Source organism: Miscanthus floridulus, chromosome 8 (genome assembly GCF_019320115.1).
Source record: "Miscanthus floridulus cultivar M001 chromosome 8, ASM1932011v1, whole genome shotgun sequence".
NCBI classification, from domain to species: Eukaryota; Viridiplantae; Streptophyta; class Magnoliopsida; order Poales; family Poaceae; genus Miscanthus; species Miscanthus floridulus.
The window spans coordinates 175,599,272-175,670,725 of NC_089587.1; the positions used below are offsets into that span (position 1 = coordinate 175,599,272).

The 71,454-nt window shown below is 46.3% G+C and overlaps 3 protein-coding genes and 1 long non-coding RNA gene across 10 annotated transcripts; 3 read left to right on the forward strand and 1 right to left on the reverse strand.

Moving 5' to 3' along the window:
* Positions 1-36,518: 36,518 nt before the first annotated feature.
* On the reverse strand, positions 36,519-40,762 carry LOC136474078 (uncharacterized). 6 transcript variants are annotated; one of them, XR_010762836.1, is made up of 5 exons: positions 40,370-40,762; positions 40,163-40,269; positions 38,840-39,627; positions 37,403-37,471; positions 36,519-37,229 (listed from the first exon to the last, which is right to left on the reverse strand). It is a non-coding gene; the product is annotated as an uncharacterized lncRNA (long non-coding RNA). The 6 variants fall into 6 exon arrangements; XR_010762834.1 differs by having other exon boundaries at positions 37,403-37,487; XR_010762837.1 differs by adding an exon at positions 39,982-40,044 and having other exon boundaries at positions 37,403-39,627.
* Positions 40,763-41,229: 467 nt separating this feature from the next.
* LOC136474080 (uncharacterized) lies at positions 41,230-45,764 on the forward strand. 2 transcript variants are annotated; one of them, XR_010762839.1, is made up of 7 exons: positions 41,230-42,176; positions 43,536-43,719; positions 43,812-44,036; positions 44,131-44,247; positions 44,588-44,821; positions 44,954-45,442; positions 45,553-45,764. XR_010762839.1 is itself a non-coding variant. In XM_066471692.1 (6 exons), the coding sequence occupies exons 1-6, from the start codon at positions 41,578-41,580 to the stop codon at positions 45,161-45,163; spliced, it is 1,569 nt and encodes a 522-aa protein (XP_066327789.1). In that variant the 5' UTR covers positions 41,230-41,577; the 3' UTR covers positions 45,164-45,763. The 2 variants fall into 2 exon arrangements, 1 of the variants encoding a protein (XP_066327789.1); XM_066471692.1 differs by having other exon boundaries at positions 44,954-45,763.
* A 1,390-nt stretch (positions 45,765-47,154) lies between these two features.
* Positions 47,155-48,309, forward strand: LOC136474081 (cell number regulator 2-like). Its single transcript, XM_066471693.1, has 3 exons — positions 47,155-47,473; positions 47,566-47,850; positions 47,995-48,309. The coding sequence occupies exons 1-3, from the start codon at positions 47,290-47,292 to the stop codon at positions 48,072-48,074; spliced, it is 549 nt and encodes a 182-aa protein (XP_066327790.1). The 5' UTR covers positions 47,155-47,289; the 3' UTR covers positions 48,075-48,309.
* A 1,184-nt stretch (positions 48,310-49,493) lies between these two features.
* Positions 49,494-50,582, forward strand: LOC136470210 (subtilisin-like protease SBT1.2). The gene has a single exon (XM_066468129.1). It carries the CDS (start codon positions 49,494-49,496, stop codon positions 50,580-50,582), a length of 1,089 nt encoding a protein of 362 aa, XP_066324226.1.
* Positions 50,583-71,454: the final 20,872 nt, after the last annotated feature.

The following is a 71,454-nucleotide window of genomic DNA, read 5'->3' on the forward strand; positions in this document are numbered from 1 at the left end:
GGATGTGTTGGGCCGACGAGGACGTCGATTCCTTTGAGGGGGTGTATGTGACATCCGGCCCATGTGCTTTTTAATGAGATATTGTGGAGAGTTTAGTCCCACCTTGGTTGTTAAAGGTGGGATAGACCAACATATAAGGCTTCTAGAGTCCATCCCACCATCCTCGGGTTAATCCTTTTACGCGAAGCGAGGACGAAAGCATAAGTGGGATGGTGGTAGGTGTGGTTCGCTCAGCGTGCAGAGTGGATCTAAGCTGGTTAGACTCTAGGGCGTTACAAGCATGCCCAACACCTTTGGATAGTACTGATTCGATTGAGGGAACACAAGTTGTATGCCAAATTTAGCAAGTGTGAATTTTGGTTAGATCGAGTGTAGTTTTTGGGGCATGTTCTGACACCTGAAGGTATATTTGTAGATCCAAGCAAGGTGCAAGATGTGCTAAATTGGAAGTCTCCCAAGTTAGTGCACCAGATTCATTAGTTCCTTGGTCTTGCTAGATACTATCGGCATTTCATACTAGACTTCTCCAAGATAGCTCAGCCAATGACCAAGCTGCTGCAAAAAGAAGCCAAGTTTGTTTGGAGTCTGGCCTATGAAGAAGCCTTCCAAGCTTTGAAGAAATTTCTTACCACTACTCCAATTTTGGCCCAACTAGATATTGACAGACCTTTTGATGTATATTGTGATGCCTCAAAGATGGGGTTGGGGTGTGTGCTTATGCAGGAGAGGCGTGTGATAGCTTATGCTTCACGCCAACTGAAAAAGTACGAAGTGAATTACCCCACTCATGATTTAGAGTTGGCTGCTATGGTCCATGCTCTAAAATTTTGGAGGCATTATTTGTTGGGCAACAAAGTAAACATTTTTATAGATCACAAGAGCCTCAAATATATCTTTACTCAGTCTGAGTTAAATATGAGGTAAAGGAGATGGTTGGAATTGATCAAGGATTATAACTTGGAGGTACATTACCACCCTAGAAAGGCCAATGTGGTAGCTGATGCTTTGAGCTGAAAGTCATATCAGGTTGAAGAAGCACCTTTGTCTCTCAACCATGCTGAGGTGCTAGCTCACATTGCCTTAGTCTTAGACTTACTTGAGCAGATTATCATAGAGCAAAGGCAAGACACTTTAGAAATTCCTCACATCAAGAAATTAATTGCCAAAGGGCATGGTCCTCAGTTTAGTATTGATGAGCAAGGTGTAGTGAGGTACAAGGATAGATTGGTGGTTCCATCAAATGAGGAGCTGAGAAGGAAGATTTTGAATGAAGCTCGTCATTCCAAATTATTTATCGATCCTAACAGTAACAAGATGTACCATGATTTGCGCCACTTATATTGGTGGTATAATATGAAGCAGGACATCACCAAGTACATTGTGGAGTGCGACACTTGTGGGAGAGTTAAGGCAGACCACATGCGTACCCTAGGATATTTGCAACCTTTGCCAGTCCCTGTGTGGAAATGGGAAGATATTTCCATGGACTTTGTTGTGGGTTTGCCCCGCACATCCAAGGGCTATGACTGTATTTGGGTCATTGTGGACCGTCTCACTAAGTCAGCTCATTTTCTCCTAGTGGATTCTAGATATTCAGCTAGGAAGTATGCCCAGATATGTTTTGATCGGGTTGTGACCCAACATGGAGTTCCCCTTACTATCATCTCTAATAGAGGGTTAGTTTTTGTCTCTCATTTTTGGGAGCAACTGCAGCAATGTCTTGGTACTCGTCTCCTTAGAAGCTTAGCTTATCATCCACAAACTGATGGCCAAATGGAAAGGGTGAACCTGGTACTCGAGGACATGTTGAGAGCTTGTGCCATTTCTTTTCTTGAGAAGTGGGATGAATGCCTAAAGTTACCTGAGTTTTCTTACAACAATAGCTATCAACAAAGTATTCGTATGGCACCATTTGAAGCTCTGTATGGAAAGAAGTGTAGGACACCACTTAACTGGGTTGAAGTGGGAGACCATGGATATTTTGGACCTGATTTCATCAAAGAAGCTCAAGAGCAAGTCAGCATTATTCAGAGTCATTTGAAGGCAGCTTAGAGCCGACAGAAAGTTTATGCGGACAAGCAAAGAAGGCCTTTGTAGTTTGCGGTTGGGGATTATGTGTACCTCAAGGTGTCTCCTATGAGAGGGGTGCATCGGTTTGGTGTCCATGGCAAGCTAGCCCTCGATATGTGGGTCCTTACAAGATTTTAGAGCAGTGTGGCCTAGTTGCTTATCGTCTCCAACTTCTAGAAATTTTATCGGTGGTACATGATGTGTTCCACGTATCTTAATTGAAGAAGTGTTTGCGAGTACCTGATGAAGCTATGAAAATTGAAGGACTTCCCCTCCAGCCTGACTTGACATATATTGAGCATCCTGTCAAGATCTTGGATGAAAAGGAAAGAGTGACTAGAAATAATGTGGTGAAGTTCTACAAAGTACAATGGTAGAACCACTCGAAGGATGAAGCCACATGGGAACAAGAGAGCGATATCTTGAAGCATTACCCCCATTTTCTTTTTGGTTCATTGCGGTAGTTGTCTACATTGAAATGTAATTCTTATCTCTTTTCCCACACTAGACACATGAAATCTCGAGACGAGATTTTGTTTTAGGGGGGTAGATTTGTAACACCCTCAGTGTTACACTGTAAATATTTTGCTAAAACATGTCATGAGCATCGTGGTTATGTGTTAATGCATGTGATATAGTGTGTAAATCAATTTTTGTAACTTGAAACGATCATCGGAAACGCGAAACGAAAGCTACATTTCATAGTCAAGTTATATCACTTAGGGTTTTAAATCAATTTTTATTAAGCGAAAACACTATAGAATGTATATATGGAATTTTAGTAGAGTTAGAAGTATGAACTTTGTAGATGGTGATGAAATACATGCAGTTGAGAAAGGAATTCACTAGCTAGCATACTTAATAGCTTGGAAATCGAATTTGATGAGAACCCGATCAAGACTTAGTCGATTTCGTAAGTTTGAAAAGGGTTTGACAAGGCCAAGTTTGGCAATTTTTGTAGGAGAATTGGATTAATTAGTGATATGGTTTCATGACTAGTTTTGGTAGCCTAACATGCCCTCTCGAGTATAGAATAGGTTGTTTAGCAATTGAAGCATCGAATTGGGTTTTTGGGACGTTTTAAAAGCGTGCATGGCACATTTTGGGCTGAGATCCTCGCGTGGACACGGTCATCGTGGATCAGCACTCGGTGTTGCCACACTAGCCACCTGATGCACGTGCGCATGCATGCACACGCACCACCACGCTGCCCTGGCCGCTCCGCCCTGTGGTGTCCTTGCTGTTGCCGTCATGGGACAGTCGCTCTGGCCGGTCCACTGCTGCTTGGATGCCTACCTCGTGCTATCACCGCCATGCCATAGCCTATCGCCATCACATCGCTGGGCTGCCTCGTGCTATCGTCGTTGCACCATAGCACGCGCATGCTCCTTTGCGCTGCGTTGTCACATCGGGCACACTATGTGTGCAGGTGCGCGGCACTCCCACGTGCCGCTGCTCTACCTGGCGTCCGCATCACGCTGAGGCAACACAGCGCCCACCGCTCGCTGTGCCACAACCACTGCTAGCCTCACACTGCACCGCATGTGCAGCCGTTGTTCCCTCGCCTTGTCCTCATGTGTTAAATGGCTTCGCGACGCATCGTGATGTCACGTCGCTGCATTTCTCACGCGCACTGCTATGACCGCCTAGGACGGCAGGCGGGACCGAGCAGCGCCCGAGTTGAATTCACTATGCATGGTCACTGTCTGAGCAATTGCTCATGCCTGACGCTGGTGTTGGAGCCCTGCTACCACCCAGTCACCTCCTGCCTTCAATTGAGTCCGGCCGAGCTTCAATTGGCCGTTTCCCCCTCCGCCGTGCCATTAAGGCCAGAACTGGCCACGACCAAGGATAGCTACCCGTCGCACCACCTCTCACTAATTCACCTCCACCATGAGTTCCGCCTTGATCCCCTCCATCCCATGCGCACCCCACTTTCACCACTACTGCCTTCCTGGCACCGCTGGCACAGTCGCGCCACCACCGCCATTGCGGAGCTTGCTGTGCGCACATGGCCAGACACACCCGGTCCATCCCTAGCCAAACCTCCACCGCAGCAGCCACCAGGGTATGCTAGTGGTGCTTTGGGGTTAGCTATAGCTCACTGCGGTGACTTAGGGTTGCTGGCGTGGTCGTGCCGCCATCGCGTGTGGCCGCGTGTCGTGTCCACCATTACCATGAGCTCCGCTGTCCTTGTAATGTTGGCTAGGGTAGGCTCTTGGGTCATAGGTTCTGTTTGGCTCACTAGCTTAGGCGGGGAGAGTCTAGGTTGGCTGGCATGACCGCCCTATGCTAGCATCGGTGGGTCACGTGCGCGCGCGCGCGGCGCGGGTGTGGGCCGAGCCGTGATGTGCCACGCAGATGGATTCTGGTTTTTCATTTTTCTAGGGATTTAGTAAATGTTTATTCAAATTAGTTTTGAGCTGATCTTTGTAAAATTATAGTAAATTCTATAGGTGTCCCAAAATAGTGAAATAAAATTTGTTAGGTTCACAAAAATGTTATCTATCTCTTGGTGTAGTTAGTTTACAGTTATCTGTGATAGCGATAGATTCATTAATTTATTTAGGAAAGCTTAGTATTATTTAGCTTAATATTTGTAGGAATTTTGTGGTAAATTGGTGATGGATTTAGCCATGAAATTTTTACAGTAGGTTTATTAAATTATTATGTACTCACTGTAATTTTTGTAGCCCTAGAGTAGGTTGATAAATAGAGTAGCTAGTACTCCTTGTTTTATCATATATAGAGTAAATTGATATTAAGAATAGGGATTCCTTTAGTTGCTAAGTTAATACATGAAATGTTGAATACCTGTTTAGTGGGAATGATAGGTAACGTAGCGTCTTAGTCGGTAGAGCTAGTTTAGTAGCTTGTTAGATGTATTTTATTTTAAGAGTTGTTGTTGCCGTATTACTAAGTGTTGCATCATTATTTCATGCATGTAGATATCGAGTTGGTAGAGTTCATGCCTGTGGACGACCAGGAGTACGAGGAGATCATTGGGGAGTATGAGGAGGAGATTCTCATACTGGAGGGAGCCCCAGAGCCATCAGTTGCTGACTTTGTTGACACCTCGCCTGCCCAAGGCAAGCTCCAATACATAACTCTTATTTTGAATGATCACTGAATATATATATATGATGTGCATTTAGGTTATAGGCATTTTATGGAAACTACATACATAGATATACCTACCATGAGTCCTACTAGTATAGGTCGAGTAGCTGTTATGCTCAGGATTTCGACAGCGTGAGTAACTTGCATTACTCATAATAGGTGATTATTAAGATCACTCATGATAAAATAGTGGAAAGGAAAATAGAGACCGGGTAGGGATATGGTTTGGGTATTGGTGGGTGTAAGAGGTTGTGTCCTACGGCCAATAGGGCATAGCTTGGTTACACTTTTTCCCTATCTGTGTTGGTTAAGGACCGGCCGTTGCATTGGGTTCTAGGCAAGGCATAGACTTATTATCCCAAGCACATACTTGGGTATGGACGTAGGGAAGACTTGTTGCTCTCTTGTCGTGGGTTCTGGCTCTTTCCGGACCGATTGGTTGGAGGCGGGGATGGTGGAGGTCTAAGCACTTCACTGAGTCTGGGACTTAGGAGCGGGGGCTTGGAGTCTAAGTTTGGATGGAGACCTGGACCCTATGATAGGAGAGTGATAGGTTAGTCCTGCTTGTGCTTGGGGTACAAGCGGGGCGTGTGCCTGGGATAATGAATTAATCATGACCGCTAATAATAACATAAATAAGGATTCACTATTAGTATTGCTTTCTGCAAAAAGGAAACCCAGCAAACCATAAAGCTTATCATATTCCTTAGAGTTAGGAAATTATTCTCACTAGTCAGATAAGTCTTACGAGTACATTGTGTACTCAGGGTTTATTTACCCCTGTTGCAGGTTGTGGCAGAACCACCGAAATAACACGCTTACGGAGGTGCTCGCCTTCCACCAGGCACTAAGCACCCCGAAAGCAAGCTACAGCGGGCGGTATCCGTCGGGCACACCCCGAGGGAGAACCCGAAAGATCCTCATTTTCCCATGGTTCTAATAATGAGAACGAGTTACAATACAGGTCCATTTCATACATTAGAGTTTCTTAAAAATTATATTATTACATTACCAAATATCAGAGTGTGGAATGATAAACAACGAAATTTAAAATAAACATCTATCGTTAAGAACAAGGATCCGTCTGAGCCCACCAGAAGAATCCTCCACACAAATAAACCCTGAGTACACAATGTACTCACAAGACTTATCTGACTAGTGGGAATAATTTCCTGACTCCAAGGAATATGATAAGCTTCATGGTTTGCTGGTTTTCTTTTAGAAAAAAGAAATACTAATAGTGAGTCCTTATTTTTGTTATGATTATCAGCCGGATTAAGTTATTATCTATCTAGTCTATATAAGCACATGTTCTACTTTCAAGCAAGAGTTGAGCAATCAGTTCCATTTCTTCTTCTTTCAACTTTTAGTTCTTACTACAATGCTAGAGGTAAGACAAGTCATACCAACTCAGCGGCGATTCGCAAACCAATGTGCCCAGCTGGGTGCCCTGAATACACGCCCCGCTTGTACCCTAGGCACAAGCAGGACTAACCCATCACCCTCCTGTCCTGGGCGTCTAGGTCCCCATCCAAACTTGGACTCCAAGCCCCCAGTCCTGAGTCCTAGACTCAGTGCGGTGCAAGGACCTCCACCATCTCTGCCTCCAATCAGTCGGTCCAGAAAGAGCCGGATCCACGACAAGAGAGCAACAAGTCTTCCCTATGCCCATACCCAAGTATGTGCTCGGGACAATAGATCTGTGACTTGCCTCGCGTCCATTGCAATGACCGGTCATTAATTGACACAGATAGGAAAAAAGTATAACCGAGGTATGCCCTGTTGGCCATAGGACACAACCCTTTACACCCACCAGAACCCAACCATATCCCTGTCCGGTCACCATTTTCCTTTCCACCATTTTATCATGAGTGATCATATTTATCACCTATTTGTTTGTAACGATAGGTTACCCACGCTACCGACATCCTGAGCATAGCAGCTACTCGACCTATACTAGTAGGACTCGTGGGTGGATATATTTATGCACGTAGATTCCATAAAATGCCTATAACTTAAATGCACATCATATATATAGTGATAAAAAATAGGGGTTATGTACCGGGGCTTGCCTTGGGTAGATGGGGTGTCAGCAAAGTCAGCAACTGATGGCTCTAGGACTCCCTCCTGCATGAGAACCTCCTCCTCATACTCCTCGATCAGCTCCTCATACTCCTGGTCGCCCGCAGTCATGAATTCTACCAACTCTTTATGTACATGCATGAAATGATGATGCAACGCTTAGTAATACGGCAATAGCAACTCTTAAAATAAGAATACATCTACCAAGCTACTAAGCTAACTCTAATGACTAATACGCAAAGTTACCTATTATCCCCACTAAACAGGTATGAAACATTTCATGTATTATCTTAGCAACTAAAGACGTCCTTATTGTTAATATCAATTTACTATGTATATGATAAAACAAGGTGCACTAGCTACCATATTTATTAACCTATTCTAAGGCTACAAAAATTACAGTGAGCATATAATAATACAATGAACCTACTATTAAATATTTTTAGGGCTAGCACTCCTACCAATGCATCACAAAAATTCATTCTCTAAATAACCATAATAATAATAATACGTATTTCAAAATAATAAAGTAACCCTAAAGGTATCACTGAACTATACGAACTAATTACACTAACAGATAGATCATGAATTTAGGAATCTAACAAAATTTATTTCACAATAAATAAATAAATTCAAATGAGCTCTAGAGGTGAAGAAATGATATTATTGGAGGAGGCTAATCATGCTATTGGACTTGTTGACTTGCACATGGCTATGGGTCTTTGGTCCATGACATGATGAGGGGGGTGCTGGTTCATTTATGCAAGTCAAGGAATTAATGGAGGAGATATAAATCTTGCCAAGTGGTATGCTAATAATTAGTGAATGACAATAATTTGTCATTTGACTTTGTGGCTATGGAGCTCTCATGTGGAGAGAGATGACGTGCTAGAAGGGCAACTTGGACTTCACGATGCTTGTTGGACGTGATGACCAGGTGGATCTTAGTGAATGCTATTTGGGTACATTAGTGTGGGTCTAGAAATAATGGATGAGACCGCGGGTCAAGGAAATAATGGAGAAGGAGAATGAAGGAATTCTTGTAGGCTAGCTACCTCGATCGATTACAGCTTGGGGAGAAATTGATAGACACAACTTTCTTGCAGGCTAGCTACCTATGATCTAGTCACCCTAGGCCTCAGCTAGCTGTTCAAGTATGCAGCTATGATATTAACATGATGTGTTCTTCTATTTGCGTAGCTAGATTATTTAGACTACCATGAAATGATTAATACTACTCCATTAAGTATCACTTTTTTTCTTTTTTTATTAGCTATCTTTTACATGTCATCTTGTACTACTAATAGTGATGTCATCAAGTACTAGTGTTGCTTATCCATGCTAGTTATATACATAAAGAAATTAATCAAGATTCCTTTACTAAACCTATCTAGTGCATGCGAATTCATACACTGGTAGGGTACTGCACCGTGCAAGAATGGTCATCTCATCTATAGGAAGTTAGTCCTTTTGCATGAGTAAACTTTGCTGCAAACACGGTGACTCTGCTAGCTAGTAGTAGCCCTAGTTGGTACGTGCATTCAAGGAAAAAGTGAGGAGAACAGCAGAGAATGTATCGCAGTTGCTTTCATATGTCTACAGTGATGGCGTGTGGAAAGGGTGTCTGAGCTACGTTTGTAGAGCAGCGAGCGAATGGCGTGCTCGGTGGGCCGAGCTTGTGAGTGAGACTAATGCGTAGCGTGTGCGATGTTGTTGCTACGGTCGGTCATCACTGTGCGCGTGCTGCGTGGGCTAAGCAGAGCAGTGTGCCTTGTGCGCGCTCTGGGGATTAGGAAGAAGATGAATAGCGAGAGATGGAGTTGGATCAGGATGACAATAGTGAGTTGAGCTGTGCTGGAGAGTATTTGGACAAGGAATAAATTAGAGCTCAATTTGAGAATTAGTGCAACAAAAATTTAATTTCTCATTTTACCACATGTAATAATACATAAACATGATGCTCATGACATTGTTTTAGCAAAAACTATATAATGTAACACCGAGGGTGTTACATAGGTACTGCTTGAGGAGTAGACATTGTGTGAAGGATTCTTCTAGTGGTACAGACGGATCCTTGTATATTATCGATAGATGTTTCTTTTCATTCCGCTATTAAATTTCCGCACTTTGAATTTGGTACTGTAATAATATATTTCTGAGAACTCTGGATGTATGAAATGGACTAAGTAATGTAAACGCGTTCTCATTATTGGATCCTATAGGAAAATGTGGATGATTCAGGCTCTCCCTTGGGGTGTGCTCGATGGAATCCGCCTGATGTAGCTCGCTCTCGGGGTGCTTAGTGTCTAGTGGTAGACGAGCGCCTCCGTAAGTGCGTTATTTCAGGCAGTTCTGCCATAGAGAACACCTCATGAAGAAGGTTAAGCACCTCATGAAGAGGATCAACATGAAGATGAAATCCAATATACTAAGCGCACACATCATAGTGTTGGGTACGCAAAACAATAAATTATCTCTTGTTTGGGAAATGACAAGAGATAGAATAATCTTACATTATGAGAGTGTTGGGAGAAAATAATAGTTGTCGACAATGCTACCTCTACAATTACAAATGTTTCTCTTATGAGAACCTAGATACAGAAAACAAAGTCCATGGAAAAATCTCCTATAGCGATTATATTAGGTCAATGAAGAAAGCAATTGAGGTTGAATCTCCTACTAAGAAGAAATAAATGTTCTGCTATATCTCTGGCAAATGGAATGAATGAATATGAAATATGCAGTTAATAAGTTGATAATGAAGATCCATATAGTTCCTGAAGGATATAAATCGGAATATATGGAAATTAAATCTCATATACCATGTATTTAGAAGTCTACGGTATAATATATTTCTGAATGAATATTGAAGTTGTAAGGAAAATAGACCATAGGCCCTATTTATTTTGAATTTTGGTGTTTGATGACCAACACAACCAAATTGGACTAATGAATTTGCAAGTGATTGTTTTATAGTTCAATAGGGTGCAAGACATGACTTGGACGAATGTGACGTGATGATCTGATGATCAACACCTTAAGCAAGACCCTAGAAGTACAAGAGAAGACTCAAGATATCAAGCAAAGTCCAAGTATGAAGATAGGAACCAAGCCAGACACAAGATCGCAAAGATACGAGCTCACAGAGGTGACCAGACGCTAGAAGGTGATCGACCGGATGGTCCAATCAGTGACTCGGCTACATTAGGCGTCAGTAGTAGCGATCGGACGCTGAATAAGTAAACTGACTGGACACACCGATGGCACTGTTCATCATCCTAGCAACACATTCAGCATTGACCAGATGCTGGTGGCAAATCGACCGAACATAGAACAACAGCGTCCGATCGAGTACAGAGAGGTTCTAGAGCGGCGAAATTGCGACCGAACATGTTCGGTGGCATGTGACCGAATGCTGGTAGCATCAGATCAGTTGATCGTGGCTCTAATGGTCGGGATGACTGAACGCATCCTGTCAGGACATGATCAGCGTCCGGTCAGTAGTAGAAAAGTGGGATTTCATCCCCAACGGCTACTTTCTCAGTGGAGTTTATAAATAGACCTCCCAACCGGCCATTTGAAGTGAGTGGAGCTGAGGAAACATATCTAGGGTGTTGATACATCATTTTAGTGATCTCCACTTGCATAGTGCTTAGTGATTCATTAGGTGATTAGCATAGGTGCTTTGCAAAGTGCTTAGGTTAATTAGACAACCGCTTATGCGCTTGCTCTAGGTTTAGGCCTAGTGTTTAGTGAGGTTTGCATACCTATTACCACTCGGTGCTTGCGCGCACCATTGTTGCACATCGGAGGGGATTGTAGTCTTACGAGATCACAAAAACCGCGTTTATGGTGTGGCCGCCACCGTGTACCGGAGGGACCAAGGCCCGCGGCGTTTTGGCCGGAAACTTGATAGTGAAGATGGTGGGGAGCATCCAGGAAAGGCTTGCTAGAAGGCACGTCGGAGACCCACTTGCACGTGGGGAAGGCCCGAGGCTATCCACAGAGTTACCCGACCTGGAGCTTGGCCCTTATGAGGGATTCCTTGTGAGGGGCTCCAACGAGGACTAGGGGGAAGCTTGCGCGCTTCTCGATACCTCGGATAAAAATACCAGGAGTCAGTCGATGGGAGTTTGCATATCTCTACCTTGCTCTTTAGCTTCCGCATTTACATTGATTGTATTACTCCTTTTGCGGTAGAGATAGCAACACACTAGCAAAATCAGTAGCTGCACATTTAAATAGTTTATCTATTGCATAGGTTTTGCTAGGGTTAGAAAAAGAGGACATAGTTTAGAGTTAGAATTTTAAGTTAGCCTAATTCACCCCCCCCTCTTAGGCGTCACAGGTCTCCTAGAAGAGGTATCAGAGCCGGTTGGCTCAATTTGAACCTTTGGCTTAACCGCCGTTGAGCCGATGCTATTTAGAGTGGTTAGGATGGATACCTCTAGGCCTCTGCACTTTGATGGCACTAACTTCCCTTACTATAAAGCTAGAATGACTTGTCACCTTGAGGCGGCTGATTTGGGTGTTTGGAGAGTCACTCGTGATGGGATGAAACCCATTAAGAATTCCGATAAACCCACAAAGAGTGAAGAAAAAGAAATGCATTTCAATGCTAGAGCTAAAAATTGCTTGTTTTAATCTTTTAGCATGGATGTGTTTAACCAAGTGTTCACTTTAAATACGGCACATGAAATTTGGTTAAAACTTGAAGAGCTCCATGACGGCATAAGTAATGTCTGTGAGCAAAAACATTGTCTAGCTAAACAAAATTATGATTCCTTTGAAATGAATGATGATGAGCTTGTTCATGATATGTATTCTCATTTGAATCTAATTATCAATGAGCTCCATTCTATAGGATTAACAAAGCTAGATGATGAGGACATCGTGAGGAAGATCATCTTCGTGCTACCATAAAAAAATATGCAAGCATCATCACCATCCTTCACAACATGGAGGACTTGAGCACCATGACCCTAGCCATAGTCATTGACAAGATAGTGGTATTTGAAATGTCACGCAAGATGGGTCAAGAAGAAGCTTCTTCATCAAGGAAAGGCAAAGCTCTCACATGTAGTGAGAAAAAGAAGATGAAATGCAAGCAAGTTGAGACAAGCTCAAGCTCAAGCTCCTCAAGTGAAGATGAAGAATAAGATGAGGATGATGAAGATTCAAGTGATGATGATCAATCTTCCTCCTCCACCTCCAACCTTGATGAAGAATCTATCAAACTTATCAACAAGGTGGAGAAGATGATCTAAAGGCTCAATGTCAAGGGTGTGCAAATCCAAATTTAAGATCTCATTTTCACCAATCAAAGAAATGAGCAAAGAAAGAGAGGATGCTATGGATGCGGCGAGTTGGGGCACTTTGTGGAAGTTTGTCCAAACAAGCCCACACCCAAGACAAAGAAGAAGGCATGCAAATACCAAGCCCTCACATCAATAAGGTCATGGGATGATTCTTCAAGTGAAGAAGAACACCATCATAAGAGGCGAGGCCGCAAGCACTCATCATCAAGCTCTTCTCGTATGTGCCTTATGGCACAAGGTAACGAAAGCTCATCCTCTAGTGAGAGTGACAGTGATGATGAATTGCCTTCTTATAATGAAATTGTGCAACAAAATCTTAATTATGCTAAAGTTTGCACTAGTCAACAAAAGAAGCTCAAAAATTAAAAGAAAAGCTAGATAGTTCACAAGAAGCATACAAAACTTTGCTTGAACAATATGAGAACTTTGCTAATCTCAATGTTGAACTATCTACTAAAATTGAGCAACTTGAGGCTAGTGCAACAACAAATGCATGCACAATCAATGATGAGCAACTTATAAAGAAAAATGAAAAATTAAAAGAAAAGTTAGTTAGATCACAAGATGCTTATAAAAGTTTGCTTGCTAAAATAGGAAACCATGTGCAAACATTATGATGATCTAACTATTAAAGTTGCTAATCTTGAAGCCATCGATACAACCCCCACCAAGGCATCTAAAAAGAAAAGTTCTATCTTTAACATGCCTAAAAAGGATGCTTCTACTTCTTGTAATGATTTATGTTTAGACTCATCCTTGTACAACCAAGTTTATGTTGAGAAAGTTGTTGTAGATACACGCACACAAGAGGTTGCAAAGGAGAATGAGCAACTCAAGCAAGAAGTAGCTCGCCTCACCAAGGACTTGACTCAAGAGAAAGGCAAGGTGAAGCAAGCCTAACTTCATCAAGATAACATCGTCAAGGGAGTGAAAGAAGCTTGATGAAGGACAAACCGTGGTTTGCTATGTGTGCCATAAGAAAGGTCACAAGTCCTATGAGTGCAAGGTGAAGAATGGGGGAGGAGCGAAGAAGAAAGAGAAAAAGCAAACAAGCAAGCTCTCCAACACCTACACCAACAAGGTGGACAAGAAGGCATCCACACCATACTTGTTAAAAAAGAAGAAAAATGACAAGGTGGTGGCCATCAAGGTGAACAAGCAAGCCAACAATAGGGTCAAATGATTTTGGATGCCAAAGGAAATCATTTCTGACATGAAGAGCACCAAGAAGGTTTGGATCCTGAAAGGAAAGTGAGAGGTCCAATGGACTTCGGGGAATTTGGAGACTTGGCAAAGTATGGATGCATTTCATGGGGTGCATCATGATGGACAAAATCATTGCCAAGTGGGTTAGTGAATACTGTGGACCCAAATTTCTCTTCCCATGTTAGGTAACTAGATTCAATTTGCTTCAAGTGGTACTAGATTTAATCTCCTACATGTGGCATCTTTAAGCATCTAGTTACTCTTCATGCCTAGGTTTGCATTTGCATGTTTATATCTTTTATCATGCATACACTGGGTATATCTTATGGTAGGCTTGCTTGGTTTCATTCTTATCCCTTGGAGCAATCCTACATGGTTTAAAATTGTTTAGGAGTATGGTACATAGCTTATCTTTCGATTGTTCATCTAATATGTGCCAAAGTCCAAATTGTAGATAATTTCTTCTGAATATCGCCTTCAAAAATGACTCTCACATTCATGTGATATCATCTTTCAAGTGGTATTTTTATTCTAAAATCAATGTGCATGTTTCCTACAAGTATTCCATACTTGTGCACACAAATTTAGGGGGAGGTTACAATACAAGTTGGATGCTTTGAGACTAACACCTTTTCAAGCTTATCATGTGTGTAGTGGTCTCATTTCAAGGAAAATGGAGTCCCCGGAATTAAGCATCATACTTCAAATATCCACCACCTATTGCAAGTGGTAGAAATCAAATTGGTTTCCACATGTGGTATTTCTAAACCGATATCATCATGTTGATTTTATTTTTATATTTATATGCTTTCTCCATGCATTATATAGATTAAATTTCCTTGAGCAATAATTTGCCAAATATGCATATGCTTTGCCTTCTACCATATGTATGCATATATTTAGGGGGAGCTTAATCTATATAATGTGACAGTCAAATTTTGTGACCTATTCCACTCTACACACAAAGGATCACAAAGTTTAACCATCTCTTGTGCTACTAATGTCTTCCTTTTTGGTGTTTGATTCCAAAGGGGGAGAATTTAGAGGACCAAAAATAAGCATTAATTTGTAGGACCAAAAGCTAGATCATAATAATTTACAAGTGGTAATGGTTTGAGAAAGGGAAGATAGTGGATTATGGATTAGTATATGTAATTGGGAAAATTTGTAGGAAGCAAGGCTTAAATCCATAATGCCACATGGGGACATTTGCAAGAGCAAGATAAGTTTTTATGTGGTATCCTTTAGTTTTACAACTAGTATCTTTTATCATCATATAACCTTGCCCCTTGCATTGCATCCTAGCAAGTAGGTAGTTTTCAAATTTCAAAATTCTATTATTTGCTTGCTTTGGTCGTGCTGTCATCAATCACCAAAAAGGGGGAGATTGTAAGGAAAATGGACCCTAGGCCTATTTACTTTGGATTTTGGTGTTTGATGACCAACACAACCAAATTGGACTAATGAATTTGCAAGTGATTGTTTTATAGTTTAATAGGGTGCAAGACGTGACTTGGATGAAGGCGACGTGATGATCCGATGAGCCACACCTTAAGTAAGACCCTAGAAGCACAAGAGAAGACTCAAGATATCAAGCAAAGTCCAAGTATGAAGATAGGAACCAAGCCAGACGCAAGATCGCAAAGATACGAGCTCACAGAGGTGATTAGACGCTGGACCAGACACTTGAAGGTGATCGATCGGACGCTTCGATCAGTGACTCGGCTACAATAGGCGTCAGCAACAGCGATCGAATGCTGAACAAGTAAAATGACCAGATGCATCGATGGCACTGTTCATCACCCCGGCAACACATTCAGCATTGACCGGATGCTGGCAGCAAATCGACCGGACACAGAACAACAACATCCAATCGAGTACAGAGAGGTTCTAGAGCGGCAAAATTGCGACCGAACGTGTTCGATGGCATGTGACCAGACGCTGGCAGCGTCTGATTAGTTGATCGCGGCTCTAACGATCGGGACAACCGGACATATCCGGTCAGTAGCAGAAAAGCGAGATTTCATCCTCAACGGCTAGTTTCTCAGTGAGGCTTATAAATAGACCCCCCAATCGGCCATTTGAAGTGAGTGGAGCTGAGGAAACATATCTAGGGTGTTGATACATCATTTTAGTGATCTCCACTTGCATAGTGCTTAGTGATTCATTAGGTGATTAGCGTAGGTGCTTTGCGAAGTGCTTAGGTTGATTAGACCACCGCTTATGCGCTTGCTAATGGTTTAGGCCTAGTGTTTAGTGAGGTTTGCATACCTCTTACCACTTGGTGCTTACGCGCACCATTGTTGTACATCGGAGGGGCTTGTAGTCTTGCGAGATCACACCAACCGTATTTGTGGTGTGGCCGCCACCGTGTACCGGAGGAAACAAGGCCCGCGGCGTTTTGGCCGGAAGCTTGATAGTGAAGATGGCAGGGAGCATCCGGGAAAGGCTTGTCGGAAGGCATGTCAGAGACCCACTTGCGTGTGGGGAAGGCCGGAGGCTATCCACGAAGTTACCCGACCGGGAGCTTGGCCCTTACAAGGGATTCCTTACGAGGGCCTTCAATGAGGACTAGGGGGAAGCTTGCGCGCTTCTCGATACCTCGGTAAAAATACCAGAGTCATCGAGGGAAGTTTGCATATCTCTACCTTGCTCTTTAGCTTCTGCATTTACATTGATTGTATTACTCCTTTTGTGGTAGAGATAGCAACACGCTAGCAAAACTGTAGTTGCATATTTAGATAGTTTATCTATTGCATAAGTTTTGCTATGGTTGGAAAAAGAGGCTATAGTTTAGAGTTAGAATTTTAAGTTGCCTAATTCACCCCCCTCTTAGGCGTCACGGTCTCCTACAGAAGTCTCAAGAAGAGCATGTCCTAGAAGGAATAGTCATCGAATGACTTTGTAGTGAATAACACTATCTCATTGTGTATATCATATAATAATCTCTCTTGTAGTAGAGAATATATCTCATAGAAGAGAAATATTTTTCACTAAGAATGAGAATATCCTTGAAGGATTTAATCCATGAAGGATTTATCGGTCGATTCTTGAAAAATACCATTAAACCCTGAAGTGAATGATGACCCGAAAGAAAGAAAATAAGGAATACTAAATACCATGAAGGTGTCATACAAACACTTAGAAAGTGTATATTGTAAAACTAGCAATAAAGTTTTGATATCCTCTAAATATCATAGAAGGTATAAGAATAATGGTGACTTTGGCAATTGAATTATCCCCTAAATGCCAAATGCAAGGCTAGATTTATTATTTAGTGGTACAATCAAAATCTCAAATATTTGTAGAACATATAATTTGAAAATCCACTAAGGAAGAATTATCAGTATTCAAACTCTAGTATAAGTTTGATACACTATCTAGGAGATATTGAATATTAACTTATTTATCCCCATGATCCTCTGAAAGGATTTATTACCCTGAAGGATAAATTTTATTTATTTTGCACAACTAATAAGTGGTCATTATGCATGAAGCATATTGCTCTTGTTTATACTTATATTATAATTCATAGAAGAATTGTGAGCCAACTTTTGAAAGATATAGTATTGTGGTACTACATACCATTAATTAAGCACATATTTATGAAAAATGTGACTTGAACAATGAAGTTCAAAGTATGGCTTTATGAGGAGAGCATATTTTATTGAATTTACCTTGAAGGTAAACCACTAGAATTACAAAGATCAAGTAGATCATATTTGCTAAAATACTAAAGTTTATGTATAGATCATGAAGATCAATATCTATTCATGAATAATAGAATATCTGGAAGAATAATAGAATATCTAGAAGAATACATGACCAAGAAGGTTTAATGTTGTACACTTTTTTTCTATGTGAGTTTTTACTTGAAGGTTTCTCACACAATGTTTTTAATGAGATAACATGTGAAATGCAATTAACAAATGTGATATACTCTTTTCTCCAAGAACCGTTTTTTCTCACTAGATTTTTGGATGGAGTTTTTAACGAGGCATATGCATATTGTGGTAATCGTCCAAGAGGGAGTGTTGTAAAACATACAGACTCTATCTTAGAAGGAAAGGAGGAGGAATCATAATTCTAGTCTATTTGTATGTGGGCTCTTACCAAACTCTTAGGCCTTGGCATGGCTATATATACATGGGAGCTCTATGTTGTAATTACCAATATTCAGAGGAATAAAGAATAGTCTCACTATCTCTTGTGTCTATGTGTTCTACTCTTATCTAATATATTGATCATGAGAGACGGAGAGGAAAATATTCTAATCGTTGGCAATATGTTTTATAACAGATTTGTGTCCCGTGCATTGCAATGGGTGGCCAAAATTTGTAAAAATTTTAAAGCAACAAGACGAGCACCGGAACATGGAAAACATTCTTCAGGTTCTCATGAACGCTGAAAGAAGCCATTATCCTTCACAACATAGTCAAATTCAATGCATGAAGTTACATCAAGTATTAACCTGTTTCCAACCGTCCATCTCATATCTGAGTTCACATTGTCTATTAATGTAGCATAATGTCATTAATTCATTATCATGCAAAAGAAATTAGATGGACAAATCACAAATCCATATATTTAGGCCACTTTTGATTCCGTGTCTCGATCGAGTGGTGTGGTGGCTGAGCCCAGTATAATATCGAGTGAAATGTAGCATTTGGTGAAGTTCGTTGCTTCACTTGATCACCCCCGTGAAAAATATGTACTTTTTAGGGCCTAATTGGACTCTCTGGTTTAAAATTTAGTTGACTAAGATTGAAATTTTAGGTCACTTTAGCTCACTTGTCACTACTACATAAACTTTACTGGAGGCGGGCGATTTGGGTTTCCCGCGGCGGGCAAAGCCGTCCGCCGCGGCCTAGAGGCCACGGTAAATCGTGGCTTAACCACGGCGGGCACGTTACACCGCCCGCCGCGGTAAATCGGTTAACCGCGGTGGGCACCTTTTGTGGCCCGCCATGGTTATGTTGATTAACCGTGGCGGGCTTTATTATTTGCCCGCCTCGGTAAATTATTTCCTGAGTTAAAAAAATACAGCAGGCATATAAATTCAAATTCAAATCACATCCAGATTTCACAGATTAAACTTAAAAAGTATGCAGACATTACACATGAGATAATATACATATATATATACATTCACTTATTCATTCTTGTCATCGTTAATTCATTACATTTACATATTAAAGTCGTTATATATGCGCTAAGGTGTAATCCTGTGGCCGCATCATTGTGGGCCATTTCCTCAGCCTCTCGTACTCCGGTAACATCGCTAGCGGGCTGTTCTCATGGAAGAACGTGCCCCCTTCAAGCACGCATTTGTCTAAGACAAACTTATATATGTCCGCCTTTGTCTGCTTGAAGCTGTGTTGGATGCTCTGCATGTCTCTCGACCAGTTCAATCCATTCTTGAGCACCCTCCAACTGCTGTTGTACTGTTTGCACACCCTCAGGAACTCACAGGCATAGAAGCCACAGGTTTGTGATCCTACCGGTTGTTTGGCACACTGCATGATTGATACGCAAGCATTACAACACAGGCATTAGAACGCATATGAACGGAAAGCACAATTAAACCTTTCAAATACTTACCGGAAAGTTGCATCTGATTTTGATGTGGTTCTTATGCTTAGCCTTAAAATTCTCTGTTCTTCGATCATAGCATTCAGGATCCTTCACGTACTCCTTATAAGCGCTATATACGAAATATACTAGTATTAGATAGGGCATTAGAACGTATATGAGAAGACAGTTCAGTCACTTACACTTTGAGGCAATCTTCAAAGGCCTTGTACCCTTTTAAGTTTGGCAGTGTCAATGAATCAAATACGTAGGCCCTGCCATCCTGAGGGTAGATGATAAATGTAACCCAGTGACCCTCGAGGCCTTGGCTACGCCATTGAAACAAAATACAGGTTACGACGAGAAATAATAATTCTAGCTAGCTACCCTACTTATCTCTACAGGCATGTCTTTGACTTACCCAAAGTGGTAGGCAGCTAGGATACACCCATGTCCCCTGATCTTCTTCATTGCTCCTAGTATGTACCTTGAAATGTTCAACTTCTCATTGTCCATCAGTTTCTTCCTGTGCGCCTCTCTCTGTCGCTTGGTCAAGTCTTTCATGGTTGGATGATTATCATCTAGGTGGTAACCAATGATGATTCTTTGAGCAATATGCATTGGAGATAGATAGATAACATTAAGTTTTAGTTCCTTGGATATATAGGCCATCAACCTGCAAGGACAAGCCATCGTAGCATATATAAGTAGTCTTGACCGATTTAAAGGCAGGTGATATGTGAAACTCGCAATTCATCACTTACATAGAGAATAAGGTGACTTAGGCGATGTCAAGGTCTTGTTCCCACAGTAGTCTATACATGTCGTGGAAGTCCACGGGGAGTTCTACATCGTTGCCTGGGCAAGTGGAAGTACTCCGCCACAACCTTGACTAGAAAACCATGCAGGCCAGCTTTTGCCGCTTCCATGTACCAGAGATGAAACCTCCTTGTCTCCCACCTTTCCTCGTCGACGAGTTGGGCCTTGGTTATCATGAACTTCCCATGCTCGTAATGGCCGAGGCAGTCATCCGATTTAGGAAATAGATGGAAAGGTGATCTCAGCCTGGGATAGAAATGTTAGTACCATATTATGGCAAAGAAAAGTTATTAGCAAATTATGCTCGCCGCTACCATACCTTTCGAACACAAGTGAGTATGTGAGCTGCCCTTGGTCGCCTTTAGTCTTCACCGGTGGTGGAGGACAGTGGCTTGTGCTCACAATGGCAGCAGGCGGTGTCTTTGCCCCCAGTTCCTCCGTGCCTCCCGGTCCTTTGCTCATGCCCTTAGACGGACTGTCGGGAGGTGGAGGTGGACTTGTTGTTGGAGGAGGAGAACGAGGGTGAGGGCTTGTGCCTCCCGGTGCTTTGCTCGTGCCCTTAGACGAACTGCCAGGAGGTGGAGGTGGACTTGTTATTGGAGGAGGAGAACGAGGGTGAGGGCTTGTGCCTCCCAGTGCTTTGCTCGTGCCCTTAGACGGACTGCCGGGAGGTGGAGGTGGACTTGTTGTTGGAGGAGGAGAACGAGGGTGAGGGCTTGTGCCTCGGGGTGAGTTCCTTCCCTTGTCATCCCCGCCATTGCCTTCGTCATCGCCGTCGCCGTGATCCGAATCATCGGGGGGACAAGATCCGGCAACGGATGGTTGTGATGCTGGTGTCGCCGTCAGCGTAGAAGTCGGTGTCGAGAGAATGATGTCTATGTCGTCCTTGTTCCACAGGACTTCGGAACCCAAGGCAGCTCCAAGGATTGTTATCCCTTCTGCATTTGGATATTCCATTTCAATTTCTTCGTATTCGGTCACATACCATGTAAGTATCACAGCAGCATAGTTGGCAAGGATCTGGTCTTGGTTGAAATCTTTGATATCTTCTTTGGGGTGCATGTAACCCTCACCCACGGTCAACTTTTTCGCCCTGCCGAATGGGATCATGAGCTGGACGTGCATGGGTTCCCGGATGGCGTCGACGGGGTGCCTTGGGCGATCCTCGATCATCGGCAGTGGCTGCCCTTGTGTCTGCCCTTGTGGAACTTGAGGCACGGCCACGCCAGCCTAGCGAAGCATCTCTGACCTCATCGACACCATATCTGGGACATTGCTCATGAAGGCTTCTTTTATAGACCGGCTGATCATTTCAGGCCACGCCTTGATCATAGCCCTTCTGAAAGATGCCCTCCTTGTACCTCTGCCTTGACCGGTATGTGGCAGCGTCGGATTGCCATGACTCCACTGAGTTCCTAGCTCATCTTCGACAACATGCCACGGAACGTGGCCACGGTGCTCGGGGGTTACCCAGTGCCAGGGTCAGCAAGTCCTGGCCCCTACGAACCTCGAAGCTGTCCTTGGATTTAGCGGCCTCGATGACAGCCCTCTCCACCTCCTCAAACTTAGGGCTCATTGAACTTGCTCGCGCCCTCCTTGAGCTTCTTCAGCTTGCGGGCATAGACTGAAGTCCTTAGCCCTCAAGTCTACACCATCGTACAGATCAGGAAGCCCGGCGGCAGCTCTAGCCCTTTCTTCCTCCCGCCACTGGGGCCTCTTACCAGCAAACCCAGTCATGCCCAAGTGGTGGGGGTGCAGGTTCTTCTTCGCGAGTGCGCTGAACTTGGCGCTCTTTGCCTTTGCTTCTTCTATTGTTCTTTGTTTGCAGAACTCTTCCCAGTGATGTTCCTTCACCATAGTGTATTTGACACAGGGTGACTTGCCTAGCTTAGGTAGTACCTGGTCAGCATGGACTTGAAGTTTCTAAAGGCTCTTCCTGCCACGTGCATGACCCACTCCCTGCACTTGTTCAGATTGGTGTCCTCGGGATAATGGAAGCTCCTCGTCACCTCACCCCAGATATGTGTCTTGTAGTCGACTGGGACATTGTTCCACTCCTCCCAAGTGATCTCCACCTTGTCCTTGACTATACATGCCACCTGGTTGCTGAACTTGGCAAGGACCGTGGGTGGCGACAATGGGTTTCCCTCTGGTCCCACCTCATGGATCACATGGACTTCACCGTAGATTTCCCTCTAGTGCCTCCTGTGTTCCCCCCTTCTCAGCTTTGTCCTCTGACCCCTAGACTTGCCTGAAGTGGTTGGAGATGGAGCGGGGGGTTCTTTGTCCCCGACTTGTTCCTCCTCGAAATTCAATTCTCGAGGCACCACCGGCATCTGTTCAGGGTTTGGAGACCACGCACTTTCAACTTTGTCGTCCCTCGGTTGGTAGGTCAGATCATCTTCGTCCCCTGTACGATGTTTCTTTGTTGGCCTCGGGGTCACGGACATGTGGCTCTCGAGGCTAGTTAATGATGATGCACTAGGGGTAGGGTCGCGCCATTCGCTTATCGGTTCCTCCGCCATTGGAAAGCTACAATGAATACATATTTTAGTTGTATAGACATAGTTATAGAGTAGTAAAGTAGAGTAGTATTAGAGTAGTAAAGTAGAGTAGTACTAGAGTAGTAAAGTAGTAGTAGTTGGCTCAGATTTGCCCCATAGTCATCACATCGCTTTTAAACTGGTTGCTTGTATCTGGTATACAAGCCATCCTAGTTTAGCGGGGGCACTCGATCATCATCGCCGCTGCCTCAGCATAAAAGGGTTCACATCATTGCATATGCCACTGCCTTAGCTTAGAAGTGTGAAAAGAATCATCATTGCAAATACCAAACAAAAGCCATCAAGATAGTTTCAAAATTCGGCCCCAAAGGGCTAAGTCCTTCAGCCATCAAGATAGAGTAGAAGACTAGAGGAGGTGAGAGTAGAGTAGAGTAGAGTAGGAGGAGTAGTATAGGAGGACAGTAGTAGCAGCCAGTATAGGAATAGATTAAGTAGAGAAATAGGTAGCACCACCACCAAAATTATATCAAATTTGGCAAAATTGCAGCAGAGTGACCAATTCATCTCAAAATTCTCACAAATTTAGCATGTGATCAGTTTAAAGGCAAGGTGCATCATAGGCAGTGGCATATGCTCAGAATTTTGTCACAAATTTCTTTGGCATCATAGGCAGCAAAAAGAATTGAATTCAAATGCTACGGTTCACCAAAAGCATCATAGATCAGTAGTATAGCAGTTCAAAATTCACCAAGTGTAGTATAGCAGTTCAGTTGAATTCAGAGTAGCAGTAGCAGTAGTAAGACAACAGTGGTAGAGAGAAATAGGTAGTAGGTAATACAAGTATGCCTGATAATAATAGCAGTAGTATGTGATAGAGAAATAGGTAATACAAGTACCATTTTGCATCAAGCAGTAGAGTACCAGTAAGGGGATAAGTAGTAGCTAGCCATCCCAAAAAACTTTCACAAATCAAAAAATTTGCATCAAGCTATAGAGTGTAGGCAGTAGACAGTAGAGTGTAGGTAGTAGAGTGTAGGCAGTAGACAGTAGACTAGTAGAAAGTATACTACTAGAAAGTAGTAGGCAGTAGTAGTATACTAGTAGTAGTATACTACTAGAAAGTAGTAGGCAGTAGACTACTAGTAGTGGACTACTAGTCAGTAGTAGACAGTGTAGTACAGAGGAGTAGGCAGATATAGTAGCATAGTATTATAGAGACAGGGGTAGTAGCAGGGACAGGGGAGGGGGACTAGGGAGGAGCAGCACTTTCTATCAAATGGACACTACAAGGCAAGACAAAAATAATATTTTGACTGCAAGAGGGTGCCATAGCTCCCCTGAGAGTCAAGGTCATCTTCATATCATTGGTTTCTATAAAGTTGCCTCTTACTTGACTGAAATTCATCTTGCACAGAAAAGTATGAAGCTCAGGACAGCACTTTGCACCAATCAAACATTGTATGTAAATTTTTAAGAGAAAAGTATGAAGCTCAGGACAGCACTTTGCAATTACAAATTTGCCCAGGGAAAGGTATGCTAAAGCTTAAAAATGATAAAATCACTAGTTTATATTGAATCATTTATTCTGTTAAAGTTCACAATAATGGAGATATACTGTAGGATTATAGGATCAAACTGAACTGTTAGGTCTGTTAGAGCTTGTTTTGGGTGTCAATGTTATGCAATTGCAATTCAATTGTGCGTCTGATTATGGTTATGAAACTGCATTCTGCAACGTCATATGAACTCAAACAAATTTAGAAGGCACCCTTTCCAGCAAGATCTCCTAAAATTAGTTCACAAGTTTCATCTGATGGTATTGATGACTGCTCATGGACAAACTAAACCTCCTAAATCAGGGAATGCAGCAGTACTAGACAACTACATGTTGCAAAAACATTCATCACCTAATGCTGTTGAGATTCGAAGCATGTAATTACAGAACTAAGGTAATGCTGGAACGTAGTTCTTACCTCGGCCTGGGCGCAGCAGGTTCCAAGTGAGGAGGTAGCGGCTAGAGCTCCGAGGACGGGGCCCGGCATGTGGACGGTGACCGGGGAGGAGGATGGGGACGGTGACCAGGGAGGAGGACGGGGCCCGGCGTGTGGACGGTGATCGCGGAGGAGCTCGGTGGCCGGTGCTAGGGTTTCGGGGACGGGGCCCAGCGCGGAGGAGCTCGGCGGGCGCTGGAGCAAGGGTTCCAGGGAGAGGAGGACGGGGGTGGGGCACAGGCATGGGGGAGGAGGACAGGGGCGGGGGGCACGTGCGGTGGCCGCGGAGGAGCTCAGTGGCCGGTGCTAGGGTTCAGGGGACGGGGCCCAGCGCGGAGGAGCTCGGCGAGCGCTGGAGCAAGGGTTCCGGGGAGAGGAGGACGGGGGCGGGGCATGGGCATGGGGGAGGAGGACGGGGGTGGGGGGCACGTGCGGTGGCTACGGAGGAGCTCGGTGGCCGGCGCTAGGGTTCCAGGGATGGGGCCCAGTGCGAAGGAGCTCGGTGGCGGAGCAAGGGTTCCGGGGAGAGGAGGACGGGGGGCGGGGGTCACATATATAGCCACTGATTAACCGCGGCGGTCAATATAATTCGCTCGCCGCGGTAAATGTTTACTGCAGCGGGCACTTACACTGCCCGCCGCTATTAATCTAATAACCGCGGCGGGCGCTGTTACAGTGTCCCGCCACGGTTAATACTGCTGCACTAATTTACCTCTACCTATATTAAGCACTAGTTAATTGATCAAGTCACTAGGTGAAAAAATAGATAAAAAGATTTCAACATCTTTGGATGTGTATTAACTGCATTATTGGCTGAATAAAAAAAGAAACTGCATTATAGTCCACTGTTCTTTGGATCTCAGATCTTCACAGGCATACCAAGAATTGAGCCTCTTGCTTGATCAAATGGGCTACTAGAGCTCAAACTTGTCTTCAATGTTTTCATGTTTTGTCAGAATAGTATAGGAGTATAGGAGGACAGTAGTAGCAGATAGTATAGGAATAGATGAAGTAGAGAAATAGGTAGTACTAGTAGAGTAGTATTGTATAGTAGTAGTAGTAGATTCAGTAGTACTAGTAGAGTAGTATGGTTCCATGATATTAATAATAAGTTATAAAACTTGTCTTTAATAGATCAGGCTATATTATTACATATATGTTTTTGGGATACATATATCATTTTGGTGTAGGTGCTTTCACCGTCCTCTTCTCACCGTCGGGGCGGGCCCACGGCATCATCCTGGACTTATTGAATTCGGTCCTCGACGGCCTTGATCTTCTTTGGATGATCGGTAAAAAGCTCGAGCTCTGCGTAGTTGTTGTATTGTTCGGGACTCTGCACCCCATCAGCTCCCACAATCCGCTACTTTCCGAACACAACCACATGCCTTTTTGGGTCCTCTGCATATATATAGTAGGCCACTTGCGCGACATTGGTTGCTAGTACCCACGGGTCATCTTTGTAGCCGATACTTTTGAGGTCCATGGTGGTTAGCCCATAACTGTCCACTACAACCGCATTCGGTTTGACCCACTGGCAACGGAAGACGGTTATGCGTAGGTTTTGGCCGTAGTCAAGTTCCCATATTTCTTCAACTTGGCCATAGTATTGCCTCCTCTGGCCCGTGGACTCTTCTTCGCCCTCGTATCGAACACCGCAGTTCTGTGCCGAGCTCTTCTTGTCCTTGTCTTTCGTGTGGAACCTGTAGCCCTGGACATCATACCCTTGCCACATGGTGATTTGGCTGGATGGGCCTAACACAAGCCTCTTAACGGTCTCTATATCTTCATTAGGGCATCCTTCAAGGGATATGTGTTGCTCTTTGAGCCACTCTATGAAATTGCTCTTGTGATGGTTCTGGACCCATGCCTCCGTGCGCTGCCCATCATTAGCAGCGTGGGTCTCTTCCAGGTGCTTTTCAATGTATTTCTCCATGCTCACTAACTGATGAAGGATGCTGTAATGAGCTTCTTGCACCGTTCGATTTGCCACATCGGTGCGTACTTTTCGGCCTGTGCACCCCATCCCTGAGGTTTTGCCTTTGTGGTGATGGACAGGCAGCCCAATCACCCTCCCATCTCTTATGTACCTCATACACCAGTTCACGGCCTCCTCTGTTGTGTATGCCTCGATCATAGAGCCCTCCGGGTAAGCGTGGTTATGGACGTATCTATTGAGGGTCGACATGAACCGCTCGTACATCCACATCTGGTGTAGGTACATGGGGCCCAGTTGATGGATCTGATCGACCATATGCATCATTAGGTGTGGCATAATATCAAAGTAAGATGGTGGAAAGCACGTCTCGAGCTGGCAAAGGGTCTCCGTGATGAACTCCTTCAGGGCAGGCAGCTCAGCCTTATCAATGACCTTCTGAGTGATGTGGTTAAAGAAGTATGACATCCGTGTGATGACCATCTTCACATACTCTGGACGGATAGCCCTAATCGCAATTGGTAGGAACACCGTCGGCATGACGTGGCAGTCATGTGAGTTGTAGCCGGTCATTATGAGGTCTTTCATGGAGACTAGGCTCTTGATGTTGGAAGAGAAACCAGTCAGCACCTTGATACCCCTAAGCAACTTAAGAAAAGTTGTCCTCTCATCTTGCGTTAGGTTGCAGGCCGCACCCGGGATATCGACTTTACCATTCTGAGGCGGTCTCGGGTGAAGGTCTGGCCTGATGCCCAGATTGACAAGATCTGTCCGTGACTTGATACCATCCTTTGTCTTGCCCTTGATGTCCAGCAGAACACCGATAGTGCTTTCAAAGACATTTTTCTCTAGGTGCATGCAGTCGAGGCATGGGGTGTATTCAGTGTTTTCCAATACGACAGGTACTTGAAGAAAATTGACTTCTTCTTGAAAGGAACGGCGGCGGGGACTTCCTCCGTCTAGTCCCGCTTTTGCTTCCTTGTTTGCTTGGGCCCCTCTTCAGGCAGCTTCTTCTTCTTTCCAAACTCCACCTGATCCATGTCCTTAACCATCTCATACACCTTTGTCCCCCAACTAGTCTGCGTCGTTTGATCACGCTGTGGCTTGTCCTGATTGTCAAAGTATTTGTTCATAATACTTCTTCTATACCTATGATTTTTGGCAAGGAACCGTTTGTGCCTCGTGTACACCATCTTATTGGATCCCTTAAGGTAAGTGTAGCAGGTCTCGTCGATGCAAATTACATAGCTGGTCTTCCCTTTGATCTGCCCTGACAGTGAGAAGAGACCGGGGTAATCGGTGATGGTGACAAAGATGATTGCTTTTAGTGTGAACTTCTCCTTGCGGGATGCATCCACCATCTGGACCCCAACATCAAATAGTATCTTCATTTCCTCCATGAACGGCTCTAGGAACACATCTATATCGTTGCCGGGCTGCTTCAGTTCGGAGATAAGCATGGTCAGCATAAGGTACCTATGCTTCTGACATAGATGGGGAGGTAGGTTGTACATGGTGAGCACGATGGGCCAAGTGCTGTGCGAGCTGCTAAGCTCACCGAACGGGTTCATCCCGTCGGTACTCAGCGTGAACCTAACATGCCTGGGCTCCTTGCCAAACTCTAGGTAGGCCTCGTCGAAATCCTTCCACTGCTTGCCATCGGATGGGTGCCGTAGCTTGCCATCGTCTTTCAGGCGGTCAGCTGATGCATGCCAGGACATGAGCTTGGCATCGTCCGGGTTCCCGAATATTGCACGTAGGCGATCGGTCACGGGTAGGAACCACACCGACAGTGCTGGACTTTTTCTGTGTGTGTAACCCTCTTCTTCATCGTCCTGCTGAGCCGAGATCTATTTGGCCGCACTGCTCTTCTTTGCCCCCTTCTTGTTCTTCTTCCGACCACCCCGCAAGCCTCCCTCGTCTTCTGCATCCACGCGACAACCAGCATTTTTCTTGTACCGACTAAAGCTGCAGTGCGGACAACTCGTCAAATTCTCATACTCATTGCCCCGATACAGGATGCAGTGGTTAGGGCATGCATCAAACTTTCTAAGCTTCATCGCCACTGGCCGGATCAGCTTCTTGGCCCGATAAGTATTGGCGGGCACCTTGTTAGCCGTTGGGTACGTGGTGGCAAGGTAGCTTAACAACTCATTGAAGCTAGTGTCAGACCAACCATGACGAGCCTTCAACATCAACATATGGAGGTTAAAACGGAGCGCCATGCACTCCTTCGAACAATCGCCGCCGTCCTTATAGAGAGGATCAACTGCCGCCTGCTTCAACTCTCTGAAATTCTCCAACCACTTTGGGCAACCCAACACAACGTCGTCTTCATCGAAGTGTTTGACTAGATCTTCAACAAGCTGCATATCCTCGGGTTGGCTCATAGTATCCTGACCATCCCCACCGTCGCCGGCTTTGTCGACCATGTCTTGCATTAGATCATCCACCGTGATGTAATCACGATAACTATTGTCACTGTCAGCTGGCGTAGCTGCTGCAGAAGATGATGAGGAGCCGGGTGCTCCTAAAGGATCTTTATTCACCGGTGGTGCTGTCGTCGTTGGCGTCGAAGAGCTCACTCCAGATGCACCGCCACTCGCACCAACTCTTTCGCCGTGAAATGTCCAGACTGTGTAGCCCTCGACGAAACCATACATGATCAAATGAGTTTGCACATCGCTGTCTCGGTGGGCTTTCAGGTTCTTGCAACGAGAACATGGACATATGGTTGTCATCCTGCTTCAGTCTCTCATGGTGAGCTTTACCAGCAGCAATAAACTTCCTTAATTCAAAGAGGTACCGCGGATCATTCACTCTATCGATCCGGTACATCCATTCCGACCTATCCATCATACCTGCGAACATTATCCGTCACAATCAACATTAAATAAAGAAGAATTAGGAGAAATTGATGATTTTTACGTCCAAAATCATGAAAAAGAGAGGAAATGACGATGTGAAAGATGAAGCGTGCATCTATGATGAATCTAAAGTTAAAGAAATACATGACATCATTTTTTCCATTAAAATTGATCTAGATCTAGATCTAGATCTAGAGAGAACTCTAGGTGATGGAAATAGAGAGAGAGAATGGAAGGAGAGAGGGAGAGCCTTTATGGACCTCTTATGATGTCCTCCTCCCTCAAATCCAAGCCCTTCAACTCAAATCAAAAGTTTCCTCAAATTTTAGGGCAAAACCTTCCCCCATGAGTTTGAGAGAGGAAGACCCGTGGAGAAGATGAAGGGGTGGTGCTGTGTATTTGTGCAGCCTTTACCGCGGCGGGCAAGATAAAGCGCCCGCCGCGGTAAATCAACTCTTTACCGCGGCGGGCAGTTTAAAGTGGCCGCAACGGTAAATCGTATTAACCGCGGCGGACCATTCATACCGCCTGCCGCGGTAAATAACGATTTCCTACGGCGGGCAAGTAAGGTGGCCCGCCGCGGTAAAACTTTTTCCCGCAGCGGGCGCCTCGGTGGCCGGCCACCGGTTAACCGTGGCGGGCAAAAGAGGTGCCCGCCACGGAGCCCATTTTGACCACGCTGCGCAAATTGATTCCTATAGTAGTGTGTGTGATCTAAAGGTTTTTTTAGGGTGACTAAACTTTAGACGACACTTTTGACCTCTTGTTTGGAGCCTCATCAAGAGCTAAAGTGGTCTAAAATTTAGTAGTTAAACTTTAGACCATGAGATTCAAATAGGTCCTTAATATTGGTTGGAGATGCTCCAAGGAGAGATTACTATCGCAGGCCAAGAAAAACTAGAAGAATGCGATGGCACTATAGGAGGATCATGTGCCTATATAAGTCATGTTTGACAGAGTTCTAGCTTCTTAGAACTGGTTACCTATAGCTCTAAATAATTCTAGATCTAGAGCTACAAACATGTAAAGTACATTTACATGACTAGTTTTGTTTATATTTTAAATTAAATAAAAATATTTAAATTACTTTAATTTAGTCTACAAACTATAGATCGATCTCAGAGTTAAAGCAGCAAACGGACCCACGTACCACTAAGAGTATTATAATAAAATAGAGGTTTGTTTAAATTTAAAATTAGTTGTATTTTATTTTTTAGTATGGAGAGAGTACAGTCGTCCTGCTTCTGTGTTCGAGGATGATGATTCTGACGAATAACGCTACAGCCAACAAGCCAGAAAACGGCTTCGTGCTTTAGGCCTTTTAGATCCGGTGGTCCCGTTTGCTTCGTTGAAAAAAAAAAAGTTAAACGCTATTTCGATTGATTTACTCTAAAAGAAAAATATTGTTCCGACTTAAAAAAAGCTGAAAAGTATGAATTACAAGAGAAACGAACGGGACCAGTGTGTAAAGTTTTGGGATATCACATCGGATATTATATGAGGGTGTCGTATGGGGTGTTCGGATACTAATAAAAAATAAATTACAGAATCCGTCAGTAAACCGCGAGACGAATTTATTAAGCCTAATTAATACATCATTAGCACATGTTACTGTAGCACTTTATTGTCAAATTATGGACTAATTAGGCTTAAAAGATTCGTGTCGTAAATTAGTAGTAAACTGTACAATTAGTTATTTTTTAGTCTATATTAAATACTCTACGCATGTGTCTAAACATTCGATGTGACATAGTGTAAAGTTTTGGTGTGAGAAGTAAACAAAGGCTTAGGCCCGTTCAGCTTACCCAGAAACCGGCTTGTTTGGCTTATTTTTTCAGCCGAAACAGTATTTTTCTCTTACAACAATTCAATTAAAATAATATTTTTCAGTCAATTTCAGTCAAATTTCAACGAGTCGAACGGGGCCTTAGTATCGAGTGGGCCTGCCCAACTGCTTATGTGAAGATCGGAGATGGACACAGAGAGGCCCGATTAGAAAAGCTCGGGGGTCCATTGCAGCCCAATATCTTCTCGACTCAGGGTGGCCCGGCTCCTATTTTCTTGTTTGCCTTCTTTACTCAGTGATACTAGATTTTATAGGAAATCTAACACAAGAAGAAGGACGACGCTCGGTGACAATGGCGCTTGTTGAAGGCTTCATCAGGTAGCAGGGACTTGCGGGTCTTGGAGTCCTGACAAACAATCGTTGAGAGGCGAGAGACGAGTCGAAGCTTAATAAAAGAGAGAAAAGAAAGTAGTTTCATCTAGATGAAAATCCATAGACTTCATATCCAAGTCGTAATGTCTTGTACTAGTCAAATGCAGTGAGAACGAGTATATATAAAACACCTAAAAACAAAAACGTGCTTTGTAAAATAATATTTTAACCATCGATTGAGCGTTTGACATTGAATTAACTCATCGCTACGAAAAACCGTGGAACAGTAATGCTCTAGACACCGCTTTTCTGAATCTACGCGCTACCGACCCAATAGGTCTCTCCATCTCTCTCTAAAAAATATCTCTCACTCTCGTCCGTCGCGTGCTGTTGTGTCGTGCGCTTGTTGCTGCCGTCTTCCACGCCACGCGGCTCTCCCATCCAATGTTGCGCTCCATCCCACGCCACGTCGTGCTCCATCCTCCTCCGCGCCTGCTCCAGCTCGCTCAAGCCACGCGCCCGCTCCTGCACGCCGTGCCCCGTCCCCCGCGCGCCGAGATGCTGCTTGGGTGTTGTCGATGCCGCCGTTCCCCACCCAGAAGGGTTGTGGGCTTGTGGCCGCTATCGACGCCATGGCTACCGCGACGCGCGAACTTAGCAAGGAGATGTTGCGAAGCGCATGTTGCAAGTGTATGTGTCGGTGTTTCGTACAAGCACCGGCAAGTAGATTTATAGTAATGCGCGTTAGGCTCGGATGATGCGCTAAAAGACACAAGATTTATACTAGTTCGGGCTGAATGTCCCTACGTCCAGTTTGTTGCTGCTCGTGTTATTAGCATCGAAAACGGTTCGTAGTAGGGGTACAAACGATCGAGAGAGGGACTGGTCCCAAGTCTCTGATGGAAGGGTCGAAAGGAGGCCAAGAGCTTGATAGCAGCTTGATTGTGTGTATGTGTTGTGCGTTGTGCCGTCAAAAGTCGGTCCCTCTGTTGGAGGAAGCGCATCCCCTTTTATAGATGAAGGGGGCGGCTTTACAAGTGTGAGGGCTAGGATGCGTACTCTACCTAGCCTTGTGGCTCACGTCTACCTATCCTGGTTTCCCATTCTGATGGGTGCGAAAGGATGATAAGCGCCTACAATACTGTCAATGCCTCTGTAGAATGTCAGGATGGTTACAGAGCACTGCCCCTCGCAGGGTATGGACTGTAATACAGTGGCTTTGACTTATGAGCCTTGCCCAGTCTTGCTCCACACGCCTTCTGGTTCCTATGAATCTTTGTCGGAGGGACGCAGGGTCGAGGTCCGGAGTAGCGCTGTGGGCAAGGTCTTCTTGATCGGAGAGGGCGTCCGGAGGCTGAAGCGTGTGCTCCGATCCGGTGAACCCGAGGGGACGGGAGCGGGCACCGCTCCCTTGGGACCATAACGTGGTGACGGCATATCCATCATTTGTGGAGATCGCAAATCCTTTTCTGGAGCATAGTGGTTGTCGTATATCTTCGTCGGGTTCCGTGTCCCAGAGCTGAAGGCGGCGCCTACAACTCTACAGGGTGAGGAGCACACACCTGCAATACTTTTCAGGCTCTGCTATGCCTGAAAGGGTCTAAAGCACCCGTCCCATTGTTCCCTGGCAGTACCTTTCCTGCCGGGGCATAGGGTATGGTCCTGGAAGCCGTGGTTGACCCGAACGTCTTGTCTTGCCCTGTACCCATCATCATGAGGGAACGGGGAGAAGTTGTCAGGCAAGACGAAACCAGTCCTTAGACATCGGGCGGGGCGAGGTTCATCCTCGGTCGTCGGGCGAGGTGGAGACCAGTCCTTATCCCTTGGGCGAGACCGAGCCCGCCCCTCGGGGGTTGGGCAAGGCGAAGTCTATCCCTTAGCCCTCGGGTGAGGCGGAGCTAGCCCAAAGGCGTCAGGCGAGGCGAGGCTGGCCCAAAGGCGTCGGGCGAGGCGGAGACTAGCCCTTATCCCTCGGGCGAGGCGGAGCTATCCCAAAGGCGTCGGGCGAGGCTGAGACTAGCCCTTAGCCCTCGGGCGAGGCGGAGACTAGCCCTTAGCCCTCGGGCGAGATGGGGCTGGCCCAAAGGCGTCGGGCGAGGCGGAGACTAGCCCTTTGCCCTCGGGCGAGGCGGAGCTGTCCCAAAGGCGTCAGGCGAGGCGGAGACTAGCCCTTAGCCCTCGGGCGAGGCGGAGCTGTCCCAAAGGCGTCGGGCGAGGCTGAGACTAGCCCTTAGCCCTCAGGCGAGGCGAGGCTGGCCCAAAGGCGTCGGGCAAGGCGGAACCAAACTCCCGTCATTCGAGCAAGGAACGTAACGGCGTCCTTGTCCGTCCAGAAGTTTTTAACGTTTGATGGTTATTGGTTCCATCTTCTGAGGTACCCCGGTATTAGGTCCCCGACAGTATGTTTCAAGTGTTTTAGACGTTTGTTGTAATTGTTTCGTATGGATGTTGTAAAAGTGGTTGGGGGATGTTGCATATGTTGCAAATGTTTAGAGGTTTGTTTAAAATGTTTCATCTGCTCAAGACGTATATTGCAAGCGTTTTGATTTGGATGTTGCATATGTTTCATACTATGTTGAAACAATATGTTCCAAATATTTTAGTTGTTTCAGTCTTATGTTGCAGTAAGTGTTTTTCATGTTGCTAGTATTTTATCTGAATGCTGCACATGCTTCACACATATGTTACAAGTGTATGTAGATGTTTCATATGTATGTTTTATTCAAGCGTTTCATGTTGCACATGTTTCATGTTGTTCGGAGAGTCATGGGGCGTAAGGAGTGATGGTGGCACGGCATGGACGCAGGGAATGAGGCGCGACGAGTTGGGGGCCGGCGAACGGGGTGCGCGGCACGCCGGTGTCCTATGGATGGGGCATGACGGGGAAGGGTGCACGTGCGGGGTGAGGCGAGCAACCTCGAATCGAGGCGGACAGGGCGAGCTGCGCGTGCGAGGCAAGTCGTCCAGATGCGCGGGCACTACGGCGGGGCGGGAAAGAATCAATGGACGGGAGCAGGTTGCGTGGGCGTCCGGGCGCTAGGACCGCCGAAAATGGGAAAACCTTTTTTTATATTTTAAGCCAACAAACTTCTCTTTTGTGAATCACACCACATATGTGGTTATATACGCATCAATAACACACACGGATGAATGTGCATACACAAATTACTCATATATAAGCATCTTCGGAAGATTGAACTTGCAGATCTCAAGGTTGACAATGTCATCATTTATGCTTTATTGTCGAGAGGTACGTCACATACCACCGAAAGATAACATTAAATTCTAAAATAAATCTAGAAAAATACAAACCCTGCATCAAGTCAATAACTTAAATCTTGATGAACAAGTTTTGCTCATAATAAATCTAAGCCCCTAAACTATGCAACACAGTTTGTCAATTTCAATGGAACTTTTCAATGAGATTGGTTTACTAAAAAGAAAGTAGGGTAAAAAAACTTAGGACTTGTTTGGAGAGCTAATCACTACCTAGCTAAAAATAGCTCAAATTAGCTCTAGTGCATCTACACTGGGAGGGCTAATAGGTGAGATATTTTAGGCTATTTTTAGCCAGTTTTCAACTAGTTAGCCAACTATAGCTAATTTGGACTAATTTTTAACCCCATGTGTACCCAAATAGACCCTTAGCCTAAAAACATTTATGGCCTCCCTCGTTAATATCTCAACTTCAAACATTGTCATTTAGTTTGAAGGAGGAAGACGACTTTTATTAGTTCCAACAGGAACCTTAACGAAGCGCCGAGCCCCTCTCGCCTCGCGACTCGCCCTAGCGCCGCCGCTGGTCCCCCTCTGATATCTCGCCGGAGGTCGGAGGGAGTGGTGATCCATCGTCTTTTAATAAGTTTTCAGTAGATTGAATCCTTAAGGTTAGGGTTTTTCCATGCCTTAAGTTTTTTTTGGTATTAGGGGATTTATCTCCTATTCCTCTCCGGCGACGGTGAGGGACGGTGAGGGGACAGGGTGGAATCGTTTTCTCCATGTTTGTTCTGTTGAAGATGAGGGAGACAGCTACGGCGTCAGCAACTTCATCGGCATGACGGCATGAAGACTTTTCTTTCGAACGGCGACATCAAGACGGAGATGATGTCACCGCCATGGAATAATTTTCTCCGGTCTCTTCTTTATTTTGTTGTGGTTAGATCTAATCACAATAAAGGACTAGAGAGAATAAGTCTGAGATCGGTCTTCCTCGTTCTTCGGTAGGTAGAAATAAGGACATAAGAATGCAGGAATATTGGCCGTCGTTCGTTGGGCATCTGTTCTCAGGCCTTCTGTCAAGTGTTTGCCTGTGCGGTCATCCAAACGAGCGTCGTACAGGTTTGGATGAGTTTTAGAGCTATTCACAACAAATCAATTTTCTAAATATATGTAGTATATTCCAAAGTTCTTGTAACATGATGTAGCCAGCTATATTTTTGAACATAAGGCATCTGTTCTCAGACCTTCTGCCAAGTATTTGTCTGTGCGGTCATCCAAACGAGCGTCATATAGGTTTGGATATGAGTTTTAGAGCTATTCACAACAAATCAATTTCTAAATATATGTAGTATATTCCAGAGTTCTTGTAACATGTTGTAGCCAGCTATATTTTTGAACACAATACCATCTATATTTTTGAGGATGTGCGATGTGGGGTTTGATTGAGGGTGGGTTAAAGGAGATGTCATGAAGCTGGAGCGCAATAATCACACACTAGTCCATCACGCACGCGAGGGGGCGTCGACAGTCAGTTGGAAATGCAATCGTAGATCTGAACGTGTCTATATTTTTTTTTCAAGATCGAAGCATTGATACGATAAATATCTGGCATTGTAATATGAGGACGGTACGTCTGTATATTACAGACTCAACAGAGGGATTTCATAAGTGTGGCAATGTTCCAAGCCAGTAGCATAGGGCGGTGTTTTATAAGTACCATAATAGTGCACAACATATGCTAGCTCTGTACATTAGGCTGCACGATAAGCAGCAATGGTGGTTCTGACATAACTATCATACTCTAAACACATAGCGTTAGGTGGAGTAATCATACATTTTAGCTGAAACCGTGCTGATGATCTTGTTAGTATCTTGGTTCACGGTACTTGGTTCGTGAAATGTAAGATAAGGCCAGTCTCAATGGAGAGTTTCACCTCCCAGTTTCCAACACGTGAAACTTTGATATGAAACGGGTCTCTCCCACAGTGCAAAGTTTCATGGCACGGTTTCATCCCTTATTTTACTATTCATGGGTCCCACCTATCCCTATCATCCCTCTCTTCCCCGCGTGGTCCCGGAGAAGAAAAGTCGCGATGAAACGAAGGAAGGGCCTCAGTGCAGGTTTCACGGCGTTTCCAAAGTTTTGGAAACAGTGCGGATAAGTTTCATGGCCATGAAACGAATCTCTTCTCTCTCCTCCCAGTTTCATGCAAAAACTGACGTGGCACCTTATTAATTGTGCATGAAACCCCCCATGAAACTCCATTGAGACTGGCCTAAGGAGGCCCAATTCGAATGTGTGGAACTTTACCAGATTCCTAATAGCGGCACATGCATTCTGTGTGGTGGCTGCATCCGGATAGGTAACCTGTAAAGCAGTAGAGGCTAGATTTGTTGAGTATTGGCATGAAGTCTGTTGAACAGCAGCGGTATACATATACGCATATGTTTTTCAGGGAAGCAGGTGCGTGTAGCTTGCATTTTGTGAAAACTGTGCATTCTTAGGATGATAGAACTTGAAAAGAACCGTGTCTGTCATACCTGTAGAGCGTAGTGCAGAGGTGCTTTCTTCATCTTCATTGTCGCTGCGAAACATACATGCTGATGTCGCTACGAAACATACATGCTGAATAAGGCTAAATTAAGATTAGGCTGGATAATAAGGATTATATAAGTTTAGTAATAGATATACGTCATGCCACAAGGTGATAGTTTGGAGATAACACAGTAATGGATAGGAACATGTATCTACCTAGGATCATGGACGTCCACATGTTGATTATATAGTGTGACTATTAGAGTACGTCATGAGCCTATTGGGCCTAGGCTGGCGGTATAGCCCGCTATTATTAGAGTTAATTAGAGATAAAGGTCGCTTGCTTAAGAGTCAAGTAAGCCATGCTTGGGAGTCAAGTAAACCTCTCTATATAAGGAGAGGAGATGTATTAATCTAATCAAGCAAGAATTAAGAAGGAAATCCCTTCCCTCTTGCTCGGCCGTGGGCAAGGCCGCTGGCCGGCCTCCGGCCTCCCTCGCAGCCCCAGCCGCCACAATTATGGTTGTAAACAGTATCTGTAGCCGCCTGTCGCCGCCTCTCCCTCAACTCTCTCCCTCTCAATCCCAGCAGCCACATAACAATCTGGTATCAGAGATCTCTAGTTCGATCATGTCCAGCCCTCTACTGAGTTCTTCCCACCCGCCGCCGCCGCACACCCACCCGCTGCCACCAGCGTCTTCGTCGGCGTTGCTGCCCCACACAGCAGGCGCGCCGGCATTGGGCGCGCTGGCATCCTCAGGGGCGCTTGCGCCCTTTGCCTCGGCGCCGTCCGCCCTCGTCCTCACCCCAGAACAGATGACGGCCGCAATCCTGGAATTAGGGCAGGCTGTGGCAGGCATCAGGGCCTTCCTCGCCAGGCCCTATGCGCTCCAGCCGTAGCCCCAGCCGCCGCCGCCGCAACCGGCTGCGACCACCCTGCCAGCGGTGCTGCCGTATGGGATGCCCTACTCCAGCACGACGGGCGTTCCCATCCATCTCCTCCGGATGCCGCCTTCCCCGTCGCCGATCCCATCTTATACCCTAGCCCCGACAGTCGGGCCGGTGTATACGATGGCAACGTTCCCGGCGACCACGACGTTGGCTGCCCCAGCCCCTACCGCCCTGATCCATTATGGTGGGGCGGTACAGTAGCCCTCCTACACCGAGGGGGTTTTCCATGGAGGCGTTGAGGGCCCTCTACTCTACGGCGGCAACATACAGCACCACCACGACGCCTCGTTGTCCGCGGCCTTTGCTCCAGAACCAGCAGCTCCGGGTGTCAGCCACGGCGCCCACCCTCCGCGCTTCTACAAGTTGGAGTTCCCGATGACGACAGCCGTCTCCATAACCGGCGTCCAGCAGATCCCAGCTACGGGCGAGAAGTTGCAGCAGATCGAGCAGCCGATGGACATCGCGATGGCGTCGGCGAGGAAGATGCTTACCCGCCAGGTGTCGGCTGCAGTGCGGCTGCAGGCTGCTACGCGCGGCCTCCTAGCACGTCGGCGGGTGCGGGAGATGCGCGATCTGCAGTTGATTCAACCCTGCACCCCTTCGCAGCTCCTCCAAGTTGCGCTTAGCTGCGCGGAGGACCTCGATCTCGTCCGCTGCGTCGGGGATCTCGGGCATGCGGTTTCCCCCACGGGCAAAGTATATAAGTGTAATCTAAAAATGAGAAAGATCTCTATTATGAAAGCCAACAACTGCATACAGATGTGTAGCCTCTGCATTCAGGAAGAATAACATCACACTTAGAAATGACGGCAAGAGTATCTAAATAAAAAAACTGAAAACATAAGCAGTACGGAGCTACCATCTCAATAAGTGAACATTGGATCCTGAAAGAGCGCTAATTAGTCCATCAATAATGTTTGTTAGACAAAAAAAAAGACTCAGGACAACCTGCCGCAGACAAATTATGACAAAGTACTAAAGAGGTCAAACTGAAAGGAACATATGGTAAACTGAATGCAGAGCTGTCTAACCTTGATCTGTTATGAAGATAAGCAGCTCTGTTTACCTATGCTACACATGATCAGTAACAGGTACGGAAAAACTAATAGCATAAAAAAGTATATAATGCTAACACTAATATGTCTTGCCTTTGAAACTGACACCAAAACTAATAGCATAAGCAGAGCAAAGCTACACCTTAGTGTTTGAGATCTGTGTCCAATATATCCATGTACACATTTCTTCAAAAATCATGAGCGCACTTTGTAGGACATCGTACCTACAGAGAAGGGGTCACATGGCCATAGTATTAGCATGTTAATTATCAGTGGAACACCCATATATAGAGACAAATTTGATAATCTGATAACATGACAGCTTCAAAAACAACTGACATGTACTAATTAAGATATGTGGCGACAGATTAATAAGAAAGTAAAACAAACTCACCAAGCCTACATGAGTACTAATCAGTTATGAAGATAAGCAGGCCTATTTACCTATGCTACGCATGATCAGTAACAGCTAGGAAAAACATGGACTATGCCCAAAAGAAATTTTAATTCTATGTTGGTCATGAATCTTTTTGCTAGCCATAACAAATTAAAGATATATAACACTAACACTAACATGCCTTGCTTTTGAAGCTGGCGTGTAAATTAATGTTTTGTCTTTTTTTGTCAAAGGCAATGCATCCCTGTCAACCAATTTGCAAAAAACGATCAGTATGCACCTGCACCACAATTCACAATTACATTCTGTGACATAATCAAGGAAGGGGAAAAAACCGAACAGATGGATAAAATAGCAATTACCTGTGTAGCAATTTCTAGAGAAGGAAGGGGGAGCCGGCATCATCACAAAGACACGAAGACACATTAGTTGGCACACCAAAAATAGACAATACATCTCTATCAGATCCCTGGAAACAAAATCAATGTCCAGTCAAAACAAAAATTGATTGAAAACAAAAGGAAAAGTTTTTGGGCATCTAGAATCATAAACCAGGAGTATGCACCCACAACCTGGCACACTTTGCTCTAAGGAGACTGTCATGTGACAGCGACAGCTCGGGACCGTCGCACTGGCGGCGCAGGCGAGGACGACCAACCCTAGGGCATGCGACGGCGACACAGGCAAGGGCGGCCAGCCCTGCACCACGTCACGGCGGCGGAGGTGACGGCGGGCATCCCTAGGGCACGGTGACGAGGCGTCGGGGATGAGTCCAGCCAACCCTAGGGCACGGCGGGGTGGCGGCGCAGGTGAGGACGGAGGTGCGTTCAGAGGAGGGGATGCAGCAGGGGCGGCGCTGGCAAGGGCGGAGCGGCAGTGGAGCATGCGGAGGGGAGGGCTCCGGAGGGCGGTGCGGAGAGGGGCAGCGGAGCAGGAGGACGGCGCGTGGGGGAGGGAGCGAGGGGCGCAGGGGAAGTGAAGATTTTTTATTTTTTATTTTTTTGCCATGTGTACGGTCGGTGAACGGATATACCTTAGATTTTGGATCAGACACGGTAAAAAAAATATTGCTATTAACCTGCTTTGCTTTGATAATAGTAGATTCATTCATTCATTCACACGGACCTCTCGTGTGCTACAGCCGTTTAGTGCAGCGTGCAGGTGAACCAGCACAAAACGCCCGTCATCATTTCAACTCCGGAAACATTTGCGTTGCCGTTGGAAGCGGAACGCTGGATCCAGCGCAGCAAGTCGCCCAACGCCCAGGCAGCCGCTCGACATTTCCGTCCGATCCAAGCAGCTATCCTCGCGTCCAAGTGCCCCCCCCCCCCCCCCCCCCCCCGTCCCAGGCCCCAGCCGGACCGCCGGACGCCGGTCGCGCTCCGCCCCAACACGAAAACCCCGAAGCCTCCTTCGCATTCGTCGCGTCGCCAGCCGCCTCGCTCCAAAAGTCCAAACCCCTACACTACCACAGGTCCACAGCAACCTCGCTCGCGGACTTGCTGAACCGCGTCCGCTTCGGCTTCCCCTTGCCCCCCGGAATTCCGCGCGACGTCGCCATCAGTCACCGCCTCACCGGGCAGTTCGCTCGCGCAGGTCATCGTCTCCCCGATGACCGAAACGGTTACTCCCCTAGTCCCACCCCCACCACCAGCGCCGAGCAGTTAGCCAGTTTCCACTACTCTCCGCGTCGTCGCTAACTGTTCCAGGACGTGTCTTTGCTAATCCCCATTCATCGTACCGGCCGGCCCCTCCCCAATCGCCGCCGATCGCAGCCATGTCCTCTTCCTCCACCTCCTCCTGCGACGGGAGCGGGAACCCTAGCCCGCCCGCGGCGGCGGCGGCGGCGGGGGGTCCCGCGGCGCAGTGGCCCAGGCGGCAGTGTCGGGACGTGTTCTGGCTGGTGGTCTTCCTCCTCCACCTGCTCGTCTTCGGCGCCGCGCTCGCGCTCTTCGGCCTCAACCGCTTCCGCCAGGCCGACCGCTTCAACATCGGCCGCTACGCCAACCTCACCGCGGAGCCCTGGGGCACCAACACCCCCGTCGGCTCGCCGGACCCCGCGCCCGCGCCGCCGCCGCCCTCCGTCTACCGCTCCGAGGACCCCTCCGTGCCGGCGTCCGAGCTCACCGAGACGTACTGGAAGTACTACGGCGCCGCGGGCGCCGTCGGGGCCGCGCTCGCGTGGGCGTGGCTCGCGGTGGCGGCCTGGAGGAAGGACGGCGGCAAGGTGGTCATGCGGACCGCCGTGCACTGCCTCACGGCCTACCTCGCCGTCGTCAGCGTCCTGTGCTTCTGGGGGAAGCACTTCTTCTGGGGCGTCGCCCTGGCCGTCGGCGCCGGCCTGCACTTCCTCTACGTCATGTCTGTGCTCGATAGGTACAGCTCACAACAACACTATGTTCTGAATTTGTCTGTAAAAATTGCCTATTCCATCTCATTTCAGACGAATTTGGGCTCTAGTGAATGTGGGTCTGATGCCTGACACCGAGTAGGAGAGCGAGTTTCTGCAAATAACATGCAAATTCGAAGAATATCCACTCGCAATGCCTTACCCTGTTGACTGAATCTGCACAATCTCACCTATAACTGCATGAAGATCCTGCTAGGAGGTTGTCTGCACATGCTGCATGGCTGCACAAGTGTGCCATAACGCCACTCTTCTATGCTTCCTTGATTGATATGGCTTTTTGGTCTGCTTAATTTGTGTGGGGGCAAAGGATCACGTATGTTAGCATAGATTTATGCCACTTTACATATTATGATCACATATTTGAGATCAATCAACCAGGTATTTGAAAGTGGGAAGTGATGAGTGCACTTTAAGCTAAAAATTGTTATGTTCTTTGTATTCTGGTTCAGATTACTGGTGCTGACGGGGCACTATCAGCTGCATTTTAATGGCAGACGACTGGACGGTTAGTGATACACATGTAACTGGTAGAGTTTGACAAACAATGTTCTAAAACTGGACTACTGGTAGCTCGTATCTGTTTCGCCACTCAGCAATAGTTACCATTATATGCCATAAGCAGTCTGATCATGTGTCCTATCAGTAAACTGTAATCAGTAGGGGCATATTCCTTGTGCTGTCTGGTAGACTACTTTTGAAAAAAAATAATGTTATATGGAACGGTGGGAGAGCCATAATATCTAGTCCTGAAACCTTATGACCTGATTTGCTTTAAAAAGAAATGAATAATTCCACTGCGTATTCTCCTTCATTTCGTGTCCATTCTATCTTGAATCATTTCTTCGTAGCCTTGGCGGTGTCTGTTATGCCCACCTATATATAAGGTGCCAGTATTTGCTTTAGAGACAAGAAAGGGTCAAGAAATTTTGTCCACCTTTCCTCTTTCACCATTAGATTGAACCATGCCACAGCCCCTGGTTGTTGAGGACCATGGCTGAAACCTCCCACCCATCATGTCTGTCATGTTCTCTTCCAGTACTCATGACAAACCTTGTATGTATATCTTGGAACAGTGTTTACTCTGTTTATCTTGGTTGCTAGCCACACTTGCCTGGCCTCTATATTTTGCTGAATGTTGTCAAAGGCACACTGCAATAATCCAATAATTGTGCCTCGTCGATTCATAATATGTGGGAGCCTCAGGCTGTTTATTCTGGAACTTTAGAACTCAAGTTACATGCTAAAGTACCTAGAAACAGTACCTTTGTTTGAGCATTGCATACTTCTTTGTTTTGCTTGGAAGTTACTGGGTTGCTTTTTGCTAGGTTTCCCTTCACAATGCTAGTACTACAGAAGGCAGTAAGAATGGTACGGGAACTTCCTGATGTGATGCGAATTGCTTATGCGTTTGTGGTAGTCATGCTTTGTTGGATGGCATTATGGTCCTTTGGAGTTTCTGGTATTGTTGCATTTGGCATTCCAAATGGTGGGCAATGGTGGCTTCTTTTGGTGAGCTGGCAAGTTTTTACCATACTTCTATATAAATATTTAGTGCCTTTATTATTCAGATGTTTTTTTAATAATATCTCCTGTATTTGCAGATTTTTTCAGTCAGTTTATTTTGGACTGGAGCTGTCCTTAGCAATACAGTTCATGTCATTGTCTCAGGGATGGTTTTCCTCGTTCTCATTCATGGTGGTCCAGCTGCTGCAACAATGCCCCCAAAGCCTCTTCTGAAATCTCTTCAGTATGCTGTGACAACTTCATTTGGAAGCATTTGCTATGGATCACTTTTTACCGCTGCTATTAGGACTTTACGATGGGAGGTTTGCATTTTTACTCCCTCTGTTTATACTCTGTCGTTTAGCTTCCTTTTATAGTTCTCATCGTTTTTTTTCTTTTTTACCTTACCCCTTACAGATTCGTGGAATTCGTTCTAAAATTGGCAGCAATGAGTGTTTGCTATGTTGTATTGATTTTTTGTTTCATATTGTGGAGACGCTTGTTCGCTTCTTCAACAAATATGCATATGTACAGGTGAGTGATGTTTCTCTCTTCAGTAGTTTTCAAGATGTAGACCATGCCTATGTTAAAAGTCTACATGTTCCTGCTGTTTTCTGTTTATCATTTGTTACTCCACACTGACAGTATTTTTCTTATTGTTTTAAGCTATAAGGTTTAGTTTCTGTCAATCAAAGTACCTTTGTTTTCCTGGATATTTTTAAACAAATGCATGTGATTTTGACCCAATCACTGCTTTTATTGAAATGTGAGAACTTATTATTGTAACAATTTATCTCTATTTCATGCTATGGAATATTGACTACTGATATCATGCTATCCAATCAATGCCTTAAAAATAGTTTTTCATTTTCAGATAGCAGTTAATGGACAGAGTTTCAATTGCTCAGCTAGGGACGCTTGGGAGCTGTTTCAATCCACAGGCATCGAATCGCTTGTTGCTTATGACTGTTCGGGTGCTATCCTTCTGATGAGCACCATTTTAGGTGGATTAATTACTGGAACCTGCATGGGCATTTGGACATATTTCAAACAAAGTGATAAAGCTGTTATGGTTGGTTCAACCTCCATGCTGATGGGTATGATACTGGTAAGTGCCAATATCTCCATATGAATTTGCATGACTGTAGTAACTAAGAAAAGGAAAACCGTGTCCAAGTTTTCTTCATACAGTACAATCTCTGCTAGTTCTGTCAAGATTGACATCTGGTCAATTTTGCAGGTTGGACTAACTGTTGTGGTTGTGGAAAGTGCTGTTACATCAATATACATATGCTATGCTGAGGATCCCCTTTTGATTCAGAGATGGGATCCTGAATTTTTCGAACAAATGTCAGAAGCACTACACCAGCGACTGCAATACCGAAGTGCGCGAGCTCGTCGAGTACTGAATGGGCGGCTTGATCATTTGCCTCATACGTCCAGTATTTGAATATGAATTGCATGCCAAGTATTGCTTATTTCTGTGAATCCATGGATACGTAGGCAGGCATTTCCAGAAGATTTGGATCTCCCTAACACTGAAATATATAGATCAAGGAAGATATTCCAAGCCATTGACGTTTAGAGAACTGAAGCGCCCCAGCAATCTTGGACGCCTTCCAGAACAGCAAAATGTTTTCAAATCCCAATGAAGCCACAATGTGTTAATGCTCATGCTTTTGTGGTACTGCGCCATCATTTTTTTATCTGTGTAGGCTTTTGTGGTAAGGTAGATACTGTTAAATTCATTTCGAGATTTGTGGTGCAGAGTGGGTGCGGTTTCAACATTTGTGCGGGTTAGTGCAGCAATGTAATAGGTTTTTGTCTTTCTTTTTGTAGTCTTAGACCTACAGTGTGATAAGCTATGGAGACTTGGAGAGGAACAGCATCGTGGTTGCTACTTGGCCGGTTGTACAGAACAGTGTTTGCTTAATGCTCGCAATCTGGGGTTGATGGATCGTAAGAAGGACCAATAGTCGAGGGTGTTTGATTACAAGCTAGATTGTGAAAGGCTGGATTTCGGTGGATTCAAGCACAATCCTAAATGTTTGCTTGAACTTATTAGCCTGGCTTATTAGTTATGGTACACTGTTTTTCTCTCGTAATAACACAGCATCAGCCAAACAGCTCATCACGTGAATATTTCGCTGGGTGCTCTCTGCTCTGATAGTGCAGTTAGCCGTGCACACGTACACCCTTTTGAAAACCATGTTTCGGCTTCAGAAAATCAGAAGTAACCCACAGCCTGGCCTTTTGGCAGCACACACTGGTTGCTGATTGCCGATGAATACCACCATCATTTGCAAGAACTCGGTAGGCGTCTTTCCATGATTGTTATCGTGTGCCCACTGGCATTTAGAATAATGCGGATGGACGCCTTATCTCATTGGTGGGGGGAATAGACAAACTTGTCTTCTGAAAAGGAAAGGGAGACCATCCCATCAAATTTGAGTAAGAGAACAACTCGATGAACACGCCTGGCAATTCCAACAAGTACCACCATTGGATCAGTATCTGTGGGCAGGGAAAAGTCTTCTTTGCACGGACGCGACCCATGTTATTAGGTGTTTGGTTGCCCCTCCTTAAATTTTAGGTGCTATCACATCGAATGTTTGAACATATGCATGAAGTATTAAATATAGACTAATTACGAAACTAATTGCATAGTTTGCGACTAATTTGCGAAACGAATCTTTTAGGTCTAATTAGTCCATGATTTGACAATGATTTGCTACAGTAACATATGCTAATGATGGATTAGTTAGGCTTAAAAATTTCGTCTCGTGGAGTACTGACGGATTATATAATTTGTTTTTTTATTAGTATCTGAACATCCCATACAACATCCTCCCGACACACCTCCTAAATTTTAGTAGCCGGATTCAAACACGCCTTTACGCTGCTGAACGACGATATCTAGGCAGACTTTGGGTCTTATTATCCGGATCAGGCACACTTGACGTTGAAACGACGGCCGAAAACAACGTGATCATTCTATGCATGGCGGGGCGGCAGGCCACATGAGCCTCGCGAGTAGCGGCGCTGTGGAGCACCGCACCGCCTAACCGTTGGTCCGGGTGTGGCCGGCCGCGTCAAATCGGGTTTAATTTCCACGTCGTGCCCGGCGGCCGGGCGACGACTTGACGGTTGACCCGCTCGTGCCGGCCGGGCCCGGGGCCATCACGTACCTGTTTGGATGCTGCCTCCCAGCCACCTCCGGCGCGAGTCTCCTGGGGCTGAGATTGGTTGCCTGGCAGGCACGCCGAGGCGAGGTCGGCATCCAAACATGCCCTCACTCCCTGACGCAGACGCGTGCGTGCCCCGGTCACTCGCCCCACCAGCCAACAAAAAAAAACGTGTCGTGGCGAACGCACTGCACACTGCGCCACTGCGGTTACCATCGCCCCCAGCCCGCCGAGATAAATAAATGCGCGCAGCGGCCGGACAGGGTAGACCGGCCGGCGGACGCGCACAAGGCAAAGTCCAAGTCCAACGCTCCGCCCCCGGTCTGATCTGGTTTCGTTTCCGGCCTCGTTCGTCGGCGGACAGTGCGGCGCGCGCCTCCGATCCACCACCATGTACCCGAAGGCAGACGAGGGTGATGCCCAGCCGCTGGCCACGGGCATCCTCATCAGCGGCGGCGGGGGCGGCTACTACCAGGCGGGTGGCGCGACGGCGGCCTTCGCGATGCAGGCGCAGGCCGCGCCCGTCGCCGCCTGGTCTACCGGGCTCTGCGACTGCTTCGACGACTGCAGCAACTGTGAGTGAGAAGAGGATCGATCGATGCACGCACGGAGCGGCTGATCATTCCTTGCTGGTGTATAATCGGAATTAACGATGGGTTGCATGCAGGCTGCGTGACGTGCCTGTGCCCGTGCATCACGTTCGGGCAGATCGCGGAGATCATCGACCGGGGGTCCACGTCGTGCGGCACCAGCGGGGCGCTGTACACGCTCATCATGCTGCTCACCGGCTGCCAGTGCGTCTACTCCTGCTTCTACCGCGTCAAGATGCGCGCGCAGTACGGCCTCCAGGAGAGCCCCTGCGCCGACTGCTGCGTCCACTGCTGCTGCCAGTGCTGCGCGCTCTGCCAGGAGTACCGCGAGCTCAAGAAGCGGGGATTCGACATGAATATAGGTGCGTACTCTACAGTACCACCAGTGAAGCATCAACAAGCATCTGTTCATTCAGTTCTTGCACTTCCCTAGCTATTTGGTCGTCCAGCGCAGTACTGACAGATGCTGCGCGCCGCTGTGTGTTTGTTTCTGCGCGTGTATGCAGGATGGCATGCGAACATGGAGAGGCAGGGAGGCACCGCCGCCACCATGCCGCCACGGATGCACCCTGGCATGACCCGCTGATGCTGCCGCTCGCCTCGCCTCAATTTGCTGCGGAAACCAGATTAATTTGTTGCGGTCCGCGCCCATGTAATGTAACTGCACCCATGCTCGCCTCGCCTCAATGTGTCGGTCCGCGCCCAGCCTCAATTTGTTGCGATGTCACTGCACGCCCATGTAATGTAACTACCGGTATCTACTCTGGGTTTGTATAAAAAAGACTATCATGTCATATAAACGAAAACTCTGCAGTTTGCTAGCTACCTTTTGAATTGAATCTCTGGCTTCAAGGGAGCTGATGCAAGCTGCTTTCACTTCGTAGTGTTGCTTTGCTTGCACCCCTACCAACAACGCTAGAACTAGAACTGTAACGAAAACGTGTATCCATGGTCTCTGTGTAGCGTCGGGTTGTATACTTGATACTTTGTGGACTTGTTGCTTCAATTTGGCCCACCAAATGAAAACATGGTCCGTGAAACACTCCGCACCACACGAAAATATGGCCCATTAAACACTCCACCAGAAGGCTCAATTTGGTTCGTGCGCGAGCCCATGCGGCTGGTGAGTGCTGACACAGTATCACTCCGCCACAGTCGCTAGCGATACTCCAGACCAGCCGGCTGCTCCCCACATAATTTACTGTTCATCAAATCAGCTAAATCATATTTTTCTCTCACACAACCAGTCAGTTTCAACCAAGTTTCAAACCAACGAACACTGCGATCCTAGTACCACATTGCTCCGGTACCACAGTGTATCCGGACATATAATGTTACTGTGTTGTGTAGCCACTTAATAAATAACATAATAATAATAACAAGCAGTGATGAAAAAAAGAAGTGCTGGTGGGTCCAGTACTGATCTTGTATCGAAGGCCAAATCTGAGCTTGTTTCCCTTAATTTTCAATAATAAATAGTACACAACATATGCATAATTTAATGAAAACTTCGTCAATCTTAATCCGAAGGAAACTCCTCGTGACATAAGATTTGATATGTGTTCGTAGCTAGAGACGCCGGAGCATCTTTTCATCGCGCACCCAGATCTTATGGATTGGCTCAAAATCTATTTTGCTATGACATTGTATATAATACAAAGGACTTTGCACACTTGCTATCTTACCACTTATGGATTGGTACTCAAATTTTGCTACTTATTCGACACAATACTAAGCATCTAAGTCTTTATTGGAATGCACAATTGCTATCTTACCACTTATGGATTGGTACTCAAATCTTGCTACTTATTCGACATAATACTAAGCATCTAGGTCCTTATTGGAATGCACACTTGCTATCTTAGAGCATCTCCAAGAGTTTTCTACTTTTTTCTCCTAAAAACTTGTAGTTTGGCAACTCTTAAAAGGATTTGGGAAGGAAAAAAGAATGTCATCTCCAAGAGTTTCTAATAAATGACATCTAAAAAATTAAATTTGGGGCCACATGAATTATGTTGCGGCTTTTAGCTTTGTAGGTCTGCATTGTCTCCATCCGGCGGTCGTCCTTGGTGCCACCGCGGAGACGATGCAGACCTACATTGTGCAGCTGCACCCGCACGACGAGGGCGACAGCGGCGAGGCCATGCTCTTCGCCTCCAAGTCCAAGGTCGAGTGGTCCGTGGCGTGGGAGCAGGAGAAGCGCCCCTCCTCGCGCCTCCTCTACTCCTACCACATCGTGTTCGACGGCTTCGCGACGCAGCTCGCGGATGGCGAGGCCGCGGCGCTGCGTGCGCTCCCGGGCGTCGCGTCGGTGCGCGCCGACCGACGGGTGGAGCTCCACACCACCTACTCGTACCGCTTCCTGGGGCTCAACTTCTGCCCCACCGGCGCGTGGGCGTGGTCCGGGTACGGCCGCGGCACCATCATCGGGGTGCTCGACACCGGCGTGTGGCCCGAGAACCCCAGCTTCGACGACCGTGGGATGCCGCCAGCGCTGGTGCGGTGGGCCGGCATGTGCCAGGGCGGGGAGCACTTCAACACCTCCAACTGCAACCGGAAGCTCATCGGGGCGCGGTTCTACTCCAAGGGCCACCGCGCCAACTACCCGACCAACCCTTCGGAGGCGGCGTTGCTGCTGGAGTACGTGTCGCCGCGGGACGCGCACGGGCACGGCACGCACACGCTGTCCACGGTGGTGGGCGCGGCCGTCGCCGGGGCCAGCGTCCTGGACGCTGGGTTCGGGGAGGCACGCGGTGTCGCCCCCGGCGTGCACGTCGCCGCATACAAGGTGTGCTGGTTCAACGGCTGCTACAGCTTCGACATCGTCGCCGGGATGGACGACGCGGTGCGCGACGGCGTCGACGTGCTGTCCCTCTCTCTCGGCGGGTTCCCCATCCCGCTCTTTGAGGACAGCATCGCCATCGGCAGCTTCCGAGCCACAGCGCGCGGCGTCTCCGTCGTGTGCGCCGCCGGGAACAACGTGCCTGCGCGGAGCTCCGTCGCCAATGAGGCACCGTGGGTGCTGACCGTCGGCGCGGGAGGCGAAGGAAACCAAGCGGGAGTTGAAGGATACGCGCGAGGCTACGGCGTGTAAAGTTACATGGATGATGGGGATTTTTTTCAACTCCTAAAATATTAGGAGATTGTATTAGTAGTTGTTCGAGATGGATTTTTTGTGGATCTTCCTAAAAACTTAGGATTAGGAGGAGGTTTAGGGAACTCTTGGAGATGCTCTTACCACTTATGGATTGGTACTCAAATCTTGCTACTTATTCGACACAATACTAAGCATCTAAGTCCTTATTGGAACACTACAAAGCGTCTAAGAGCAAGGCTAATAATACAACCGGTTGTTGACCATACTATAAGGTTTCCACTCATATAGTAATCACTATATATGGCATACTTGTCTCTCTCACAAATTTTCTTGGTTCTTATATCTAAGCTGACTCTAAGCTTACAACCCATTTCTGCTCTCTCTTCTCTCCTCTCTTCTTCACCTCAGTATTTAGCCAGCTTAAAGTCTGATATTATACTTGCTCTAAGGACCTTATTGGCGCCTATCCTTAGGGAGTGGTATATTCTTTTCTTTGTTCATGATGGGCGGTTCTGCCCATGTATGAGTGTTGTGCTCTTCTTAGGCCTATAATTTTCGAACTCGTTCTTATTAATACAAGCCGCATTATAGTGGATCTTAAAAAAAACCAGTCAAACGTTCTTGCCACCCACTCTCCGATTAGGCAAAAAGTAGCTGTTATTTTAAGTTGGCCCGCCACATAAAAACATGGCCCATAAAAACGCTCCACGAAAGGCTCATTGTGGCTAGAAATAGCACCATTGGGAGACCCGGAAGAAGGTAAAAATAATTAGGACAAAATCCATAACCGCAGCCATGAGTAATTAAAAAATGTTTCATGACCATAACGGGTGATTGGATTGTCTACATATTATGATAGATTCATTCCTCGACGCGACGGTATAATCACCCTACTTACTCCATTACTTTCTTGCAAACTAGTTGTAGCAACCTCTTTAGTATAACTAGATTTAAGAGCTTGCTTAGGCCTTGTGCAATGTATGGCTTAAGTGGTGCCAAGTTTGGAGAGAGTAAATAAGCACCACTAGCAACACTGCAACAAGTGATGCCAAAGAAACTAGGAGCGGTAAATGTTCTTGCTCCGCTCCCACGTTCTTAAAATAACATTTTTCTACTATAGCAATAGTTGGTCATTGAAGTCATCCGCCAATGAAAAACAGATGGTGAAGAGAAGATATGAGATATTTTATTGCATTGTGGGTCTCAGGTATCTAGATAGCACCGCTTCTCTGTTTCTTTGCACACTGCAGCTTTTACTGAGTGATGCTTGTTTTAGAGCCCGTTTGGCCGGGCTCCGAGCGGCTCCGGCTCCTCTGACTCCTCCCCTGTAGCGACACTGTTCACCGGAGCCGTTTTTCTCTCTTCTCATTTTCTCTCTCACTGATAGCGCCGGAGCCGGAGAAGCTCGTTTTTTTGGCTCCTCCGGCTCCATCTCCTGCGCGCTACAGTTGCGCTACAGTGTGGGAGCCAAAGCCGGCGGGAGCCCGGCCAAACGCGCCCTTATTCTATCTGGCTTCACTAGTACATTGTGGAGGGTCTTAGTAGCTTAGTTTCATTTAGTGGAGCTCTATAGTGGAGCCTTGTTGAGAGCTCTTAGTGAGTAGTGACTTAACCTCTTTTATGTCTAGAGATCATAGCAACTAGAATTATTGGATAGGTGGATTGCAGCCCTTGTAGAGTTAGAGCAAGTTTGCATTTCGTCATTTAGTTTACTAACAAATTGCTATAATAAATTTGTAGAGTTTTAAATAGGTTATTCACCCTCCTCTAATCATATTAGGACCTTTCAACTTGTCGTGCAGCCTATGGCCTGCCGGTGAGGTCCTGGCGCCGCTCATGGAGGGCCCGGACGTCACCGAGGACGACACATTTGCCGAGGAGTCCTCCTACGAGTTGCTGCTCCGCCATAAACTGGTGCCCGCGAGACTTGCTCCCTTCTCATGGGTTACAAATTAGTCTTCAAATGGGTTCAACCACAATTAGGATGGTTAGGTTGGATTACTTTGGCTTGGAAGAATGGAACGGTTCGGCGTGGTTTAGTTCCTTCGAGTGGAAGATGTGGATTGGGGTGTGTTAATTACGCATACTCAGTAGACTTGAATTAGGGTCTATACAGTTTGGATCCAACCCACTAGCAGGGTGAATTAGCACTCCACGTTTAAACTTTTTTTTTAAATAATCCTACACTCCGCGTTTCTTAGCCTCTGAGGAAATCTTATAACAAACTAAGTATTTTTTTCATAGTACCGGAGACAATAAATGTATAACCATTTCATGGTAGTTCATTACATAAGTGGTCAAATAAATTACTATCCCCTTCATTCTGAACTATAAGTCATACCTAGATATACATTTATATGTAGATACATAATAAAAACTATATATATTAAGGCCATGTTTAGTTCCTCATCAAACTCAAAATATTCTGAATTTTGGCCCAACATTCTGGGAAATGGATCTAAACACCACTCAGAATTTTTTGGAAACACATACCCATTCTGAATTCTGGTTTCTGGAGTCCAGAGGCCAAAATAAGCCCAACTTGGGCCTGGTGCACGTGCTCCTCGCCCACACTGCCCCCAATCGCTGCTCGCCCGCACTGCCCCCGAACCCTACCCGGCGCCCGATCGGGAGCCGCCGCCGCCGCTCTGCTCGCCCGATCGGGAGCCGCCGCCGCCGCTCTCTCCCACTCGCTACTCGCCCGAACCCTACCCGCAGCTCGGCCCCAACGCCTCCTCCCTCTTCCTGGTTTCCTCCCCCATCTCCACCGCGCCGGGTCCTTCCCTCCCTCCGCCCAGCCGTCGTTGTGCCTCCGGCCGAGGCCGTCCCCGGCCGTCGCGGCCGCCGTCCAGGCGGAGCACCAGCCCGCGTTGGCCACGGCTCGGTCCGCGCGTGCTCTCTCGCTCGATTTTGGGGGCGCCGGGGAGCGAATCCGGGGCCCAGTTCCCGCACACCTGCCTGCCTGCCTCCCCTTGCCACTCCACCGTTCGTCCCTTCCCTTCTCCACCACCTCAGCGGGATCTTGCTGCTGCTCCACCGCCCCAGCGGGATCTTGCTGCTGCACTGCCCGCATGGACGAGTACAGCGGCGATGTATTCTTCCACGGCGACGACGACAGCTACGGTGATGGCCACAGCTACGGCAACATCGACGCCACCAGGGACTTCCTGTCGCAGCCGCCCACCGGCCAAGGCTACAATCAGGCGGCCTTCACCGGCCCTGGATCCAGCCACTTCGCTTCTCCCCGTACGAGCATGGCGGCCCTCGACCTCAACTCGCAGGGCAGCCAATGGCCGCCCATGGGAGGGTACCAGGGCCTCCTTCGCTTCGGTCTTCAAGGTGGAGATGTCGACGGCCCCAATGCCTCCCCTCCCGTTGGAGCCCACAGCGCAAGCCGAAGTGTTGGAGCTGGAGGTGTTGGCTTCCGTGCTCCTCGCAGCACTGGAGTTGGAGCTGGGTCCGGGTGCGCTACCTCGACGTTCTTCGGTGGTGGCCGTGGTAGTGGTGTGCCGGCTGTTGGTCGCGGCGCGTCATAAAGAAGCCTCCACGGCCCACGGCAGAAGTCTACCTCCGGTGTGGAAGAAGGCTCCACGGCCCGCGGTAGACGTCCTCAGGTGCCAGCCGTCGCGGAGGACAACTTCGCGTCCAACGCCTCCAACGACGGTGACGACGTCGAGATCCTACCCAACGCTCCAAGGGTATTTTTCTTAGCTGTACCATTACATTCTTGCAATGTTGATATATGTGTAGTGTCTGCTCCTAGCTAGCTAGGTCATCATCTGGCGAGATATATGTGTAGTTTCTGATTTGATATATGCTCTTCTTTGGTTCACAATTTCACAGTACTAGTGTCGCCAACAATCAGAGTTAGTTGTTATCTGTTAGTGATTGTGCACAATGCTTGATAGAATGCCAACAATCTGTTAGTGATCTGTTAGTGATTGTCGCCAACAATCAGAGTTCGATTATTGGTACAATTTTTTAGGGTGTGCAGCGAGGCCAGCAAACTTGATAGAATGCTTGAGCCCTTAGATTTTGCTGTTCACTTTTTGCTGTTCAAACTTGATAGAATGCTTGATAGAATTGCTTGCCCTGCCTGCAAGATTGTTAGGGGTGCATCTGTGTGTATCTGTGCTATCTGTGTGTGAAAAAAGGAAACTATACTCCATCTTATAGCGTTGGTAATCCTGTTTGTGAAAAAGGAAACTATACCTCCTAGATTGACGTCTTCCCTTGCTGCCAAAATTTATGATGTCAACTGTATCTGATGTCAACTGCTCCTAGCTAGCTAGGTCATCATCAGTGCCTGTAGCTAATCTTTCATTAGCTAATGCTGTATGCAGTCTCTCATGAACTGACAGTCTTTCATTGTAGCTAATCTTTTATTGTAGCTAATACTGTGTCTAGTTATATATATTTTCTGTGTCAACTACCTTGTGATTCTGAAGAATGTTACCTTTTCTGTGTCAACTAGACAGTGCAGTATATTTATTCCTTTCCTTCTATTTCTTATCTTGCTAGTAGCAGTTTTAAAAATATGCTGTATGCAGTGTCTCATGAACTGATTGTTGAGTGATCTGATCCCAGCAGGAAGTCCCAGCTATCATGTTCACACATATGCTATCATTTCTGCTATCATCAGCTTGTCGCTACTCTGTAGTTGATAGGCTGTGTTACACTGTCCTAGAAATCAATAGCTGAACTAAATAATGTTGCCTACAAACAGAGCCAACTAACTATTCCTGATTAGGGCAACTTCTCTTAGCTTGTTGTGTTCTGCAGATAGATTTGTCAGATAGGCAGTACAGCAGCTGTCCTTGTTAGTTAGTCAGTTTTGGAATTGTTTAGCTATTCCAACCTAGAACATTTCATTGTCTGTCCTTAATCTAGCACTAGACGCAGTCAGCATTTATCTCTTAATGCCTGTGGAATGTGTGTTGACTAGATCTGTGTGTGGCCAAACTGGAGTGATGGTAATGAGTTAATAACTCATTGGATCACATTATAATATGTGACATGCTCATTATCTTGAACTCTGATGAATAAATGAACTATGTCCAATTTAGCATTCCAGCATCACACCATGTATGCCAACATTCCAGTGTTAAATAAAGAACTAATTCAGTCTAAGTAGGCAACCTGTAGTATTTGCATCATGTTTGCCGGGTGGGACATATATACTACTACGTGTCCACTGGAGAGCAGAGCAGGGGTTACGTTCATGCCATGCATGTTCTGTGTGAGAGCAGGTCCCGCAGGAACGATGCTTTTATTTAATTAATTAATTATATGCATGGCCTTCCAGAGTTGCAGAGCCTTGCATGCATGCTGGTATATATACAAGTCCTCAGTCCATGCATATCATGCATGCATGAACGCATACCTGAACCTGCCCAGCTAGCGCGCTGCGCCATCGCCCAACGAATCTGCCTGCCTAGCTTCCAGTTCCAGTTCCAGTTCCAGTTCCAGTTCCAGTTCCAGCAGCCTCGCTCACACGGCCCCCCCGCTCATCATCAATCATCACAATCTTATAATTTAGAATAATGGAAGTAGGATACAATTCCCTACTTGATGCCCATATAAATAGCCGAATATCATTCACTTGTATCTTGAAATATATATATCTGCACAGTAAGCATTTGATGATGATCGGATTTGCGTGACATTATTGGGCTATTCCTAAGTATTTTGTGGCATCTTGTATTGTTCTCTCTACGTGAATTATTATATAATACCAGGATTCGAAACACCCCTACTTTGATAAAGGGTGTGTTTGATTCAGTTATGAGCTATGAAAAAGTTGTGAGCTGTGAGTTATGTGTTGTGAGAAGGAAAATAAATTGTTTGCTTAAAACAATTAGGAAACCTCCCATCTCTCTTTATCTTTCTTGAAACAACTACGTGTCTTTATTTGCACCCATTTGGAAAAGCTCAAAGCTAAAAGGCAACTGCATGGCACAAAGTGCTATGAAAATTGTACTACGGCCGGGAAAACTAGTTTCTTGTTCTACCGGTTTGGTTGGCGTTCTTTTTTTTAGCAGAAGAGCACTTTTCAGAAGCTAAACCAAACACAACCTAAGATATTAACCCTGCTACCTCAACTGTGCGTGTCAGCTAATAAGTGGATATATATATATATATATATATATATATATATATATATATATATATATATATATATATATATATATATATATATATATATATAGACACATACAGTCATTGCGTAATTTTTTGTCTTGTGGGGGCGATCGAGAGAACGAAATTGCAGTGGAATGGAACGGCCGGCCAGGGGCCAGCGGACAGCGTACCTACTCTTGAGTCTTGACCTGGGGTTCCGCATTTCCGGCCGGCCGACGGCGCGCCACTTTCTGAGTTTCTGGCAGCATCAAGTAGTCATCAGAGCAGCTGCATGCAGTATTTGCATCATGTTTTAACTAAATGGTCAATTTTTGATTGTGCACTACTATTTACTGATTCTACCATTACTATTTGCTTGTGAGAACTATTTGATGATTCTACCATTACATTCTTCAGCATGATTCTTAGCTCAATTTTTCTTGTGTATGTTTTAGACTATTAAAAGTAGGGCTGATTGGAGTGAGGACAATACAGAGAAGCTCTGTATGATCTGGTGTAACCAGATTGACATTGGTAACTGCACGAAAGGTACAATGACCAAGGCAGGAATGAGGGAGGTCATTAGGCAGTACACTAATGCTACTGGCAAAGTGCACGATAGAGAACAGATAATGTTTAGGTACAGGCAGCTCAAGGCTATGTGGCAATTTATAAAGCAACTGAAGACTGACACAGGACTAGGCCGTAACTCTGATGGGACTGTCATTGCAGATGATGAGTGGTGGGAGTCAAAGACTAAGGTTATGCTCCAATCTTCTCTGTTCTTACTACACTATTCATGATGCTCCAATCTTCTCACACTACCAAGTGCTGCAGGGTAAGGCTGATTGGAAGAAGCTGAAACATGGATGGCCACATTACATGCCCCAGTTGGAGCAAATGTTTGAAGGTGTAGCAGTTGATGGTTCCACAGCTTATGTTCCTAGTGCAAATGAAGAATTTGAGGAGGAGGAGCCATCACTAAATGTTCAGACCCCAGTCAGCAGTAATAGCAACAAGAGGGCTAGTACTGCTAGTACTTGTGCCTCTAGTCCCAACAAGAAGTCCAAGTCCAAAAGCCAAGCTATCAAGCTAATGGACAAGGTTATCAGTGAGCAAACCAGGATTGGTGAAGACAGGAACAAGATGATGGAAAGACACGTTGAACTGCAGGAAAGGAAGGCTGAAATGAAGGCAATCATGAAGAAAAGATGCAGGGAAGAAAAGAGAAAGGAAGAGGAAGATGAAGTTGAAATTGTGCAGCAGATGGCAAGGGACTGTGGTGTTCAACCAAATAATATAAGGCTATGGTACACTGTCCTGCAGATCTGCAAGGACAAGAAGACTATGACTTTCTTCAAGAAGACTGATCCAGATGCAAGGAAGGGGTTCATTGAATACTATGCCAGTGTCAACAACTAGTCCTGTGTGTCAATGTCTGTCATCCAGAGTCATGTGTGTGTCATTTGAACTATGTGATGTGTGTGTCATTTGAAATAAGTCATGTATGTGTGTGAACTAAGTGATGTGTGTGATTCGAAGTTATCCTGTGCTGTCAGTACTATGTGAACTAAGTCATGTATGTGATGTCAGTACTCACTATTTATTGAATACTTGCATGTATGTGATGTGTGTGTCATTTGAACTATGTGAACTAAGTCATGTATGGATGTCAGTACTCACTATTTATTGAATACTTGCAGATTTAGTACTCACTATTTATTCTAAGCTGCTTAAGTTATTTTGAATGGTGTCACTACTAACTATTTCATGTATCCAATTTGTCAGGTACTTGAAACAACAATGGATGTGAGCAGCTCAAGCAAGTCAAGTAGCTCCAGCAGTTCAAGTAGTTCCAGCAGCTCTGATTCAAGTGATGATGAAGTAACCAGCATGCCTGTGGATGATGAAGGTTCTCATTTAACTAGTGGTATGCTTCTTTTTGCTCTGCATACTGAAAAATATCTATCTAGATCATAGTATAGAATACCATTGGTACATGGGATAAAGTGGGTAGAGAGAAAGCTATCAAACAGAGAGAGCTGCTACAAAATGTTTAGGATGACGCCAACTTTGTTCTATAGACTCCATGAAAAGCTAGAGTCTTATGGCCTGAAATCCACTAATAAGTGTTCCTCTATTGAAGCATTATGAATGATCTTGTGGATGGTTGGAGCACCACAGTCAGTTAGGCAGGATGAGGATAGATTTGAGAGGTCACTAGGTACAATTCATAACAACTTCATGAAAGTGTTGAAATATGTTTGCAAGCTAGCTGCAGAAATCACCTGCCCAAGGGACCCAAGTTTCAGTAATATGCATCCTAGATTGCAGAATCCTAGATTCTCTCCCTTTTTTAACAATTGTATTGGAGCAATAGATGGCACTCACGTACCAGTAATCGTAGACAAGGATTTGATGGTTCAACACATGTGCCGCAAGAACATTACAACCCAGAATATCATGGCTTGTTGTGATTTTGGCATGAGGTTTACATTTGTGCTTGCTGGATGGCCTGGTTCTGTACATGACATGAGAGTATTCAATGATGCTATGGACAAATGGAGCAATAAGTTTCCACATCCACCATCAGGTACACATTGTTGTAGTTGAGGTAGTTCTGTTTCCTATTTGAGTTAATGGAAGCTAACCGCAGTTCATAATTGTGCAGAAAAGTTTTACCTAGTGGACTCCGGGTACCCAAACCGTCCAGGATACCTTGCACCGTTCAAGGGAGCCAAATATCATCTTCCAGAGTACCGTGACGGCCCGGAGCCCGAAGGTAAAAATAAAATCTTCAACTTCACACATTCATCGCTTAGGAATGTGATAGAGAGGTGTTTTGGAGTACTGAAAATGAAATGGAGGATTCTGCTAGGGATCCCTGCTTATCCTCCACATGTCCAGACCAAAATAATTGTTGCTTGCATGGCACTACATAACTTCATTAGAGCTAGTGGATTAGTGGATAGAGACTTTGCACTTTGTGATCGTGATGAGAATTACGTCCCACCTAAAGCGTCATACTCTCAGCCACGAACTACTCCGGCACCGTCAAGGGAAGATGCAGAAGTGATGAATGCATTTCGTGAATCGATCGCTGTTGGGCTGTATAATCGTTCTTTGTAATCGCTCGCTGTTGGCGCTTTGAACTTGGTCTGTTAGCTGTGTTTGTGAACTGTGAACTGTGTAAAACATGTGAACTGTGAACTGGTTTGTGTAAAACTGTGAGCTTTGAACTGTGAACTGGTTTATGAACAATTTAGTACATGTGAAATGTGAACTGTGTTTGTGAAATGCCCTTTGTGAACTGTTAAGCTGTGGTCGAATTTTATCAAAATTGTTTGATTTGTGGCATGGAAGAAGGCAACATCGACATTGTGAACTGTAGCTTTGTGAGCTGTTGATTGTTGACTTGCATGAAAGAAGCAGCATGCATGCTTGCATGGAAGAAGCAGCATGCAAGCCACTGTGAAGAAGCAGCAGCAACGTCCATGGTTAGAAGCAGCAGCATGCATGGTGCATGGGGATGAGGGCAAATCTGTAATATTTGTATTCTGAATTCTGGATTTTGGGTTGAACTAAACATGTGTATGAGATTTTTTGGATTCTAAAAATTGGATTGCTAAAAAACCAGAATTCTGAATTCTGGATTCCCACCTAAACTAAACAGGCCCTAAAAAAGTTTGGACAACTTACAATTTGAAAATGAGAAAGTACACGATATGGAGTCCAATTTCAAAGCTCATTGTAAAAGTTAGAGTAGCATGTGTCTTGGCACAATATAGAGTTCAATTCAAAAGTACGGTGATCACGCAACAAACAGTTATATTTGCTAGTCTAATATAGAAATATGCAAAGAGAATTCGTGAGTTGCGAAATCTTCTACTGGCCCTTTTCCCTTTCCATTGTGGAGCTTGTGGATTTGGATGAGCTGCTGCAACTGCAAGGAAAAGGGAACTCGGTTCCTGGACCGACATGCAGCGTGATCGGCTGGGGCTGGCTGGTTGGCTGGCTGGGCTGGTCAGCCCCCTCACATGGACACTGTTCCAATGAATCAGCCAGTAATACTTCTCTTTCACATAAATGAACCAGCAACGATACGAACCAGCCAACCAAACAGGCTGATGGCAGCAAGTCGATAACCCTCCCAGAAGCAGCCCAAAGCCCCAAACAAAGCGAAAAGGTTTTTCTTGCACGAGCGCATGTGGCTTAAGCTGGTGAGTGGTGACTGTGACCGGTGACTAGTGGTCGGGACGGATATTTTTCCATCGTATTCGAGATCAAATCTATTTAGAGGGATTTAAATTTGTCCGTATTTAAGTTTGGATATTCAACATTCGATACTGTATCCGTATTCGAATACTCAAATCTTATACTTATGATATCGATATCCAATTGTATTTTATCTGGCATGATTGACACTATTCGTATTCGAATTTGAATCCGAACATAAATATGAAAACAAATATAAATATCAGCGATATCCATCCATGTCCCAGCCGTTTTCATCCCTACTGGTGACACAGTATTATCACTCAGCCAAGGCACTGCGATACACCGATACTAGTAGTCCCACACTGCTCGGACAACACGGTCTATCCGATCATATAAACCTCACTATGTAGCCGTCTAAGTGAAGCACTACGACAAGCTATGATGAAATGCGTAAGTGCTGGTGGGTCCAGGTACGGATCACCTGATTACCTTGAACTTGAATGAAAGGCGCGACTCTGAGCTTGTTTTCCTAATTTTTGTCATTCCAAAATTAAAATTTAGTGCATACAATTGTTTTGCCTTTAAAGCTATAATTTTGTATTTACATCATCATGTTTTTATTGCACTCGACATTATTTGGTAAAAAAACTCATTATGCTAGGTAAAAACTATAAAATGCCCATAATACCCTTTTTTACTTTCATTCTTTTTCTTTTTCTTTTCTCTTCTTTCTTATCCTTATTATCCGCTAGCTTAGAGTTGCAAGGCCTCATCCACTCGCACCTAAGGCCTCCAACTTCGTCCACCTGAAGCCTTGTCAAGGCGTCCACAGAGCCTTGATGGGCTGACGGTCACAGCACCCCGGTGGCCATGAAGCCCCGACGCGACCATGCCCCGACAGTTCCATGTGACGACACCCTGGTGGCCAGCCGACCGCAAGCCCTAATGACTCGACAGCCTCATCCGCGTCGTTGTCTCCGCGCCCCACCCTTCATCGTCACCGTCGCTCATCCTCACCTCGGTCTCGCTTTATGAGTCACGATGCCATATCGTCAGGTCGCTCATCCTCACCTCGGATCCTGACGGAAGCATACGACAACCACTACGGTCCAGGAGGAAACTCACATCATCTACAGTAACGGACATGCGGTCACTGCGCCGCCTGCTCCCCGTAGGGTCATGGATCAGCACCCTGGTCCATCGCGCCGACCGCCGGAGCGGGATGGGACGTGACCACTTGCTGACAAAGCCAGAACATGGCATCATCAGCGGACAGACGCCCAGCGCGGCCCTATCAGGATCAGCAGACATGCACCCAGCATGGAGCTATCCCTGGCACCATCTGCCGTGTCAGCTGGGCTCGCTTAGAGGAAAAGGAAGACCCGGCATCTCGGTAGGACCTCCTTTGCCTCTGGTTTTTTTTCTTTCTCCTATCTGTAATCCCTGCTTCCCCTTGGTCTATAAAAGGGAAGGCAGGACACCCCACTAAGGAGACCGATCGATTGAACACACCACGCATCACATCACACATAGCTGAGCAGCGACCAAGCTCTCAGCAATCATTTGACCTTTCCATCAGAGACTTGGGATCTTTCCCTCTCTCACCCATTTGTAACCCCTACTATAAACTTTTCAGTGCAAATAACACGAGCAGCAGCCACGAACTGGACGTAGAGACATTCTGCCCAAACCAGTATAAATCTTATGTCTTTTTAGCACACCATCCGAGCCAGACGCGCAATAACACAAATTTACTCGTTGGTGTTTACTCGAAACACCGATAGTTGGCGCGCCAGGTAGGGGACCTTTGCGTGTTTCGACATTAACATCAGGCCACGGATGGCTAGCCACAGTATCAGCTAGGTCCCGGGCGCACACATGCGCTTTGATGACCTGGACTTTATCATCACGGTGGGAGGAGAGTTGACATTGGCTCACGCCGCCATCCAACGTCTCCCCTCTATTGGCCTCGACTATGAGAGGCTTGAACGCCAGCTCGGCGTCTCCTTGGTACCCCAGCCATCCAGGGAGGACCCACGCCACCTCCCCTTCTCTGATGCCAACGTCATGGCATGGCTCGCTGGAGGGGAACCCCTCTCTCCAGAACACCTCATATGGAGCGCCCCGACAGTACTTCCGTTCGGTCTCCGCAACACCGCGACGATCGTTAACCACCTTGTGGCACAACACATGGTTCCACCTTCCATGAATGACGAATTCGTGGGGGTGATCGAACAAGTCGTGGAATCTTTCCACACCCTCCTGGCAAAGGAGCCAGAGTCGCCCTCTAGCTCTGACTCCAGCAGGGGAAGCCATCACCCCTCTTGTGAATGCTTCATGACGGGTACCCCTGAGGGGCATGTCGAAAGCGTCCATGAGAGGGAGGCTACCTCAACAAACGACCTCGATGATGAGGCCGAGAGGGAGACAGCGGCCCCGCCATGCATGCCGGTGGAGCAGCTGAACGCCCGACATCGAGAGATCGAGGAAGCACGACTCTAGCTCGAGCAGGAATGCACGGAGCTCGATCAGGAGATAGAGCGCCACGGAAATGGTGGGCGCACACGTGCCATGGCCCGCGATGTGAACCAGAGGATCATCGCAGATGATTTCTCCCGGCTATGAGCGATAAGGGACTAAAAAAGATGATGGTCAGAACACAAAAACACATGAAGAAAGAAGAGGGCGAAAAACAAGATTAAGTGAATACCCGGCCGATGGGAACGACGACGTCGCGTAGGGCACCCCTGGCCCGGTTCAGAGCTTCCAGCACGGCCGAGATCCCCTCGTTGAGACTCTCCCGCTCTATACTCTCAGTAGCATCGTCGAGCAAGAAGAGTGTCGACGTGGGGTCTTACGGATCTACCCACTAGAGCAGAGGCTCGCCCAGCATAGGCGAGTGGCTACCTCCCGACTCCATGGCCAAGGGTGATCCCCCGCTGGTCCTCTCCACCACCGCAACGACACCCAAAGACCCCTCCGCCGTGTCCCCCTCCCTTAGTCCCATGTCGAGAGCCGTCATTTGGGCCGTCGGAGGTGCGGGTCGCGTCGCTGCCTCGGGCACCGCCACGGTGGTGTCCAGCTGTGATCCATCTGTCATGGCCGCCACCACCTCCACTTGCCTCGGCGGGGCCTTGTTCGTCTACGTCATGCCCGCTAGGGTCAGCGCCATGAGCGTGGTCGGAATCTCCAACCGACCCATCGTCGGCAGCGGCACCGCCTCCCTCACCGATTCTTCAGCGACCTTCGAGGGTGTCCTTCGAGCCCCCACACCCGCTTTCCCCGCTGAGGGCACGGGCGCCACCGCAGGCGGCGCCTAACCGGCCGATGAGGCAGTGACGCTGGCGCCACTCTCGCCCAAAGCAGGTGCGACATCAACCGATGGCCGTAGCCTCGCCTGAATGGCGACGCTCTTCTTGGGCGCCAGCGCCAAAGAGTTGCCCCATCTCAGGATGCTGCAAGAAACAAAAAGCATAAGTCACGCTAAAAACAGAGAAAAACAGAGAAAACAAAGGAGTCAAAGACTTACATCGGCGCTGTTGGGCAGAGGATGCGTTTAGGGGATGAACTCCTAGGTCCTTGCTCCACCTCATCGGGGCAGGGCCATTTTGAGCCCGCCCCCTGTTCCTAGGCAGAGGGGCTCGCCTCCCTTGCATCCTGGGGCGCGGCGACGGAGCCACCCCCGTCCATCAGCACCTCGGGCACGATGGCAGATCTGCCTGCCTCGATTGACTCTTGGGGCACGGCAGCGAAGCCACCTCCCTCCACCGGCACCTCAAGCATGGCAGAAGATCCACCTGCCCCTACTGGCTCTTTAGGTGTGACGGTGGGGCCACCCCCTCTGCTGGAACCTTGGGAGCAGCGGCGGATCCGCCCGCCCCTACTGGTTCTGAGGACGGGCCGATGATCTAGCCCACCTCCTCCGGCCTCACAAACTCGCCTCCCTCTACATGGAATGGGAAGGGTCCCTGCAAGGACGAGTGGATACCTGTCAACGTATCCTCGCTCTCTAGGTCATCCCACTCGGTGTCAGCAACTACCTCATCGTCTTCCTCATCATCGTCATCGTCATCGTCACTGTCCATGTCCTCCCCTCTCTCCCATGCATGTAGCTTCTGCTGCTTCTTCCTCCTCTCGTCCTCCTTCGCCTTCCGATGTCGCTTGGCCATGATGCAGTTGGTTGCCATCACGGATGGGTCCTTTGGTAGCAGAACCGGGTGATCCATAAGGACGAGTTTCTTTAGCTGCCCCCCCTATCTCAATATCAGCATCAAGAGGTCAGGAGTTCAATTAAAAAGAAGGCATGAGGAAAGAAAACATATGAAGATAATGTACCTCGGTTCTGGCCACATTGGGGGGTGCCCCAGCATCGGATACACAAAATCGAGGACAGCGCCGGCGTCGTCCCACGGAGGCTCCATCGCCTCCTTGATGTGTTGTGCCACTTCGGAGGGGGAGAGTGCTCCCTCGGCGAGTGCCATGTCGTCAAGTGATGCCCCGGGCACCATCGTGTGTAGGGGAAGCACGTGCCTCATCAGTGGTGCCACCCTCCGCGTGTGGTAGGCACCGATGATCCTCGACCCCTTCACACCCTCTCCTTCAGGATTCAGATGGCGGCGAGATGGCCTTGGATTCTCTTCTTGTCTTTCTCTAGGACTTCCCACCTCCTCCACGAGTCCAGTAACTCTTCGATGAGGTGCCCAGTGAACTCTAGCAAGGGGGTGGCTGCGTTGTTCTTGACATAGAATCAATGTGAATGCCACCCCTTGTTGGAGGTCGATAGACGCATCGGCGGGTACTCGCTGACCCGGTTGTTACGGAGCTAAATGGCAGCGCATCCCATCAGCACGTTTAGCTCCTGCTTCTTCTCCCGCTTCTTCAGGATGGTGATGGCGAAGAAGTACCACCACAGGTCGAAGTGGAGACTAATCCCCAAGAATCCCTCATATAGGGCAACGAATGCCGCAATGTGCTGGATTTCATTGGGATTAAGGTGTTGCAGCTCTACCTTGTAGTAATGCAGCAATCCCCGAAGGAACTTGTGGGCGGGGTTAGCGAATCCCTGCTCATGGAAGTGAGCAAAGGACACAATGTAGCCATTGGGCGGCGACGGCGTGTCCTCATCACCGGGCAGTCACCACTCTTCGGTGACGGTCCGCGTGCAAAGAAGACCATGACAAATGAGGCCCTCTAGGCGCTGGAGGGTGAAATCAGAGCGGCACCACGGCTCCATTAGAGGATTGGAGTGGTTGGATACAAATTCGATGACGGCTGAGACACGGATGCAGGAGGCTTAGGCGATTGGCGGTGGAGGTTGTAGATGCAAAGGCAAGGAGGCAAAGTATGAAACCCTAGGGGCAAACCCTTCAGTTTTATAGGGGTGATGGATGTGAGGAAGGCAACCGTCCACCTAGATCTTCGCGCCTGCCATGATCCACCACCATGTCATGTCGTGGGATATGCGCCCGCAATCTCTATCCTTTCCCTCTAAAGGCACACTGGACATTTTGCCTCCTCGAGCAGACCAGGACTCTTTACCAGCAAAAGGGATACAGGTCAAAAAGTGTTCCTCTTGCCCACCTAGGCCCAGGAGTACAAGGGCTGGCCCATCAACGATTTTGACGGCTAGCCCAAGGCACCCTTACGACAAAGGATGAGCCCACGAGCGGCCAAAACTCAAGCACACGAGCTTCACGGGAATCTTGGCCCACGATCGAGTCTTAGCTAGGCTAAACCTAGCCGGATCCCCACGAACGGGATACCAAGATCCCAATTGAGCTATCTGGCTAAAACAACCATCAAATCTCACGACCATACCCGCAAAGGGACCGACCTCGGCGAAGAAAAAATCACCATCTTCAGGGCACGCCGTGGGCAACAATATAGGGCCAGGGCTCTCAGAATCCTCTCTTTTGAAAAACCGTCCAAAGAGTATCCTACTCCTCCGCAAGCTTGGGGCTACACCCATCGGGTGCGCTTGTGCGCACCCGTTGGCAAGTCAAAAAATCTTGAAAGTGCATTTGCTCCCTATGTGGGTTTTGGTGTATTGATGACATCCAAATTAGGGACTAATGTGATCTTAATGAGATATGTCACAGCTATTAGTCCCATGAAAGATTCAAAGAGTTGATAAAGATGAAATGGTATCCCTCAATTCTTGAAGTTGTAAAGGCGGACGAACTCAAAACGCTCTCCAAAGGTTTTAATTTTGTTTTTGAGTTTAGGACCCGCCACACTATAAAAAGGGATGCAAATTTAGTTGGTCTGAGGAAGATAGAGTGCTCAAGCATTAAAATAAAATCAAAAGAGAGACACTCTAGCACTCCACGAGCACATAGATTATTTTTCTGTGACTGTCGGTGTCGGAAGTCCCGACGTAAGCCAGAACTCCCGACAGTCAGAAGTCACGACTCTTGCTAGAAGTTCTGACTCCCAGTCACTTAGCCTGCGCGGTGACTATGGATGTCGAAAGTCCCGACGTGAGTCGGAACTTCTGATAGTCGGAAGTCCCAACCCAAGCCAGGAGTCCCGACATCGGTGGTTCTAACTGGCTGGCTGTCTGTGCTCATCGGAAGTCCTGACGTACGTCGGAACTTTTGACCGTCGGAAGTCTCAGACCTTGTCGGTAGTCTCGACACCTGGAGCTTTACTGGTTTGATTTACTGTGCACGTAAAAAGTCCCAACGTACGTCGGAAGTTCCGACCGTCGAAAGTCTCGACATTTGTTGGGAGTTTCGACATTGACTTGCACACGTGGACTTCTGACCCTTTGTGAACAGTGTTTTCTATTAATGTCGGAAGTCCCGAGATCTGTGTCGGAACTTCCGATGTAGATCTGAACGGTTAGATTTTCACTTGGAGTATAAATACCCCTCTCTTCACTTCTAACCGGTACGGACTCATTTACAGCTAACCCACTTCGTGCTCAACAGCTCCCAAGCAACTAAAGCACCCCTCTCCTTCCCCCTTTGCTCTAATCTTCGATTCCCTTAGGGTTTTGAGTGAAAAGAGAGTGGATTAAGTGAGAGCATCACCTTGGCAATCTTGAGCACTTGATTTCTTCATCAAGCCGATTGATTTTGCGTCTATTACTCTTGGGGCTTTGCGCCTAGCCGGCTAGGCGTTGCCCAAGAGCTTCCATCTTGTGGAAGAGCCCTAGGAAGTTTGTATTACCCTTTGATTTCTTAGTGGAAAGCTCAAGTGACCTTTGTGGTCGCCTTAAGAGAGGTAAGGAGGTGGAAGAGACTCTGACCTTGGTGGTCACCTCAACAACAAGGACATAGGAGCTCCTTTATGGGGTTGCCGAACCTCGGGATAAATCCTTGTGTCCCGTGTACTTGTTGTTGTTGTTGTGATTGCTAGAGATTACTTGTATTTGTTTGTCTCTTTCTCTCCCAAACTTTCATTTTAGGGTTTGGACTCGATCTACGGTTTGGAAGCATTACGGCGTCAAGGGAGTGACCCAACATCTTCAACAAACCACTAGGAAGTGAGGTTGTAAGATTATTTATCTGCAAAGTTAAATTTGGTACTACTTTTGTAGTTCACGTAGGTGTCGGAATTGCTGATGTTTGCGTTGGAACTTCTGACAACGTCGGGAGTTCCGACCCAAACGCTGAGACTTCCAACATTGACTGATAGATTTGAACTTAGCATTTGTAGTAAATTTTTAGATATGCCACCCCCCCTCTAGGCATTGTTAGATCCTTTCAATTGGTATCGGAGCCAGGTCTTCTCTTTGCGCTTCACCGTGTGAGAAGAAACAATATCGGAGTCCGATAAGATGCAAGCCGTTGCCGTCGAAATGGCCAAGAAAATAGCTGAAGAGTTGATGTGTGCTCAAGCCAAGCTCTTTCAAGATGAAATGAAAAAGATGCAAGATGAGATGAGCAAGATGAAGGAAGAATTGAGCAAGAAGGTTGATGATGCAATAAGTGGCAAGAATGATACAAGTGACAAGAATGAAGCAAACAAAGATGCCGCTAGTGATATTGGAGCCGATGAGCATGCTCATGGAAAGGGAATATATTCAAACATGAGCTTTGACTATGGACAACTAATTAAAGGTTCAACACTACATACTCCATCCATCAACATTGGCAAGCCACCTCACTTTGATGAAATAAGATACACCGATTGGTCTTACAAGATGAAGATGAATCTCATTGCCGCAAGACTTTGGGAAGTTGTGGATGTTGGTGTGATGATTCCTACCAATGAAGATAGAGAGATAACTCTGGAAGAAGTGCACAACCTCTATCAAAATGCACAAGCCGTAGCATTGCTTGTATCAAGCCTAGCTCTGGATGAGTTTAGAAAAGTGAATGGAATGGAAAGTGCAAAACAAATTTGGGATACTTTGAAAGTATCATTTGATGGAGATAAAAGTGTGAAAAAGGCAACATAGAGTTACTTCATGGTGAATTGGAAAGATTTGTATTCTTGCAAAATGAAACAACACAATCCATGTTTGATAGGCTCATGGCATTAGTCAACCGCATAAGACCTCTTGGAAGCACCGAATGGGATGACAACAAGGTTGCTAGAAAGATGTTGAGAACCTATAGAGCCAAGAACAACATGCTAGCATCCGTGATCATGGAAAGGCCCGGTTATGATGAGATGACACCTCAAGAAGTTCTTTGAAAACTCAAGCATCATGAGTGTCTAGATGAAGATGCAATCAATGCTCACAATCAAAATCCTAATGCAATGGGATTCAACAAGAGTGCAACCCTTAAAGCAACTCAACAACATGAAGGTCAAGGTTTAAGTCAAGAAAAGAAGAAGAAAGTGAAGGATGATTCCTCAAGTGGAGAAGAAGATTTCGATGCGGAGGTTGCATTTGTGATTAGAAATCTTAGAAAGTTTATGAAGAAGAAAATCAACCGCAAGACCTATGGTGATGGAAAGAGAAGGTTTAAAAAGAGATTTTGCTATGGATGTGGTCAAACCGGTCACTTCATAGCCGATTGTCCTAATGAGAAAAAGAAGCACAAGCACGACAATGATGAAGACAAGAAGAACAAAGGCAAGAAGAGAGGTGAAGCTCATCTTGGGGAAGAATGGGAGTCAAGTGATAGTAACTCAAGTGATGATGAGAAGAAGAAGAAGGGAGCTGCAAACGTCACCATCCACCACTCTTCTTCACCGACCATGATCTTCCCCGACTCAACTTCACCACCAAAACTCTTCTCCAACCAATCTTCACCACCGAGGCTCTTCTCCAACCTCATCGACAACGACAACTACACCCCAACTTGTCTGATGGCAAAAGGGGAGAAGGTACATACTATGCCCATTTCCTCTAGTGATGAGGATGATAGTTGTGATGATAACATAGAAGAAATTGAAGCAACCATGATAAAGAAATTTGGTAAAAAGGCCTTCACTAAAATAAAAACACTAATGAAGAAATTAGAGAAGAGGGATAGATGCTTAGAGATGCAAGGAGATATAATCACTCAAGAGAGAGAGAGAAAAATCTTGCTCTTGAAGCATCTATCGCCGAGGAAAAGATGAAGGTTGAGAAGTTAACCGTTGAATTGTCTTTAGCCAATGACTCAATTGGGAAATTGACTAAGGAACATTCCTCAGTTAATGATCAAGTGGCTAGCCTCAAGAATGAGAAGAGTTTAGCTCAAGAAAGCCTCACAAGCTTGGAAGAAAAACATCAAAATCTTGAGCTAAACTATAGTACTCTTTGGGCTAGCACTTCAACTTCTCCTAAGGCAACCGAAGACTCTAATGTCTCCACTAGTGATGGCTGTAAAAGATGCTATAAAATTGATGTGAATACATATACAACTAACCTTGTTGAATTAGAGAAGAAAGACAAGGAGATTCATAGGTTGAAGATGATATTGAAGAATGGGTGCAAGTGTCAAGAGCAATCTAACAAGACTATATACAAGTCATCAAGACACCCATCAATCAAGGAAGGCATTGGCTACAATAGGTATGATGGAAAGGCCAATGGAAGGAACATGATCAATGATGTTCCTTGTGTAAAGTTCAATAAGGGTGTTGCTCTTGATGAGCTTATATGCAAGGCCAACAACAAGGTCTACATTCCAAAGATCCAACCTACAAGTAACAAGACAGTCAAGACAAAGCAATCCGATGTCCCAAAGCCACAAGCACCACTTCCACGGTGCTATGCTAGTGACTATATGTGTTGTTGGGGTAAGGATGACAAGATTGTGGTCAAGTATGTTGGTGCCCAAAAGAGAAAGGAAATTATGAGGAGTGTTTGGGTGCCTAAGTTTTATGTGACTAACCCCCTAGGACCCAAATCTTTTTGGGTACCTAAAACAAAAGCTTAATTTGTCTTTGTAGGAATATTCCTCCGGTGGAACAAGTTGGGTGTTGGATAGTGGATGCACCAATCATATGACCGGAGAGAAGGACATGTTCACATCATTCCAACCAAGTCATGATCAAAGTGGAAATATTGTGTTTGGTGACAATGGAAAAGGTGAAGTCCTCAGTTTGGGTAAAATTGCTATATCAAATGATAATTCCATTTCAA

What these genes read in the sequence shown, in the direction of transcription:
- LOC136474081 (XM_066471693.1), top strand. Translation starts at nt 47,290, where the DNA reads ATGTACCCGAAGGCAGACGAGGGTGATGCCCAGCCGCTGGCCACGGGC. An exon ending in CTTCGACGACTGCAGCAACT is followed by an intron (nt 47,474 to 47,565) that starts GTGAGTGAGAAG and finishes GGTTGCATGCAG; the next exon opens with GCTGCGTGACGTGCCTGTGC. An exon ending in GGGATTCGACATGAATATAG is followed by an intron (nt 47,851 to 47,994) that starts GTGCGTACTCTA and finishes GCGTGTATGCAG; the next exon opens with GATGGCATGCGAACATGGAG.
- LOC136470210 (XM_066468129.1), top strand. Translation starts at nt 49,494, where the DNA reads ATGAATTATGTTGCGGCTTTTAGCTTTGTAGGTCTGCATTGTCTCCAT.
- LOC136474080 (XM_066471692.1), top strand. Translation starts at nt 41,578, where the DNA reads ATGTCCTCTTCCTCCACCTCCTCCTGCGACGGGAGCGGGAACCCTAGC. An exon ending in GGCAATGGTGGCTTCTTTTG is followed by an intron (nt 43,720 to 43,811) that starts GTGAGCTGGCAA and finishes CTGTATTTGCAG; the next exon opens with ATTTTTTCAGTCAGTTTATT. An exon ending in TGCTGATGGGTATGATACTG is followed by an intron (nt 44,822 to 44,953) that starts GTAAGTGCCAAT and finishes TCAATTTTGCAG; the next exon opens with GTTGGACTAACTGTTGTGGT.